Raw genomic sequence first — 72089 nt, forward strand, 5'->3', positions numbered from 1 at the left:
ACCCCATGCTCTGGCTGTTAACAGTCTCTGGCCCAATCTCCCGATTCTCCCCACATCTCTTTTTCTGCTGTTGTGCCTGTCTGGTTTTTAAGTCACCATTGAGTCTCCGCATTATTGACGGGTGCTTCTCATGAGCAGTCCAGTCCCCATTCTCCATCAGGCAGGCTCTGCTGGTGAGGGGGTACCCGGGGCCCTCCGTTTGCCCCTCCACCCCCGTTACTTGGGCAGGGTAACCATTTGGCGTCTGAGCCAAAATGCCTGAGTGGTTGCCCTCTACAGTTGCAGAAGGCGACACCACCCCGCCGTTGTAGAGCGGCACGCCGGTTTTGCATTGCTTCGTTGGGGTGGTGATTCCCGGGGAGTCAGTCTGAGAGGCTAGATCCGCGAGCAACTCCGCCGCGGTTGGACTGCCGACCGGCGCCGCACATAAGCCATTAAGCCCCATGTCCGTCCGGTGCGTGTGGTGAATCTCTGTCGGTCCGCTGACAAACTGCCTGCTGTTCGCTCCTCTGTCCTGCGAGTGTGAAACTGCGACGGATCCGCGGGCTGGGTTTACAAGGTCCGTCTGTTCCAAACTCTCCATTTCATCTCGTCATCTGCTGGATGCGCACGTACTTCACGTCCTCGACTCATTTTCTAGCTGAGCCGCTGCTGCTCTCTCTGGGGGAGAAGATCCCTGGCGCAACCGATGGAAGTTTCATGACTAAGTCCTCCTCTGCTGCCTTTGATTCCTCCCATTTCTCCGGTTTAAATACTCTGAAGCAGCGTGTTTGTTTGTCTCTGCGTCTTATATACATTCTGGGAGTGTGTTGGGCATTTCTGTGAAGAGCAAAACGATACACTTTAGACCTATTAATAGCACAGTGCAGACCACCTGTCACAGCGAGCTGAGGTAAATAATTCCTAATATTTATGTGGTGCAACAAACTCCTAGTTTGGGCTATATGCGGTATTTCTATAGGCCTACTCGTAGTATTTTTAAGTGGGAGCAAGAAAACAGTGCCAGAGAAGCAGCCTATACATTTATAAAAAATACAATCCTAAGCATATGCTATCAGTGTAAAGAAAATGAAAAAAAATGTGCAGGCTAATATTTACTGCAGCTTTATACCCAGATTTTAGTCATTACAAAGAAGGAAGGTCAAAACAAGTCACTTTTACACACAGTTGGGCTATACCACCTTGACAATGGACACGAAAATAAAAAAATATATATAATATAGGATAAAATGAGCACTATAAAAGGAGCTTTCAATATAAGCTTCGACATCGTGAAGTGTATTAAATTTTGGCGAAACACCAATTAAATTATTTATATTTCGTCTTTGTCTGCCATTCATTACCAACTTAGCAGCACCACTATTGTTAAGTGCCCCTTGAAAAAAAGAGTGAAAGACTAAACCGGTTTATTGAACGCCATTAAAAAAGAAAAACGTCCCACAGAGTATTAAATAAGTTAAATATGCAGGTTATGGGGTCTAAAAGCGTTGAAATTTCTCGCCGGGAAAGCACAATCCACTGCTTACCTACGGCAGCCTACAGCAATGCAAATCCTCGGCGAGCGTACGTGACAGGCTGAGAGTACGCATGTTATTTCCGGGATTGTCTAGCTCGTGCGTCCGTCCCATCCAATTTTCTTGTCGGTTATAAATAATATCCAGGTGGCGAGGGCAGCCAACGGCGGCCTGACACATTAAACCGGGCGGAGGGGCGAAAAGAGGAGCCCGGAGATCCGCCAGGCGCATTCAAAACAACCAAAAAAAGCGCTCCCCGTTGTGTCGGTGAGCGCCCCCAGTTTGTGTCTGCCTCCCCCCACCCCTACTCTCTTTCGCCTCCTCCCACAGCTCCCTCTCTCTCTCTCTCTCTCTCTGTCTCGCTCCAACTGCCGTTTACACGCGTGCAGGCCGGCCACGTGACTACTTGCTACTATAGCCGACCTACAGCAGCAATAACATAAACCGCCCGTGAGAGGAAAGAAAAATACTATAGAAAATAATGCATTTATGTTATTCAAAGATTTTAATATTTATTTAAACAATACCAGAATGTAGAAAAGTTGACTCGAAAGTATAAAAACGTAGGATAAATATCAGACGTATTGTCTTTACACTGTACTGGTCGGGGGCAAATATTCACAAAATAACGCTGGAATATTTAATCTGCAAAACTGAATATCCGTATATCAATATGTGATTTTTCTGGTTTACATAATTATTAAAATCATAACCTGCATGCTTTTGAAGCAGAAGAATCAAAATGCATGCAATTTGTAAATCAAGTACTTAGACAGATAATATGCATGATATTACACAGATGCTGGCTTTATAGTTTTCTGCAAATGCCCACGTCTTATATACTGATATAAAACATAATAAAAACATCAATATAAGTTCAGCTGATGCCACAGCAGCTCAGCATCTATAGAGCAGGGGTGTCAACACAAGTCCAAGGCCGGCACAGATTTCAATCCAGTCCTCTGGACAGCTTTGGGAAAGTTTCAAAACTGATTCTACAGATAAAGACCTCCTCCATGGCTATTCATAGTACACTAACACACTTAATAGTTAAACATTAATATAACATTTTATAATTATTATTATTGTTTTAAAGTTGGTAAAATAAATAAATGAATAAATAAATAAATAACAACTGGAAGTCTGGGCAATAACATAAATAACATTTATTTCTTACAATCTAAGCCCAGATCATTGAAGAGACGGAAGAGTTATGCTGCCAGATTTCATTTATTTATTACAGCAGCATTATTATGTACAAAAACAGAGACTGCATGTTGAAACTGCACTTCTTTTGCTTATGTTTAGATATCATACTGCTAAATGTGTGGTTAAACTTCTTTACACTGAGAGAAAGAGAAGTTTCATTGGTTCAGCCCTCCTAAGATAGAAGTCAAATGATGTGGCATCCCTGCTATAGAGTTTATAATAATTTGGACATTTAAGATGTCAGAGGGCCCGGTGGCGCCAGTGTCCGGCAGCCTCGCCTCTGTCAGTGCGCCCCAGGGTGGCTGTGGCTACAATCTAGCTTGCCATCACCAGTGTGTGAATGTGTGTGAATGGGTGGATGACTGAATGTGTAAAGCGCTTTGGGGTCCTTAGGGACTAGTAAAGCGCTATACAAATACAAGCCATTTACCATTTTTTTAGGGAAAGAAAAAAAAACAACTATCCAAACCTACCTGACTCTGTGTAAAAATCTAACTACCTTCTTGTTAAATCATTGATTAACTGTGATTAGGCCCATTTATGAGAATCTGAGTTCAATTTTAATAGCCTCATCAAGCCCGATTCCCACCAGACATGGTGAATCAAGAAATCACTTAAATAGAAGCTGTCTGACAAAGCTGAGTAGCCTAAAAGATGTCAAAAAGTGACACATCATGCCACAATCGAAACAAAAACCTGTGAAACCTAGTCATTGACATCTCTCATTCTGGAAAAGGTTACAGAGTCTTTTCTAAGGCTTCAGTGAACCACAGCACAGCACATTAGTTTCAAAAAGTTGGAATAGTGGTGAACTTTCCTGGGAGTGGCCAGCCTACCATACAGAAGGTCACAGAAGAACCCAAAACAACATGTAAAAGCCTCACTTCTCTTGGTAAAGGTCAATGTTCATGAGTCAAAAATAAGAAAGAGGCTGAGCAAAAACAGCATCTGTGGAAGAGTTCTAAGGAGAAAACCACTGCAGACCAAAATGAACAAAAAAGGCTCATCTTACATTTGCCAATGCCTTCTTGATCCCCAAGGGCTTTGGGGAAAATCTTCTGTGGGCTGATGAGACAAAGATAGAACTTTTTGGAAGGTATGAGTCTTGTCTTGTCTGGCATAAAATGAACACAATATTTCACGAACATCATACCATTCCACAGTCAAACACACTCAAAACCAATTGTTAGAGAGAGGTAGGTTTGGATAGCGGTTTTCCCTTAAATAATGAAGTTATTATTCAAAAAACAAATTTTGTATTTACTCAGGTTATTTTGGTCTATCATTAACATGGTTTGATGATGTGAAACATGTAAGTGAGACAAATATGCCAAAAAACGAAGAAATCAGAAACGGTGCAAATACTTTTTCACAGCACTGTAAGTCTGCATACGTTTAGGCACACATCTGTACACATGACACAGAGGCTGATGTGCAAAAGTCAGAAGTGCAAAGTCTTATCAAAGTGTTCTCAATCTGTAGTCATCATGGGTTTGGTTAGACACTTTGCTGGGGGGTGGAGGGGGGTTGCCTGAATTTAATCTAATTTGCATTTAATTTGACTTTTTATAGTTCATTTAATCGCAGAGCAAAAGGAAATTAGGTAATGTTCTGTTATGAGGTCAGGTCAAGGGTAAAGGCACTGGATTAACACCTCACCCTGAGGGATTAGGGGCAGGGCATGTTGACACAGCATTGGCATGCTGCATGCATCCTTCGTTTCAAGTGCAGCCCTATATAATCGTATGGACTTGGAGAGCAGCCATGTGAAATGCTCGTGATAATATCAGCAGCTATGCATTGTATGTAAATGCACATACAAAGACGTGTAATGGCTTTTTAATGGACCCATACTGAGTCTTAAGATGCCATAACAGACTATTAATAGCACATTTACAGCTGCTGGAATCTATGCATCTAAAATGATGCAACTTTATGCAGTAGAGTAGTTGCAGTTTTTACAGGAGTATTTACAGGATTTGCGGTCCTGCGAAAAACACCCCTATGTCTTCAATATGAAATAAGATTGTAAGTAGCAGCCAGATGCTGCTAATCAAATGCAGTCAATGTACTGATCATCAGCAAGTGTTAGCACCTCTATAAAAGCAGACATTTTGACAGTTTACTAGTCTGGAAGATTCTGGTGCCTGTTTGCAGAATGTCAGAATCTTTTCAGGAGTGAACATCCCAGCAAATTCCCGCTAAGGTCAGACCCTGCAATGCTCAAAACAAACAAAAAACAACTGCAGAGCTACATCACAGTCTCTACAAGCCTCGGTGATTATTTGGGCTTGCTTTGCAGCCACTGGACCTGGGCACCTTGCAATCACTGAGTTGACAATGAACTCCTATATAATTACAACATATTCTAGTGCCAGATGTGAGGCTATTTGTCTGGAAGCTGAAGCTTGGTCAAGATTGGGTCATGCAACAGGACAATGAACCCAAGCACTGTAGCAAATCTACAACAGAAGGGCTGAAAAAAAGAATCAAGGTGCTTCAAGGGCACAGAGAAAGTCCAGACCTCAACATGATTGAAATTCTGTGGCAGGACCTTAAAAGAGTTGTGCATAAATGAAAGGCTACAAATCACAATAAGCTGAAACACTGAAGTTTGTAAAGAAGAGTAAGAAGAAAATGTTCCCACAATGATGTGAGAGACTGATAAAGTCATACAGAAAGTGATTTTACCAAGTTAATGCTGCTAAAGGTGGCTCTACAAGAAAGTAATGATTCATGGGTTTTATTGCTATTCCATGCATTCATGGGGTGAAATGAAATTTGTAGCCAACAAGAATAAGAATGCAAAAAGAACAAAATGTGCAAAAGCAAGGAATGAGAGACAGAGTTAATTAAGTATAAATAAGAGTAATGGGTTGTTCTTAGTGGTCCAAGGATTGTGCAGAGCCCTACAAAAATGTTCTTTTTCACATGAGCGTATACCTGTGTTTATGCAAAACAGTGTCCATTGCATACGTGTGTGTGTGTGTGTGTTTGCTATAAACAAAGTCACTTACTGTGAGTTTTAGCATCTTAGCTTTAACTTTATGGGAAATACAACCAGTTCCTTTCTTATCAAAAGCTGGATAAGCTTAGATTAAATTAACTGCTCTCTGTGTTTACTGAAGGCTTGGTTTCACTCCAAGGTTCTTAGGCAGGCAGATGAGATTTAAGCAAACCACAAAACCCACCTAAAACCTGTTTCAGTGCTTTGATTGTGTCCACATTAATCACATGAAATTTTAAAAAAAAGCAAAAAAAACGCTTGATTAGTGGGATCTGAAGATGATGGACGGGTGGATTTTGTTACCTGTAGACAGAGTCAGGCTTGTTGTCACCTCCTGTTTAAAGTCTTTTAAGATAAAATTCAGAGGGAGATAATCTCGTGAGTGTGCAAACATGACATCAATATTGGGCTTCTTGTCTACTTCTTTGAAAGAAAAGCAAAATAAAAAAAATAGATTTATTTAAGCACTCTTCATGGGGAAGAGCACACACGCTGCGACGAAGCTGAAGGACTGATGAAGTCAAACAGGTTAAGGTTACGACGTGACCCGTGAAGCTTTTGATCGACTGCGTCTGGGCACATATTTACCGAGTCGTTGAACTCGGCTGAGCAAAGAACACTTCGCAGTCAGAGATCAAAACTGAATTCCAAATTTTGTTGTTACTGCATCAGTGTAGGCGAAAAGAGCATCCTTTGTCGAAGACTCAGGTCATAACCAGCTTATATAACAGCAGGGAAATTTGCTCTATTCATAGCTGAAAACATGCAGCACAACACAATACATGTACATCATATGATTATGTAAAATCAAACAGGCAGAATAAATAAAAAACACCTGATGTATGATATTTCGAGTAATGGAATACCTTTAAAGTCTTAAATATTCCATGACATTAATCTAACTGGCTGTTAAAAGCTCACAGGCTAATGTAAAACTAGAAAAAGATGCCTCACTATATTTAATAAGAACCAATATTTTTAGGATCAACATGAAAACCATTTAGGAAATGTTCCAGTTGTTGTCTGTCGATCATGTTTTTGTTCACACAGTTGTCACAAAGTAAGGGTGAAAGGTCGTCGTATTGACCAGCCCATCAATATGTTTCGCTGTTGCTCATCACGGAGTTGTGGGACACTTTTATCAGTGTTGGAAAAACAAGATATCATTGGAAGTGTGTGACTTTCCGTGAGAGTGCTGCTGCCCAAAGGTTAACTCTAATCTTATAGACATAGGAAAAGATAATGTGCTTAATGGGACTTAACAATTCAGCATCCGTCTTAATTAGGTGATTTTCAAATCTTACAGCCTACATGGTAAGCAGAGTTGACACCAAAATAACACGGGCCCTCCAAGATTTGCTGCTGGCAAGCAACCAGAGCAGTCAGCTTACAGCTTTAATAGCAGTGATAGATGCAGGATGATTCATTGTCTGGCTTTGACTATAAAGGGTAAAGGGTAAGCAAGTTCCTGCTTTGCTCCTAGAGTCTGAACAGTTAGCCCAGACTTTGGAGGACATACAGAGGATGGTGATATAACAAGTGCATAAATGGTTAACCTCGCATGCAGGCTCCATAAATCAGTGCAAGAGTTATTGTCAGCGAAAACAGCTCACCTCAAAAATAAAATCAGGACTCCCAGGAGATCAAAAGCAAAGCAGCTCCAAAATGGAAGGAAAAAACAAGAATGGAAACAAACACATTCACACACCTGCACTGTTAAATAACCCCGACAGCTTCCCATCCTGTATCCTGTAGCAGTGGCACAGAGAATTCTATAACTTGTATTGCAGTGCTTGCATAACAAAGTAAAGTAGAAGTGAATGATCGGGCTGAAAACAGCACATTAGTACATTTAGAAAACACATTTGATTTCTTTTTCTGCACCGGTCACACGTGCGCTGACTTGTTAAGCTCCAGTCTGTGCCAGTAAATGTCAGTAAATCATTTGTCTGACCAGCTGACACTTACATCTAACGCTGGTTTGTCCTGCCGATTGAAAAACAGAGCAATAGCTGCCAAGGTCAGTGCTCCCAGTGCAGCTGGCTGGAATCCCCCAGACTATGTAACGCAGACTAGTGCAGCTCTGCACGTATACACATCTCCCCCTTTCCTGTTCCTCCGTCCATCTATCTGTCCTTTTATTTCCTTTTTGCTATCATCTTTGCTACAGGGAGAAAGCAAGGAGAAAAGCAAAGAGTTAGCGCACAGCTGAGACCTGCGAGTGCACTATCTAAGCTTTTTGTTTTGGTTTTGATGTTCTTTCCATGCTTGAAAAGCAAAAAATCTGATGCAACTTTTCACCTATTCTGCTCTAAATGCAAACTTATACTACACCAGATTTTTTGTCTGTAACAATATTTATGTTTTTTCTTTACTTTTTTTTATGTTGCTATGTGTGTCAATCTGATAAACTAGATAAAAATGGAGGTCACTTATTGCTTTGTGACCTACATTTAAAACCTCGAGTTAGGCATCATGGCTTTTATTTTGGAACAACAACAGACAATAGTTGGATCAATAGGTGAAGTTATTTAGCAAGTTGCATTCATAGATTTGTATATATGCATCACACAAACACAGAAATTTGCTAAAATTAACATAAGTATAAATATACTTTTTTTTCTATCACTATAATTTCAGTCACCTGGAAAACTGAACACAGACTTCTTGGATGTTCTGACAGTAGAAAATATAATAATATGACCAAGGAAGCCACATTATTATGCATTAAAAATGCTCTCAAAGGCACAAACACAACAAACACAATCAGGCCTTGGCAGATAGCCACACAGCTTTGTTTTGGGTTTATTATTTAGTGCAGTAGCTTTGCTGCATGGTCAGTCCTACACACAGTTAAACTCTTTAAGTGTTTGTTTCACTTGTCCAGACCAGCAAAACTGAGAAAGGAGAGCCAAATGCTGCTGGACGCGTGACAGCGCAAATGATGAAGGTCATGCTAGTCCAGTGAAATGTACACTAACTCTAAAAATAGCGAGCAGGACTTGAGTGTCAGACAATTTCTGTTATATTTGTTTAGAGAGAGTGGGGAATATTGTAGAAGACTACACAAAGGTGGAAATTTAGTAAATGGATGCTAGAAGACAGAGTGATGAGCTGGTCTGTTGTGGGAAGCTAATGAAAGACAAATATTTCCGAACACACACAAAAAGAATATGTCATAATAAAACAAACAAAACAATAAACTGAGAACAAAAAGGGTTTTAACCCAAAAAGAAAAGAATATATGATTAAAATATGAATATGGCTTTTAAAATAAAAAATTGGGAAATGAGGGCAAGGGGTGGGGGTAGAAGAGGACAGAGAGTGAAAGAGGCTGGTGAAGATGTAAATCGGGAGAACTGGAGGAACAACTGTACTGCTAGCTGTGCTTCAAATAACTTGTACAACATACTGTCAGTTTTAGTTATGACTTCCATCTCTACAGCATCAAACTTAATCACAAATATACAGCTAATCCATTAAAAATGACATCCATTATATAGTATTGACACAATACCCAAATGACAGAAATGCAGAATATTGTTAAAGTTTGCTTGTAATCTGCTCTTTAAAACGTTGTTTCATTTTGTCCTGGCTGATTTGGCAGAACAACACAACATGCACATCCACATCTGCATTAAATCACTGAAGCAGTATCATCCACTGCAGGTGCTGTTGTACACTTGATTCTGTGGAGTGGTGCTCAAAATAATATGGCAGCACTAGATTTTTTTGAAAAAAGACACTGTTCATTAGTAGAAATTCCTGAATGGGCTTAAAACCATCATCTGTGAACACGATGTGTCAGTGCATCCTCAAATACATGATGCAACTATGATGCAAAGAAAAAAAGATGTTCTCAGTGCACAGTTAAAAAGCCAGAATCTGTGATGATGATGTGTGATGGTATGGGGATGAACTGGGGCATGTGGCTGCACATCTGTGAAGGCACCACTGGGACTGTATAATATACAATAAGCTGATAGAGATATGCATATATGCAGCCATCTAGATGATGTCAGTTTCAGCAAAACAATTCCAGACCATGATCAACAACATGGCTCCTTAAGATTAGCGGTGTCTGTGCTAAACTGGCCTGTCTGCAGTCCACACCTGCCAAAAATGAAAAACATTTTGTGCGTTGTAAAATGAAAAATATGACAAATGAATCCACAAAACTGTTGACATATTGTGATGAAATCATGTATGTAGAAAGAATGCATTATTTTCAGTATTATAACAAGAACAGCCAGACCCTCAGCTGTTACACAAAGTGAGGCAACGAATTGGTAAATGCGTCTCTATCTTCAGGGTTTTTATCAAAGCATCGCAGGCAACAATTCAACTCTTTCATTCATTTTAAATGCTAATTATTAAATTCTGGCACCCCACAAAAAATGACAGGAACTGGAGCTGAAGAGGTTTTCACTGGAGTGAAGAAGACAAAGTTACAGAGGCAATGCTGAGATAGCTGATGGCTGACCTGTGCAGATCAGGGATAGTGGATATTGGACAAAGGATGCTGAAGATGGAAGAGAAAACAGGGTTGAACAGTGGGAGGAAAAAGTAAAACAATTTATATACAGACAATCCACTGATTGACCACTGAGAGAAATTTGTTTCTCAGCAAATATTTTCCATTACATGCCACATTATGGATTACTGCTTAGAAAACAGCATGTACACAACACAGTGATTATTACTTCACCAATTGTTGACCAATTGCCCATACAAATAAGTATGGAAATGATCACTCTTTCTAATATACAGCTGTAGCATATAGCAAATTTCACTGTAAGCTGTATGTGTGAGCGCTCTCTGTAAATGTTTACTCAAACATCAATCTACCATTGTGTTAGGGAAAGTAGCGTGAGAATGACCACAAGGTCAGCTGCAGAATTACATCAAAGATTTGGCTGTCTGTACACACACACACACACACACACACACACACACACAGAGGAATAAAAATACAAACTCCCATCTGCGCAGCTCTTTATGCTCCTCATGCTGAACAATCAGGTACGATAGGTGTGGTCTTTCTGGGTCCCAGCAGGCCGACAAAGACAAAAGGCGTACAGGAAGAAGCTGTCTGCTCATCCTCAATGAGAGCACGTGAGAGCACAAACACACACACATCCACACAGGTGTGGGGCATGTAGAGTGATACAGTATTTGGGTATCTGTCACTATTTTTAAGATAAGATTATCTTTTAATTAAGAAACGTCTGGCTGTTGTCTTCAGGGTTTTTTTTAATGATTGACATCATCATGTTATTATCTGCTAGCAACACAAATGATTTTGTTAATATTCATGTAATATTTATTCATGGCCTCTTTTTGGAGTCTATAAAAACTTAACTGACTTTATTATAACAGATAGAAGCTAAACTACAGGCTTCCGAAAAAAGAAGTTTCCACATGACTCTGGGCAATCCTGAAAAAAAGTTCATAAGAGTTTGATTAGAAAATGATCACAAAAGTATGGCTTGTTTAAAAGTTCCACCAGGTGACTGTCCCCCCACTTTCTTTTTAAAAATTTCATGACAGCTTAGATTTGTAAAATTGCATCTGAATAAATCACCATGCTTTAGACAGATGAGACCAAAGTAAAGATGTTTGGGCACAGTGATGCAGGGGTAGTGTGAGGTTTGTGTTGCAGCCCAAACAATCACCAGGGCACGTTGAGCTGATCATGAACTCCTCTGTATACCAAAGTATTCTAGAGTCAGATGTGAGGCGATCTGTCCAACAGCTAAAGCGTGGCTGGAATCGGATCTTGCAACTGGACAATGATCCCAAACAGCAACAAATCTACAATAGAATCACTGAAAAACAAAAAGAATCAATGCAACGGCCCAGTCAAAGTCCAAACTTCAATCTAAGTTAAATGCTGTGGTGGGACCTTAAGAAGCTGTGCATAAACAAATGTCTGCAAATTCAGTGACTGAAAGAATTTAACAAGAATGGGGTGGACTTAGTTTTTCACAGGACTGCACAGAGTCCTGTGAAATATTTTCCTTTCACATGATTGTATGACAATTTAAAAACATGAACACAAAATTTCTTTCCATATGTGATCAAAAAAATAAAAAAATAAAAAAGCTGCCCAATAATGGCCAACAATGGACCTTCCATGTGTATGGACATGCACAGGTATATATGTCTGTATATGTATACATATGTATATTTAGTGTGTACATGTGTGTGTGTACATGTCTATAAATAGGAATAGTAGTGGTACAATAGCTATATCAAGCTATATAGTTTATGTCTTCCATATTTCCAACTATATCTATAATCACATACTGTGTATGCTACCATTGTATATAGTGTATTATCTTACTTTTTTTTCATTGATTGTACTTATTTGTATTTTTGTATTTCCTTCTGATATCTGTACCTGAGCTGAGGTGACTCAAAAATTTCCCCGTTGTGGGATCAATAAAGTCTTATCTTATCTTATCTTATCTTATCTTATCTTATATTATCTTATAAGCTGCCATAACCATACATTTGACGTTTTTAGACCTGCTCAGATCTAAGCATGTTTTTCTTCTACATATTAACATATTTCATATTTAGATTTAATTTATTAAGATTTCGTGAATCCCTGAATTCAGTGAATGCAATTTATTTCACATTGCGTTTAAGTATTTGCAATCAAATAAATAAAGAAGAACGGAAATGGCTTGTGTTCTCGCGCCCCCGTGTGGCGCAAATGTGTAGTTGCAGGGCGTCTTCAATGACGTTGAGGGTAAATGTCGACATAAGCACGTGCGGAAACAGAAAAGTAAAGTAAGGTAAAGAAAAATAGAAGACATCTTTATGTTTTATATCTATATATATCTATATCTATATCTATCTATATATCTATAGATATAGATATATAGATATAGATATAAAACATAAAGATGTCTTCTATTCTATATATATATATATATATAGATATAGATATATATATAGATATAGATAGATATAGATATAGATATATTTGTCTTCCGACGGATAGTGGCGCTGTTTCATTTCTGCCTACCTTTTACTGCGCCTTTACCTGAGACTCTTCCGGGTAGTCGTTGAGGGTTCACAGGGCATGCGGAGGTCGTGTTGTGCTTTTTCTTTCGGCTCATACTTTAGCTAGCAGTGGTTAGTGATGTAATGGCTTTCTTGACTTTGTTTATGAGAAGGCAGCTGCCGCAGGCCGTGTGTCACTACGCCCGGCTGGTGAAGCAGGTCCGGCCGCCGGCCGCCGGTGCCACGCTGCGGAGACTGCACGGCTCAGCCCGGCAGCGGGTCGCGGATAAGGGGCCGTGGGGGAAGAGCCGGGGGCCGGAGCAGCAGCAGTACCAGCTCACAGACCTCGACAAAGCCGACGCTTTGGTGAGTTTAATCCTAATGATGCAGTAGTTGTGTTACAGCCAGTAGTGAGCTTTGTGTAATTTTAATGGCAGAGCCGCTTTTTCTTTCCTTTCCCCTTATCTGAAGGAAGTAACATGGAATTGTTTTGAACGTCGTGAAACTGTAAACAAATGAGGAAGTAAGTTTTGCTAATAGATTTTCTTCTTTTATTTTCAGATGCTGAGAAAGTCCCATGAAACAGGTAACGTTGCTGCTCCACAATACAGGCTGTAGTCCCAATTTTCATACTAACCCTTGTAGGATTACTGCAGCATGGAGCAAAAGGAACTTTTGTATGTTTCTTCTCTGGTCAGTCAGTGTTGGACTCAAAGTGTAATAAGTTATACTTTTATCACGGGTGTGGATGTCATGGGGTTTGTGTGTGTGTGTGTGTGTGTGTGTGTGGTTGGGGGGTGGGCTTTTAATGATTTCTTTGAACTTTTTTTCGAGGGTGGAATGATTGTACAGCACACATCTTTAATTGCTTTGACAAACAGGTTTGAATTTATTTAGGATTTTCTTTAGTCCATACAGAGTCAGAAGCATATGTACACCCTCAAATAGAGACAGCCAGTGTCTTTTAGTTTGAAAAGACTAAGAACATTTTACTTCTCATTAGTGATCGTGATTTACTGTAACTGGTAGTTTCTTTTTGACAGCACTCATTGGACAGACCAGTATTTAGAACAATGGAAAAGTCCAAGGAAGGCAGAGAAAATCTAAGAAGAAGAATTGTAGATGTACACAAGTCAGGAAAGTCTCTCGAAGTCATTTCTAAAGAACTGCACATTCCAGGATCAAACAATTGTCCGTAGGCACAGGTTATTCAGATCTGTCACCACTTTGTCAAACTCTGGATGAAGACCTAATCCCTCATCCTCACATGAGAGGCAACTGGTTAAGATGTTTAGGAACAACCCAGGAACCAAAGAGGTTCAGGTCTGCCATGAACTAGAAACTGCCAGAAGACCCATTTCACCTGACTGAGAGGATGGTTGATGGCTGAGAGGATGCTGACCAAGAAAGCAGCCACTGCTCCAAAATAACCACCTTCAAGCTTGACTGAAATTTGGAGCTGCCCACACGGACAAACCAAATGCCTTTTGGGGAAAAGTTTTATAGCCAGACAAGGCAAAGATTGAGCCGTTTGGTCACAATAATAAGAGGTATGTTTGGATTAAAGGTGAGGCTTTCAAACCTATAAACACTGTACTAACTATCAAGTTACTTAGTGGCAGCATCATGCTCTGGGCTGTTTTGCAGTCAGTGGTACTGGTGCACTGGAATAATGAAGACTGACGACTACGGTTCTTGAACTTATTAAGATTCCAAAACTGGTTTTAGACTTGATAAATCAGGCTCACATTAAGCTTCTGGAATGGCCTTCCAGAAGCCGCGACCTCAACTCTACTGAAAATTTGTGGACTACGCTTAAAACCCAGGTCTGTGCCGGGCCACATACCAATCCTATCAAGAAAAGTGGTAAAATATCCATGAAGAATTATGCAAGAAACCTGCTGGTGGCAAGCAAATGCATCTGCTAAGAGACATTTAACCAAATATTTGTGAGTATCTACTTGAGTCTATCGGTATAGTTCTGACTCTGTGTGGATATAAAAAATCCTAAATACATACAATTTGTGCACCCAGTTTTTGTTTTTTTTAACGTTATTAAAAATGTGTGCTGTAAAATCATTCCACCGCAGAAAAAGAACAGTTCAGAGAAATAAGTAAAAGCCCCAACATTGCAGTGACATTCATGCATATGATGAGTGTATGTACTGCAATGCTTTAAGGTTCATTTGTAGTCATGTTCAGAGATTGAGCATAGCAAAGCAGTTCAGCTGCTGCAGGACTGGGCTCAAACAACACAAAACATCTTCCTGAAATCCAACCTGTATCTACAGTGGCACCTGAAAAATGTCTTGCACGAATAATCTTTAGAAGAGAATTACAATATAGGGCTGGTAGGTCAGTATGTTCTCCAGTATACGGTTAGTATGTAACAGAGATTACATTTAAGTTAAACAATTAACTGGCAAATCAAAAATGCATGTAATAATTAAAGTGGACATTTCTAATGCTTACATCTGGCTAATTACAAAAGAAGAAGAACATCTTTAATTTCCTTTTTGTCCCTTTAAGCCAGCTTTTTTTCATACTTTCTGCTCTGTGAAGACAGAAAGTTTGGAGGCTGCAGGTGGGTCGAGCTGCTGTGCTCTTCATGCAGAGGTCAGACTAGAAAACTGACTGAAACCAAGCCTTTAGAGCAGTATACACAGGCACAATACAGTGACCTTAATACTTGAAATTTTGGCCGTGTTAAACATGAACCTCCACCGTCACAAGAGACAGTGCACATGGAGCGCAGGTATTTTCAGCTGCTCCCTTATTTCCCAAGAGGTCGCCACAGAGGATGGATCTGCATATTTGATTTGGCACAGATTTTACACCAAATGTTCTTCTTCCTGCAACTTTATCCAGACTAGGAGTACACTAGCTTGTGAATTCCATTGGGGCTTCATTTGTGTTTGTTCCAAGTTCAAACCCTTCACGTCTTAGGCAAACATGTTTATAACCTTGGAGCCACAACAGCTTACAGGTCTGTGAAAAACTATGTACACTCTCTGATTCAGGAGCTTATAGAAAAACTTGAAGGAATCACCATCTGTGTGACTTTATCAGTCTCTCACATCACTGGAGGAATTTTGGTTCACTCGTCTTTACAGTGTTACTTGAGTAAATTCAAGTTTACAGGCATTCGTTTATGTACAGCTCTCTTTTTCCCAGCATAGGTCCCATCAGGTTGAGGTCTGGATTTCTTCTTCTGACATTATAGATTTAAAGTTAGACATTTTCTGCTGTGCTTGGGATAATTGTCCTCTCCTTCAGATGTTAGGCGGGTGGGAACATTTAACATGCTAACTGAGGCCTGTAGAGTCTGGCATATGTAGCACTTGGGTTTTTGCATTTGCTCAGAATAAATCTGTTCACTGCTGTAAAGATTATGGCATCGTGTTTACACACGCCTGAACGCTCCACACCAGCAAACTGCCTAAACCTCTGCTTTTAAAGATGTGCACATATTTGCTGGTGATCAGTTAAGTGCATTTGATTAGCAGCACCTGGCTGCTGCTTGCGCTCTTAATTCTCGTGGAGGTAATAAGGATGTGCTCATTTTTTTCTGAGGCCCTGGAAATGCTCTTTTCCACATGAATGTATACAGAGCCTGTGACACAGTAAAAGGAAAAGGCATACCTGGTGACATTATGCAGTATGTCAGTGCAGTCATGTCCTTGCTTATGAGAATCCACTAAGTTAAAATAATTATCACTATACCGAGTCTAAATACAACAGTCCTGTAATACATCTGACCTTCATTAAGTGCTGATTCAGCTCCAGTTTGTGGTCCTTTTAAACTGCATGGCTCTATACTTTATTACGTTTCTGTTATTTTGTTTATATCTGCACACAGCAGCTCATTAGCACCCCAAACTACACCCTACAAAATTATCATATAGTTGAATCAGCACCTCTCTGAACAGTTAGAGCATCGTATCCTTCATGGGGTTTGGGTTTATTGCATGTCTGGTGTATGAGACCTCATTAGTTGTCACACTTCCTTTAAGGATTTGGTGTCCTTATTAAATTAGTCTTTGTTTATGCCCCCTGCTCACACACACAGTTTGTTTGCTTTGTCCAGGTTCACCTCATGTCAGGATTCGGTGTGTTTTTTGCAAACTGTGTTTGGTTCCTGCTGTAAGGAAGAGCTGCGAGGATGTCCATCTCTTCTGTCTCCACTGTGGGACAGCACTCAAGTTTAAACCAAGAGTTAAAAGCATTTGTTTCTGAATATTAAGTTATTATAATCTGAGCAAGCCACTGTTTTTATCACAAATATGTTGTTTGAACATCATTTTCTTTTTTTAAACATCAAGATCTGGTGTCGTTAAACTGATGCAGATTAAAGGGCAGTAATTAGGCTGCAGTATGCAGCTACAGTAAACAGCGTGATTGATTTTGGTTATCTGTAACATGTCAGTTGTTTATTTCTGCCTTTGATCATTCTGCAGGCTTCCTCTCGTGGTTCAGGAACGGTCTGCTGGCGACCGGGATCGGAGTCATCGCATTCGTCCAAAGTGATGTGGGACGAGAAGCAGGATATGGTACGGGATAGTTTTATGTGCAGAAGAGCTGAAAACCAGACCATTTAAGCCTAAGCCTGTTTGTAAAATATGCTTATAATTTAAATAAAGTAACAAACGGTCGGTGCAGCTCTAAATTTAAGATCAAGAGGATTTTTAAACTCTGTTTCTCTCTAGAAGATATTTTTTTATCTAAAAATGTAAACATACGTCTGCTGTTTTTGCGAAGTAGAAAACTTTGTAATGGGCACTTGCTGCACTTTTAATATGAATAATTTCACAAGGATTCCTGCAATTGACTTGAAACCGAGTCAAAATCCTTGATATCTAGTTGTTACCAACATCATCATTACCTGATACGTGAGATTAGGCACTTAAAATTTTATTAAAGAAGACCTTCATGGAATCAATATTAATTGACAGCTGATGGACATGAATATTTGAAAACTGTCTGAAAACAAAACTTTCGAGCCACAGCAGTAAATCGAAGGAGCGCGGTATTATTTATGTCAAAATAAAAGCTGCTGACCTACTTGATGTATTCTCAATGCTAAATCACGGGAACGGTTTGTATAACTTCTGAAATAAGTTTGATGCCAGAAAATCTTCCACTTAATCTTTTATTTTCATCTAAATAATTAAAAGGAAAAGTCGATTCAACCTGCCTCCATGCCAGCTTTAATTACAGTGACTTATGAGGAAATTAATTGGGTTTCTACAATAATACCATGTCAATCTGTTTTTCCTCAGCCTTCTTTATCCTGGGAGGTGCGTGCGTGTCGTTTGGCGGTGCCTCGTATATTGGCAGCCTCTTTGCCTTGCGGAGGATGATGCTGCTGTCTGTGCCAGCACTGCTGTTCCAAGGAGCCGTGGTGGGCAGCGTCGCCCTCTTCTGGCTCTGCGCTGTATCGCTCTACATCGGCCGGTTAGAGGTGGAGATCATCCACGAGGGAGAGGAGGGAGAGGATGAAGAGGAGTGCCGAGAGTGCCGGGAGAGGCGCGAACACCGGGGTTACCGTGGCCCCCACGACAATGAGGACAGTGACGGCAAGGGGCAAAACAAGTAGAGTTCTTCCAGGAATGCAGAGTGGAAAGCTGTGCATGTGTGCTGCTCCAATTCAGGGTTTCTCTTATTTGTATGTGTGTGGATTTTGTGTACATGTGCGTGTATAAGCAGCCTACATATGCAGGCCGTGTGTGAGTCTGTAGATACGATCTTATTATCTGTTGTTATCAAGATGAATATTAATGTGGGGAAAGACTTTTAAGACCTTTTTGAAAACTGGTCGAAGAAATTTGTGAAACATGCTGGTAATTGGGTAGTTTAGCTACCATCGAAAATAAATCAACATTTTGTAAGTTTTGTTATAAGCTGAGTCTCTTACGTCATCAGTCTGAATTGTTTTCTTTTTCTTTTTACATTCTGCAAAGACTCTCCAAGAACGCCACGTTATTTCTTCAAGTTTACTTTTTGCTGTCCTATATCATTTTAATCCTCATTCACAGCCAACTGTTGTTGGGTGCTGTTTGTCTTATTCAGTATAATTAACTGTGAATGACTACTTGAAGTTTTCTTGAAAGTGTGGAACTAAAACAAGCTGGATGTGATAAACTGCGAGACCTACGAGGAGGACTGCGGAGTTTGTGTTTCAGGTCTGTAATTTTGTTTTGATCAAAAATCTCTGAGGGCTTTTAATTTTTTTTTTCATTATTATTTTGTTTTCGAAGGGCAATAGCACTTCTGTCGCTTTAGTTTGAAACTTTACTAACTACAGTTTTAGAAGCAAAGCCTATTTTTCACAGGCTTTCCTGTGATTATTTACACACACTCTGTATTGCTATAACCATGTTTCTGAGTGAATTCCACACTATAATCACTATGATTGCTTATTTAATGGATGTAAAGGGTTGTTGATCATTAAAGAGTTTGAATGCAGATGTGGAGATGGGGTTCAACATTGTTTACTTTTTTTTATGCACGACTTCCTGTGAACTACTGTATATACAGTAATAAAGCAAGAAGAAATCTGTCGAGTTACATCAGTGCGTATCCTTTAATGACCCATCGAATGAGACCTCAGATATGTTTGTTGTTGGTGCACGGAGAGTTTCATAATAGAGGAATTATCTCATAAAATGTGATGAAACTGATCAATTATAAATCCCCCGAAGGGCATGTTCTCAGTGACTTCAGGATTAACAGCTGGGGCCATATAAAAAAATCACTAATATGAAGAGCACACACATACTGTGAATAAATACTTGCCGAGACATGACTTGCCATACATGAGAAGGGGAGATGTGTAAACATCTCTCTCCTGCATCTTAAGAAATCAAAAACCTTCAGCTGCAGCAAATTATCAAGCCACATAAATCTCAACGTGTATAGTGCTTTTTAATTTTTTTTTGGTTCATGCAGACAGCGCCCAGTATAATGTATACGTGCTGTCAGAGGTTGTAGTTAAGGCTCCCTGCAGCAGGAGTCAAAAGATGTAAAAACTGTCCGTGCACACATAGACGTCTATTCATGCTGTACATGAATAATTTTTATAACGAGCTGCTCATCGGCGAGCATGTGTGAATATCTGAACTCAAACGGGCAGCATGTGGTTGTGTGTGTGTGTGTGGGGGGGGAGTGTTAGTCATGGGGGGGCTTTGTCTGTGATTACTATCTCTGACTGGGTTAGGGCGAAGGTCTGTGATATCTCCCAGCTATCGACACACAGTGTTGCTGTTGAGACTCACCTCGGCGTCACCCTCTCCTCCTCTCCTCCTCTCCTCTCCTTCTTCACTCCGGCTGTCCTCTCCTTCCCTCCCACCTCTCCTTCGCAGATTCCCAGGGCGTTTTGGAGCAGTTGTGTTTCACATGCAGGGTGCGACTAGGCTAGATGGCTACTGCAGCAGTGTGACGAGCACCCCCCCACCACACACACACACACACACACACACACACACAACCACCTCCTCCTCCCTTAGCCCCTTTCAGCTCTCATCCTCAGATCCTCTTCTACCCTTTCACCCTCAAGTCCTTTCTTTCTGGTCTCCTCCTCACGTTCCCTTCTCCTCCCCTCCCCTCCCACCTCCGTTTCGCTCCTCCGTGGCTGCATCTGACTGCACAGGTCTGTTTGGCATGCAGGAGGCTCCTGAGGCCTGGCGCGTCTAAAGGGCAGTGCGCCCAGAGGCAGGAGACGCGCCCTCACTGATAAACACCATCTACGCCAGACCCAGAGCAGCTATAGGAACCATAACGCCAGCACAACATACCCCAAAGTCCAGGTCTGGCCTCATACATCTCCAAACCTCAGCTTCACATCTACGCTCTCAGCATCGAAAGTTGGAGTCTTAACCTCTGCTTATTTTGAGCGCCGAGTGCTCATCTGCTTTCAGGTGTTAAATGCCATACGTACGGATCAAAGGATCTGCCTTAAGAACTGCATTAAGTATGGATTGGCCTTCTCCTGGCTGAGAGGAGAAAGGGGTGATTGTTGGGAAACAATGACAAAGATGAAAATCATAGAGGTAGAAAAGAATCAGGGAAAAAGAGAGCCTGAGAAGTGTAGTGAGCCCATGTCAGATGGAAACTGTCTGGCTGTCTCCCTCCGTCCCTCACGCTATTATTCCTTTCCATATTTGTACTTTTTTTTTCCAAATCCATTTACATGTGGTAAGGTATTTCCCCAAGGAGCACGACTCTAATTCAAGAGGTAAGATAAGCCATCAAAGTTAGTGACAGAGAGGGCGTACGGGTGGCTCAGTGACAGGCTGAGAAGAAGACAGTCAGGAGAAATGCCACCGCCACACACACACACACACACACACAAATAACCCACGGTGATTTAATCTGCAGAAGCCGCACCTTTACTTCCCTCTATAAAGATGTTACTCCATAGAAAAGAAGAGATAAAGAAGAAAGGTTATTTTGTAACTCAATTCACGGCGCATCAGCACACACACCCACTTATACAGTACATACGGTTTTGCACGTACAATGGCATTTTCTCCCCAACAACTGCTCTTGTTTAGTATGCGCTTCCTTTGGTCTTGAGGAGGAATGATCCTCACTCTAATGAACTAGGGCCTGCCACTTGAATGTAAAACAGGATTTAACCCGTCTTCAATGTCAGAGCCCCTCCCTGGGGCTGCTTCAGACAACACACACAAATTCACGGAAATGCACGCACACACACACACACACACACACACACACACACACACACACACACACACACACACACACACACACAGACACACACAAACAGACATGCAAGCAAACGGCCAATGTACACACACGTGGTAATGCATGAACACCTATAAGTGAGACACTCTCTGCACTTCTGGGTTTATTTCAAAGCAACTAACACTCAAGTGATGTCCTGTCTGACCTGCACAATCTATCTATCTATCTATCTATCTATCTATCTATCTATCTATCTATCTATCTATCTATCTATCTATCTATCTATCTATCTATTATAATAAAGAACTGTGCAAGATTCAACACATCCTCTCTGCATTTGTCTTCTAAGTACTCAGAATATGCATGTTAAATGAAAAAAATTAACAAATGTGAGTGCAGAAAAAAACTGTATCTGTTTAAATCACATGAAATCTCAAGGAGCTATATGTAGAAATCGAGAGCATCAACACATTTAAAAATTCAGATATCACAACTGCTTAATCTCCACGTCTGCAAAAGCAAGAAAGAAACAACCGACATTGAGTTGTGCTCCTCTACTGGAATATTTTATTGTTATCATCATCATCATCATCTGTATCACTGTTATTATTTTTACATTTGTTCATTTTATTTGACGAGTGGGTGGAGTATTCACAAAGATGGGAGAATAATGTTAGATTCACAGTGATGGGCGAGGGGTTAGCCGTTTAATTCAACAACAACAAAAAAAACCGAAAAACAAAACAAAACAAAACAAAATCCAAACTCACTCACACACTTTTAACAGGCGAACACACCCACATTCAAACACACACACACACACACTTATTATACCAGTAAACACCCGAGAATATGTGCGCTGACACATATTTGTAGTATGGGTGTGTAGTGCACCCTTTCCCCCGCCCCAGTCTTTTTTTTTTTTTTTAAACCCCCACCCAGCCCCACCCCGCCTCTGTCAGACGTGACAATATGAGCGGTTCCATAAAGCGAACCCTCAGATCAGGCTGTCGATCATAATCTCAATTTAGAAGAAGGAAAAAGAAAATAGTGCCAGAAGGCTTGGCTTTCAACAAATTGCTGTATATATAAATTTACATGTATTTGGCTAACATGGCAGATCAGACGACCTTATTACAAAGTGCTAGACTGTTTTTAATGTATCTCTCTCACAGCTTATATCACTGCATATCTTGGTTAAATTTTATTCTTCTCACTTCTTTTTCCTGATGAGTTTGGCCGGGTGAAATTTCCAAATGTTATTATTTATGAATTCTTCTTCTTCTTTTTTTATTTTAGTCGTGATTTTCTTACACATATACGTATAATTTTGTTTTAGTTGTTTCATTTTTTCCAAGCCAAAAGTGTTTTGTTTTTCCGGAGAGGAGCTCCAATCAATTGCTATGAAACTGAAATTTAAAGTGTTTCATATCCCCACTTTTTAATTTAAAACTTTATCTCCAGTTGACTCGCTTGAACTGAAACCAATATCAGAACAATTCTGTTTTGTTTTATTGACCTCCGACGGTCACATTTTAATGACCACATGTGGTCTTGTTTATTTACCTGCCTTTCTAAATGAGCATTTATATCCCCCACCCCCACCCCCACTCCACATACCGTGGTCAGGCTATGATATTAGCGGCCGCTCTTGCATTGTTTTCTGTTTTAACAGGATCACACGCCGAATCGTGAAGTGCTTTAGAGTTCACACCAGAACAAATTTCGGTAAGTGCTCAGAAACAAAAAACAAAAAAAAAAACATGTTTAAATGATAAAAACACTTCTGTCCAGCACATTTCCCCTCCTAAAGTATTTTCTCATTTTTTTTCATCCACTAAAACAGTCGTATTTTAAACAATTTCCCAATCGGTTTCACCTGGTGAAGAAAGAGAATATAAACCTAAAAACAAACAAGAATATGGCTTTCATACACAAACACAACTGCAGCATTGTACATTGTCATGATACACTAGAAGTCATAATCAGTTAAACAAATCGCCTTCCTATAATCAAACAATACAAATAGCGTCCTGTCTGCATTGCATTTCCTTCCCTTATATATAATGGAATGTCTGGGACTACTTTAATCATACTTTTGTCCCAAAAGTGTGCTTTTAGTATGGCTGAATCGATGAATACTTGGATCTTTTTTTCAATATTATTGTTTTATATTATTATTTTAAGTATCGATACAAAACACCAAAAAGCTGTCTCCACCTATTTTAAGTTGAAACCCTATAATCAAACTGTCACCCGGAGCCCACTGAAAGAGATGATTTGTATAATACTGCAATAATAAAAATGTATATTCCAAAGTCATTTTTATTCCTACAGACGAGTGCCCATCTCTTCCTACTGGTTTTAGGGTTAATTGGGTTAATGTGCGGTGACGGACATTGACGGTGAGGATGTGAGCTGAGGGTCGTCATGGTTTTCTCTCTATGTACAATATGGCTTCTCTGAGTGGAAGAGACACATAAATCAACACAGTCATCTAGAGAAAGTCACAGAGCAGAGTTCGTTGTTGTCGCGAAGATGAAAAGTCTTGAGGGACAACCAGTCAAAAGTTTCCATGTCCCCGTTTCTCTGAGAGTCACTGTCACTTGTACACAACAGGCTGACATAATAAAATCCTATGGCAGCGGCTTGTCACACACTTTAGATTGCAGTTATTCAACTCATTGTCCAATTAGTAACGTCCTCAGAGGTTTAATCTACTGCCACTTCTGTCTCTCCTGCCCTTTTCATTGTCTCTCTTTCCGTCCTGTCACTCCGCTCTCTCCTTCAGTTTATTTTCTCCTCTCACATCCTCCCCTCTGAGACTCAGTCCTCCTCTGTGCCCGCAGCCCCCCTCAGTCCATTCATACAGAAGGGCAGGCTAGAGGAGAAGGGGCTGTCAGATGGGGAGAAACCACTGAAGGGTGGAAGGCCGGCCAGCCGCTGTAGGTGGGGGAAGAAGGCCGGTGGGGGTCCCTTGTGGTGGTCCGAGCGTAGCTGCAGGCCATCACTGTGTCCTGTGCTGTGGTGGTGGGAAGGGGGGAGCTCAGGTGGAGCGTAGCGGATAGTGCTTGGGGCATAGAGGCTCTGAGGGCCCTGCGGGCCGAGGGCAAGGGGGTGGAAGAGGACCCGGCCCGCTGCACTTCCAGCAGCCAGTCTCTGAAGCAGCTCAAAGTCAGGACCGTTACCTACACCACCACTACCGCCACTGCTCCGGCTGACCACCCCCGCCGACACAGCCCTGTCCTCGCGGGGCAACGGGGAGGACACGGGCATGGCGGGGGACAAAGCTGGGGACGGGGGAGTGAACAAACCCTTCGGTGGGGCTTCGCTGCTGGAAGAGGAGTCCGGGATCGGGGTGGTGGGGCTGTCACCATTGAGGCTGCTGGACGGCGTGTGTGCATGCGAGGGCTGGGGCTGAGTGGTGTGTGTGTGCGAGGTGGAAGTTTGAGTGTGTGATCCCCAGCGCCCCCCGGTGGTCAGGGCTTCATGCTCAGTCTTGATGCCTGGGCTGCCGGGCAGGGGAGATGGAGTCACTACACTTTTCAGCTGCTGGATCACAGCCCGGCCATTGTGCACCCTCCCTCCCCTCTCCCCTCTCGTCGGGGTGTCTCCTCCTCTGCTCTGTTTACCTCCTCCTCCGCTGTCTTCCCGTTTCAATCTGTCGCTGTCACCTCCCTGGTCCCACTCGGTTTCATCTTCCTCTTCCCCCTCGCTTTCGCTCGCCAGGTCTGAGGAGGCAGAGACACTCTCCTCCGTGTGACGGAGCTCCTCCAGTCTGCGACGGGTTTCGGGAGGTGCGCCCTCCGGGTCAGACCTCAGCAGGCGCTTCCTCCTGTCCTCTGATTGAATGGCCGTGGTGGTGAATTTGTCTCTGCCTTTAGTGTCAGGGTCGCTTTTCCCCACTGAGCTCTTCACAGGTTGTGAGCCTGAGGAGGAAGGAGATTTTTATGAGACGATGAGGCACGGGCGAGTGCATCAATGGGACGTCACAGTAAGGTAACAATGTACGTAGTGTGCTACCTCGGGCCTGTGTGGAGCCGTCGGTCGGGGACGAGCTGATTCGAAGTCGCTCTGCTCTTATGCTCTCTGGTAGCTGCAGCAGATCCAGGGGAGTGTCGGGCAGCTCTGTTCGACTGGATGGATAGATGGGAAAAAATGGGAAAAAGGAGAAAGGGAGAGAGTGAAAAGCTGGATGTATACACAAATCATCTACCACTTAAAGCCACTTACACTTAAAAAAAAAACAGGAATGCCATGCTGATTTAAGTGAATACTTAGAGATGGAAACAACATATAATCAGCCTAATAACTACCTCCAATAGCCAAACTGCCTCACACCCTTCTAACCTCCATCTAACACACACTCACTCCTTCCAACAGCCCTTATCACACATGCACAAACACTGACACATGCAAACAGACACACAGGCAGACCGCACCCCCCGAAACACACGCAGATGCACACACACACACACACAAATGCTCCACTCAGCAGCCCACCTATACACAGTTAAGCTCAGACAAGGAGGAGGCTGTTGGAGAAGTTAATGAGCTCTTGTAATTACAGCACTAATTAACTAAAACACCATTCAGCCCCAAAATTCTGACATCCATTTGTTGTAATTATATAGCTTCAGTCCAATTAGCATTGAAATTCAGCCTACTCCTCTTGTTTTTGTCTGACTGCTCTGCTGCTATGCGCGCGTTCTGTTGTGTTCTCTCGCGCTCGCTCCGTGGTAAACACACCAAAGCCTTAAACAAAGGTAATACGACATTTAAAGGGTAATTTATATTTAAAAAGAAATCAAGGTGCAAGGTTTTTCAAAATTTTCTTAATCTGATTTGGAGCTTTCTGTAACAGGGTGCCTGCTTATTCAGAATAATAGCATTAAATAACAATAGAATAATGCATAAAGTCGCATGCATGCATAAACATTATGCAGGATGAAAAAACCCGAACTGCAAAAGGTATGAAAAAGTGATAACTTTTACTAATTACTATTTAAAATACAAGATAAAATAAACATTTCACTGTGGAATGAGGAACATTTTGAAAGAAAAAGTACGTTTTTTGAAGCCACAAATTTTTCTGTATGTTGGTCGTGACGCATAGAAACTGTCAGAAACATTAGCAAATTCAAACTAATCTAAAAATCTATTAAAAGAATAAGAAGAATTTAATGATATTTTAGCCAATCTTTCAAGATTTATAACAAAATCAAAAATAATCATTACATTAATTAGGCAGTGGTTTGCTGCTTTGATCTCCTCATTTCGTGTGTATCTTTACCAGTTTTCTCACATGCTGGAATAAATGAACCTCCCTATCCCAATAATCCCTCTACATTTCATCAGCTATCCCTTCAAAGGGTCTCTGTACACAGTGTGATGCCTGCATACATAACATGACTTCCTAACAGCACTCGTGGAGAAACGGCGGTTTCAGCTTTGCTCAGGTTCTACTGACCTCAAGACGTAGTTAACCCAGATAACGTTGCGTTCGTGGGGGGCTTTGTGGTTGATGGACACGGTGGCAGTGGACTGGATCCACAGGTACCCTCCTCTCCTCTGGAGCCAGCGATAATAACCAGTCACTACCTGGCCTTTTCTTAGCACTGAGGAGCAAAGATGGGAAGAAAAGAAACCTGTTAATGGTTTGACAGTTCATAAAGGTGACAGCAGAGGGCGCCTCTAACAACAGTACAGGAGGAGATTTCAACAGGCTCTTGTAGCAGCTCTGCCAAGTTCAGATACTTGAAGAAAGAGAGGGATGGGGATGAACATCATATATTATACGTATCCATATGGATGTGACTCACAGTCCTCGTGGCTCTGCCGGAGGTTCTCCAGGTCTTCTACATGGATGAAATGGTAACAGGTATGTCCCACTACCTCTGCTGGAGTCAGATCCATATACTCAGAGATCCTGTAGAGCATTGGAGGAAGAAAAAAACAAGCAAACAAAAAACAAACACACACATTTGTCAGCCAAACAGAAGCAGATGTGTGTGCTAACACCACCAACTGGCTGGGTGCTCTGCCAGCTCCTCATGAAAAAACATGAAAGATAGAGCGACTCCCAAAAGGCAAAACAATAGATGGATTACCTGTTCTCACAGTATGTAACCTGTAGGTCCATGTTCACTCGGAACACAAACATGTGGCTCTCCATGCGGACTTCATTAAGTGTGGAGGGCGGGAGAGTGTGCGCCAGCGCAACCAAACCCATCGGTCGACGCACTGATCGGGTGGAGCCCGGGACGAGAGCGGGGCGGCAGCGGATTCGTCCCGTCACGTGGATTACCTGACAAGCACAAAGTCTTTCTTACGCACTCACACGCACAAGCCAGTTTATAACAGGATTACTAAATAAAGATCAGGTGGAATCAGAGCTGTTTGATGCACTGATTTAGAAAATGTAGCATTTATCAATATGCAATAAACTTGGACATATTAGCAACTGTGATACGTGGAGCGGTTCAGAGCGAAATAAGGTCACAGCCATAAAATATACTGGCAATGACCACCTTGTGCGTGTGTGTGAAACACCAGCAACACAAACCCAAATTGTTATTTTATTCCGAACACATGCAAGTAAGCTAAGGAATGCATAATATGTTCTCAAATTATGGTGACGCATTTCCTCTCATACCTTGTATCCAGAAGACTTGACATGCAGGCCTCTTTTGGTGAGCGTGGACTTCATGCGGATAAAAAAGCCACGCTCGGGTGGATCGTCGGCAGGAGAATGAGGACTGGATGGAGCTGCTGGGGATGAGAAAATAACATTAGCTGTTTCAAGAATATTTTTATTTGACTTTTGTCTTAATAATGCCGTTTGAGCACAGAGAATTGTTGAAAATCATATTATGTATTTGTTATATTTCTTTCTGCTTTCTTGCCATGACAGTACCGGGTTCAGGGGTACCAGCTAAGGAGGAGGTGGACGCAGAGCTAGAAGCGCTCTCAGGGGCTGTGTGACAGCCGGCCTCGGCCCGTAGATGTGGCCTGATTCCCAGCCGCTCCGCCATCTCGACGTGGTCCGCTGGGTGGATGTAGTCGAACACACTGCTGCCGGTCAGCTCCACCTGAAGAGAAGCACACACAAACCGATCAAAACCAGACGCTTTGTGCAAAAATAACTATACGTGGGCGAGCACACGCCTACAAATACACACAGACACACACACGTGCACTGAAAAAAAATCAATATATGTTATGACGGGAAAATGAAAGTGCCGCTCTGGGTTACAACTGAACAAGAAATGAGGGGATGTAAGACAGCCCCACCTGCCACCCCTCCAACATGCTCGCACACACATACACACACACGTTTAAGTCCTGTCTCGGAGGATCAAGTGACTACAGTGCTACACAAATAAAACCAGGAGGAGATAAAAATCAATTGTATTTGCTGATTAAAAACAGGTGAACTCCAACTATCTCCAAAGGTCACATTACTATACTTCTTATTCCCCGTGTCCCTCCCGGCTCCTTCATTCAGTTACAGTCTATCCCAGCAGGCAGCAGCGTAACAGCTCATACAGCTCTATATGATCCTATCATCATAATGCATCATAGTCGCATCTCTAATCATTTAAAGGCAATAATGGCACTGCTCTTGCATGGCATCCATAAAAGCGGCACAATTGAAGAAGGTGTGATTCCATCTGAAGCAGCATGAATAAGTGTGTGTGTGAGAGAGAAGCAGAAAGGGGGGGGGGGGGGGGGGGCATGCATGCTTACACACATCTATGCAGGTTCCATTACATCTGTGAATGTGTGTGTCTGTGTGTGTGCGCATTTGTGTGTGTGCCAATACTATTCCATCTGATAAAGCCGTGGCTGCAGCAGCCTCACACCCTTGTCTGTAGGACACAGCCATTTATTACCGGATTAGAGCCATTTACTGCAGGCTTTATGGGAGCTTCAGCAGGCCCTCAAGGACATCACAGCCGGGGGAGAGGAAGAAGGGGAACAGGAAGGCGGGAGCAGGCGAATAAGAGCGATCGACAATGAGGGAACGGAGAGGGGTAAAGATGTAGGAAACCCCACCGAGTGAGGGGAGATGACAGATGAGTTTTTATCACCCCTTATGTTATTCAGCACCAGACACGCAGGCCTTAATTTCTTGGAAGACGGCGCCACATTTTGCAACTGCGCCACCTGTAATAAACATATTATTAAATACTAGATTTGATGGGCACCATATGGAGAGGCTGCCCCGCATACTTGCAAGACTCGAAAAGTAATTATCCCGTAACAACTGTGCTACTGTCACACTTTGAAAACATGCGAGAACGGCTGACCATGCTGACCCGGGAACATATTTGGATAGATATTTGAGGATTTTAATATCTGATAGCATCAAGACAATAATAAATGCAGTTACTGAGAAAGTCCAAGATAAGAAAAATCAATTAAATCTTATGCATTTTAACCATTAAGACATTGAACAACACAGGTTTCAGATAGTTCAGGGTTCTAATAAAAAGCAGAAACCTCAAAATATATGCCCCCCTAGACACAGGGGAATTAAATGAATTACATTATTTACATTTCTTTTCTTTATAAAAAATGTCTCTTTTCTCAGCTAACCTCATGCGTCACATAAGAGCACACTGGATCGCAGCTCCCACAGTGATAAGCAGAAGCTCTGATAACGGCTCAGCAGAGTAATATACAGCAAGCGTGTGTGTGTGTTTGGCTCTCGGTTGGCAAACTCTTTTCACTTTTCACTTCCAAAGACTGTGCTGTTGAGGTCTAATGTATTTATTTCTCCCTCGTTCTCTGTCCAGCTCTAACAGGTGAGGCTGGTAAATGTGGAGACCAACAGCACTGTGCTTGCTGACCTTCATGCACGTCAGCAAACTCTTTTTAATCAAGAATTTTTAACACGAGGAAAATTCAGTGTTTTTGTTTACCGATCCTTCTTCTCCTCAGCGTCGATAATACGTCAGCACTCTTCAGCTGCGTGCTTTTTGAGTCTGACATCAAAACTGACTCGTTCATTAATGTTTTAAAGTTAAGAGTTTGCAGCTGTCCATTAAATGGCTGGATATCTCTATTAAACTCTGGATGAACCTCGCTTTGAGCATTTCATGTTACCGATTATATCAGCATCTATCTGTCTGTATACTTATCCATGTATATGTAATTGTTAGCACATTGTCATTTTCAAGGACCAAGTCTGCTCAGAACACTGGACCAGCCATTTGAAAGAGGCAAAATCCCTCGACCCGGTGGTGTTGAAAAACAAGGCAGAGAGGCGAACAGGTCCTTATGGGCTTTACCGGGCTTAAGACCTATCCGAATAATATCACTTCATCTCAAGCAGGAGGGCGAGATTGAAAAAAGATCAGACAGAAATGAGAAGATGAGGAAGGGACGAAGCGATTGAGAGGATGAGTCAGGCTCAGACATAAAAACAGGTATAGAATGTGGCGCAAAGGGAGGCGCGAGGAGAGACCGAGATCATTCAAATCTCTCTGAGAGCGTGTGTGTGTCTGCGTGTGTGCGTTTGTGCCTATGCAAGCACACGGCGCGCCTCTGTTTCCCTGCGTATGTGACTAGACTGTCTGTTTTTATGTCTCCGTGTGTCATTGTGTGTCACTGTTTGTGCGAGTAGTTGTCTGTCAGCGCATCTGTGTGAACCTGTGTGTGTGTGCGCGCAGAGATGCACGTGCATGCATGTATGGTGGTGTGGTGGGGACGAGGGGCAGCGAGCAGGGGAAGCAGAGACATGATATAAATAATAGCAGGGGGCTTTAATATGTATGAGGCATCCGGGCAGTGGTCCACAACATACTCTCAGCCCTCAGCCCTCACTGACTGATGGGAGAGGAGAGGAGAGGAGGGAGGGGAAGATGGGGTGGGGCGGAGGTGGAGTGGGGGCTGCATACTAACCATTCGCAGATCAATTCTCTCCTCCCTCAATCTACCATCCTTCCTCCCTCCTCTTTACCCCATTTATCCCTTTTTTTTATCCTACTTTTACTCCTCCATCCTTTTCATGTCTCCTCCCTCATCTTCTCCAACCTTTGTCTCTCCAGCTATTCTGCCCTCCCCTCTTCTGTTTCCATGTCTTCTCCCCCCTGCCTCATCTGCTATGTGTCGCTCCCAGGTTTATCCCTCGTGCTTCCGGGCCTGAAAACCAAGTGAGCGAGACAAAAAAAAAAAAAAAAAAAAAGATACCTGTGCGCCAGGGGAATGGGCGGAGGGCTGTGCCCTTGGTCAAGGTGCCTGACCTGGGCTAAGTCGGCTAAGCAACCCCACTGTCAGGGGAGTGGCCCGGGTGGTAAGCCAGGGCAGAGGGGTCAGACGGGGGGACAGGAGATGCGGGGCTAGGGCGGTCCACAGGGGCGACATGCCCTCTAAAACAAACAACCACTTATACTTTTTCACTCAGAACATTGTTTGTCTGTCCTTCCCCTCTCCCCTGTGTCCGCCTCCACTCACCAGCAAAGTATATTGAAGTGTTTTGTCCTCTCCCTCCCACCTTCCCTTCTTTCCTGTTGTGCGTTTTTCCATCTCATTGCTTGTGTCCATAAACACACTGTATATTCGCGCTCGCCCCCCTCCCCGAACCCCGTCTACCTGCCCTTTCTGGCTGTGTCTTTCTCATCATAAACCTCCTCTGTGCCCGGCCGTCCTCATCTTTTCGGGAAGGTAAACGTGGCGCTGTATGTTTAAGGTTTCGAACGTAATCTTCGATCATAAATAATTTCATTAGAATGCTGATGGCTTAGGCCCAGTTTGAGGAGATGTGATGGGTTAGGCCATCTGCTCAGCTGATAAGAACAGCTCTGTTTTATTAGCATCTCCACCAAAGCCTCGGCTGTCTTGTTTACCTAGGCAATCCCAAGGCGAATTTCATTCCTACTGCACATTTAAACTCTATTTACACACTCAGACTCCCTCGCTCCTCTTTACCACCGTCTCTCCCCATATTCCTCCGCTTTATTTTCTTTCTCTCTTGTAATTGTCTGTCTGGTTCTCACTGTTTCTCTCTGCAGCTCCCCTTTTTGTTCTGTCTTCTCTACGTCACTTTTTTTTGTATCTCTCTGTGTTTACATGTACATTGTGTGTGTGTGTGTGTGTGTGTGTATGTGTGTTTGCAAAGAAGACTCAAAAACTCCACGACAATTCAAGACAATCCTTGTGCTAATCCAACTTTATATTAACCTTCATTGAATGCCCCATGACAGGAAAGTTTAAAGAATAGTTTCAAGTCTGCCTCACATTAAGAGTAATTAGGCGTTGTAATCGTTCTTCTTCTCCTTACTTGCTGTGAATCGATCTTAGCTGTTGAGCAATGGGTGCTTTTTATTATGCTAGCATGTCTTCAAGCTTCCCTCACTTTTTTCTCTTCCCCGCATCTTAACTCCTCCCAGTGAAAATGGGAGACAGAGAGTGATCTGTGAAAGGACAGACCTATGTTTCCTTATTGCAAGCTTCTTCTGAAGCCTCCTCTATCTGTAAGGCACAGCATCTCTGCAGGAGTGGCATGGACAACCAGAACAAAGATATAGAGGGAAACTAAACTGAATGAATATTTGTATATGTGGAAAATAAGAAAGGCCTTGATGAGGTCATCTTGAAAATGTGATTTTTGATTCTTTTTTATTGTGAATAATTAGTAAAAACAAAGTGAGGTGTGGTGTGAACTTTTTCAACTTTTCAAGCTCAGCATACAAGAACAAGCTTGAGAACCACTGATTTAAGAGACTGAACTATATCTTTTATTGCAAGAACAATTTTGGGGGTCAAGAGAGTAGTGAGAACACGGGGAGGGGGGACAAACATGTTCATGATATAAAACTCCATCAGGAAAAAAATGGAGTCAGTGAGCTCATTTTTTTCCTACAAGTCTCCAGTTCAACATTAAACAATGACTAAATATCTGAAAACTAAAAACCTATTTTCCCCTTTACACTGACTTACAGGTGCAATTCAGGACATCATTGCGTGCAGGTGGAGGAAAGTATATTTATGACCAGGGCCAAAATTACAGACTATCAGTGCAACTTAACAAAGTTGAGGAAGGATTTAGTAAAATGCATCTAAAGAAAATCTTTCCATTTCAAACTTGCTTGCTGCATTTTTTTTCTTTGTATTACGGTGAAAAAACCCCAAGAATGTAATAACATTCATCACATGTGCAGCAATCACAATAGACTGAAAAACAGCCTTAACAATACAGAAAGAAAGTACAACATCCATCTGAAATTAAATGAAACAATGAGCAATGATTTAAAAGCTAAGCCTGTTATCCTCTTGCATGTGTATAGATATATTTTTTGTTTAAAATCACATTTTCTGCGTGTTTGTGTGAACTAAATGCTGCATTCAAGGAATATTTTGCTTAACAAAAACTACTCCTGACATTATATCCCTAAGTTACAGTGATTTCATAACTTGGGACGACATCTGTTTGATTTATCTGCTCTGATAATTATACATATATATATTTTAGAGATTTTTCCAGTCAGTACAGATATGAATGATAATGGTGACCAAGGACTAATGGAGACTAATGAGGTCTCCTTCATGTGAATACTGTACTAAAAGGAAAAATAACAAACATATCCTTAAAACTTATTCTTAAGTTCGTTAATGGTTCCAGCGACTGCCCTTAAACAAAGAAAAAACCCTCAGTTACATCTGTTATTGTTACACTTGCCTCTCTCTCTCTCTCTCTCTCTCGCACGCTGTACCCATTCTTCTTAGTTTGAAACATCTCTCTCTTATCACACCTCTCCTCCTTTCCTCCCCCTCTCTTTCTCTCTCTGGCTGTCTCTATCTATCTTCCCATCCCCCTTGGTGTTTTTCCCCCTCCCTACAATCAATGTGGCTTTTAAGATGCCTATCGATTTGTTCCCCTAGACAGGCCCAGCGCGCTGGGGCGACACTTTGATTGCTAGGCCAGTAATTACTGTTATTATTTATGCATCTGGGCAAAATGGCAGGACTTAACATTCACAGTACAAGAGGCCACAGGCAATCAACAGAGGTGAGCACCTGGAGAGGGAGAGAGGGCGGCAGAGAGAGCTAGAGACAGAGAGAGAGAGAGCAGCATTGCCCCTGTGAGAGTTGTACTCCAGAGATGAGCACAGAGAGTGAAGTCAAAGATATTCACACTCACACACAGACACACAAACACACGCGCTCCTGGGAAGGGATATGAAAGCATAAAGAGAAGACAGGCACATGTGTGCAAATGCACTTGTAAATAAAGGATTATGTGGTCACGTGTGTGTGTGTGTGTGTGTGTGTGTGTGTGTGTGTTGTGTGAGAGAGACATAAAGAGAGTGAGATGAGGTTGTCTTACCTGTGAGAGTCCCAGGTAGATAGAAACTGTCTCTGAGATGTAGAGGAACCGTCCCTCCTGGCTGACCACAAACACAAAGCCATCTAGAGACTGTGCACATAAACACACAGGGACACACAAAAACACGCACACACACACATGCACGCAGAGACGCAGACATAAAGGCAAACAGAAACAAGACAGACAAATTAGAGCAATTAGCGTGTATCGAACAAATTACAATGAGCTAGAGAACAAACAACCCATCACCCTTCGGCCTCTTCTCTCAACTGGCGAGCACGCTCACACGCGCGCGCCAAAAACTCACATGACGTGCATAAATGTGAATAGACATGAAACAATTCCCATAGACGCAGCTACACGCGCAACAGCTGCGAGTGAGACCTGCGTGACCGAACAAACGGTGAACAAAACAGAGGCAGACGCAACGCATGCGTTGTGGACGTCCACGAGCACACACATACGCACGTGCATCAAGAAAGGCGCACTTAAACAAATTCAGCAACCAGACATGAGAAACTGAGCTTATAGACCAGGGGCTGTTCCAATCAGCCGTAATAAACCAAGAGTCCAAGCTTCATCCTGGATCTCCAGACACACACACACACACGGACAAATAAACACAGACACAGATAGAACCAGAGTCATTACGGCCTGCAGTGATTCTAATGAGAAGTGAAAGGTATACAGCCAGCCCATTAGAGGGGACTGCTTCAGAGAATAATATTAATCGTCATAACAAGCATCCAGGAGTGAGCTGACACAGTCTCAGCCTCACACACACATGCACACACACCAGGGCCACTTTGCTCTAGAAAAATGATTGCTATTTTGGCGGCCTAGTGCTTAAAGTGGCAGTGGTAATTTATGCAACTGACACATCCAGTATGCAAATGTGTGGCCGGGGTGTGGAGCGTCGTGTGTCGCATGTCGCGGCGAGGAGAAACCAGCCGCATGAATGTCGGAGAACTAAAGTGCAATTATCAGGCTATTACTGTGGTAGAACGGCTGGGAGGGGAAGAATCATACAGTTTTTCTGGAGCGTTAATTTGATTTCTATCAGCGCCGTTCTCTAAGCCTCTCTTCCTCTTTAAAATGCCAGAGGAGAGCAGACATATGTAATGTTTCTTTGTTTTACCACAACCTTCTCACTTCTCTACTCTCCTTTTATTCCTCCACCTGTTCCCACTCCTACCTGTTCTTCCTACCGCCTCCCCCTCCCTAAGCTCCCTCCAAAGTACAATCTGCAATGCTACCTCCTTTGCTCTTCCTCTGAGTCTTTGCCTACATTCTGCATTTCGTCACCCCAGCAGCCCTCCTGCCCCAGAGTACCCCTCGGGCTGTATTCATCTGTTAGTGCAAAAGGGAGGTATTCTTTGGCAGCATCTGAGGGTTACGCGATGTGCTTCTGTGTCTGAGTGTGACTGTGTTTAGGAATTTGCCTGGAAATATGAGTCAAGGCAGAAAGACTTGAGCCAGTGCAGGCTGTGATCACACATAGCAGCGACTTAGTACAGCAGGATAATCAAACAAATGTGACTGTTAGGAGGGGGAAAAAAAACATTTCTAACTTCAACTTTTGATACATCTGAAAAAACTAGTTTCTCTGCTTAACAACACAACATAAGTATGGCAAAAAAAGTCAACTATAGACATAATCAGTGCGGTACAAGAAACAATGTGTGGGTGATGCGGTCGTTACCTGCAGGAGGTGTGCCCCTAGGTGCTGCTCAAACATGTCAGTCGCCAGAGAATGAGATGAACGTCTAACTGCAGAGAAAAAGGAGACAGACATCGTCATAAAATGCTGGCGGGCAGCATTTTATACCTGTTGATATTCTAGCAGGTGAGTAGATTTTGTTAATTGATCATGAGCAGGGCTTTTTCAGTACAGAAATTTGGGTTTCTGTAGGTAAGGTGCGTGTTTTAACAGTGTTTTTATTACTGTAGTATGACAAAATGCTAAAGAAAAAGTCTCCATGTTCAGTACTAGACAGTTAAGATTACATATTACAGTTAGAAAGGTCATGCTCTTGGTCAGTGTAACCATCAGAAGCAACTTAATTAGTCAAAGCTGCAAAAACAAAACAAAAACGTCTTAAAATGTAGGAAATAATTTTGCCGGTCGGGTTTAAGCCACGCTGATGGATTAATTTCCATTTTTTTGGATGAGTTAATACAGCTTTGAGAAATAAGTGATTACACAAATTGATCTGGAAATAGAGGATTTTGCATTAACGTGGGATCTCTTTCACAACTTTAAAATCTTCAGCAAAATCAGAAGTGAAACTTGAAGCAATTATGTCTGATAAAAGAAGAATTTACCGTGCTTAAAAAAAAAAAAGTGCACATAAGGTGGAGCGCTGCGTGACGCATACCACTCAATCTCTGCCAGGCATACAAACAAACAAGCAAACACACACACACACACACACAGTGTCTGCATCACCACTCTTAATGCATCCCAAACACAAGCTATCAGAGCTGCTTCAGTGCCAAAGTGGTGGTGTTTACCAAGGCAATTACAATACAAATAGAGTTGGAGGTGGTTAGGTGGAGGAGGAGGGGAGGAGGGCGAAGATAGGTATGAGAGGAGCACAGAGGGTAGGGAAAATGAAAAACCTTAAGGAAGGAGAGAGTGATCACTTTCTCCAAAGCAAACATGGGCATGGGGGTTGGGGGTGCCGCCACTGACGTGGAAGATTAATTTTGCAATCAGGTGTATTTACTGTTTTATGTCAGAAGGAGTGTGTGACGGTGTTTATGCACCTGCAAGTGTGTGATTGCAAAAGTGGGGACCATATGTGAGAACTAATCTCACTCCAACAGGGCTGCTTTTGAACACAATGTTCTCCGTCCAATGGAGACAAACTGCGTATGTGCGTGTGTACCCAAAATATGTGTGTATAAGAGCATATAAATGTGTGTACGCGTGTGAGTCTGTGTGCGTGCCTTTAAGGATCATCGGATATCTGCGCGTGTGTATGTGTGTGTCGCTGCAAGGCTGCGGGAAATCAATACACGTTATGACAGGAAAATGAAAGCGCTGCTGTGGGTTACAACTGAACACAGAGGGGAGGGATCGGAACACACACACCCACCAACACACACACATATACAATCACAAGCGCATATATATTGCCCAGCTGCCTGCTTGTGATGTGGGTTTGTTGAATAGAAGAGGGAGGCATTCCATTAGAGCTATAGACACACACATACACACACTTTAGGAATACACACAGCAATGAATTCTCATGCACAGACTACACAGCAGCAACATGCTCCCCGATTAAACAACACAAATACCCGTGCACACACACACAAACTCTCTCTCTCTCACACACACACATACACACATAAATACAGAGTTGCCGGACAAAGCCACAGTGGCATTGTGAGATTGGGGTCCCCCTGTGTGACAGAGTGTGAATTTAAATAAGGCAAGTCCATTCAGGCTATGAAAGGGGGTCTGGTGCTGGGACCCTTCAGCCTAGTCAGTCCCTGCCTGGAGGGGGATGGGGAGCCCATTTCGCTCTCTGCCTGCCTAGCAGGCTCCCTTGTGGGGCAGCGATGCAGCCGCAGTGCTAGGAAGCTTGGAGGAATCAACCCCCGTGGTAACCATATAGGAATTAATCAAAACAGAAGATAAACGCACTTCGATTGTTGTGAAAGTTTGTGTGTCTGTCCTGGCTTTCATGCCACAGAACCCTGGAGGAGCGAAGGTGATGGTGGGTGATCAGTTGTGCTGAGTAGTGTCAGCGGGCCCAAGGAAACGCTGAATGTGACATGAGGCCAGCGGGGCTGACAGATGAGTCACACCCCTGCACACACACGCAGACACAAATACACAGAGGACCATTTATTAAAGACTGCCACAGTACAATAGGGCAACCAGGAAACCAAAACACTGGACCTGATGTGTGTGTGTGTTTGTGCGCACAGCATGCGCGTGTGTGGTGTATTCTTGCGCACATGTGAAGGGAAAGAGTCTCACAGCGCTGATGGTATCACACTCTGAGAACAAAGATCCCTCTGTAGTGCTACTGTGAACCCCTACTTCTCTATGTGTGTGCCCGTGTGCGAGTGAGGGCTTTGCATTATTCTGTGTGTATACCTTAATATTACAGCTTCTATAATATTTTATGTCATTATAAATCATAATTCAAACAATAACATCTTTTTTTTACAACTTAGATCTTATTTTGAACTTGCTGTGCACGCGCCTTATTGGTAGAACAAGTCAAAACAGATGACAAATGATTGGACAGACATTAACAAACCAACAATGTGGCCACGTTATTAAAGCAGCGCTTCAGATCTGCTAAATGTTTCATTTAGATCGTTTTGGACATCACATCTCATCGGTGTGCCTGAAAACATCATTTGTAGTTGAATATTGTTGTGGTCAAACAAGATTTTGGAATATTATTGTGAATCTTAACTTGTTTGTACAGACAACTGGACATTATTCCCTCTTGTTTAAGCATAAATATATAACCAAGAGTATTTTGTCCCAAAAGATCACCTTCAGCCAAGAAAGAAAGTGGTGGCACTCAGTGTAATAAAAGTTTAATTTGCCAGAATTCCTGTATCTGTGACTGCTGGCCCAGCTGAAGCGCTGGAAAGAAAGAGGGCTTCAACTCAACTCCTAAATCAAGAAAGTGGTCTCGATCATGGGTGTCAAACACGCAGCCCTCAAAGAGTCAAAACACAGCCCGCTGGAATTTGTTTTTGCTAAATGTGAAAATTGCAGAAAAGGAGGGCGTCATGTTTGACCTTTTCAATGAATTTTGCACCAGGAAGCATTGCAAGTCGCTAAGAATAGATCCTGAATCCTGTCCTGAACCGGGACCTGAAACGCTACATTCACCCAATGCAGTGGCCTAAGTAACTGTCAGTTTGACATGTAATGCTACAATTAAAGTAAGGGAGTTTTACATACATATATTATGATGAGTATATGTGCATGTTTGGTTTAACTGGTCCGGGCTGTTTTTATGTACTAAAATTAGTTTGCCATCCCAGTCTTGGTTTCCTGCATGAACTGTTAACTTGTTTAAAAAATGTGTGACTGCCTGATTGCTCTTTTTTTGATCCCCAATCTCATCAAATCCTTCAGTTTTTAACCATAAAAAGATGTTCAAAAGCAATAAAACCTGACTTCAGTTAAGATGCGTTAAATTGCAATTCTCCTTTAAGTGAGTTTGTGCGAATAAACACCGTGACTTGTGTGCAGAGCTGGACGCAGGGCTGGCTGAGGTCTTTGATCGAGCTGTTCTGTCACACACGATTCCATTAGCTTCCCGGGACTCTGCTAAGAGATTTAATTCCATTGTGGGAATAAGAGACAGAATGGGACAGGGCAGGAATGGACACGTTAATTATGATTTGACTCAGAGGTCAACTTGCACGGACTCCCCGGCACTTCACAAGCAGAAAAGATTTGAATGATTGAATGAAAAAATTTGAATGATTTTCATTATACTTTTGTCTAATACATAATTTAGTCCCAGTTCAGTCCAGAGGAATGGTCACACACACACACACAGCCAAGCATCCCCACGTGGGGGGCTGTAGACACACAGACTCCACCCCCACAGTGTCAACCTCTTTTAACCAGGTTAGGATGTTACCATGGGAACCAAACAGTGAACCCCCATTTCTCTCTCTCAGTTTCCTCTCTCTGTGTCTTCTTATTCATCTTTGTCTCTTAAGTTTGGCTCTGCCACCGCAGCTTCACCCTTTCAAAACAAGAGCCAGGTCACTTGCCAAGTTGTTTACTACCAATCCAAATGTGATGTTTCGGCCGTTCGACAGACAGCGAGAGAAAAAGTGACCCTAATCGCAGCGTCCTTCTCTGGCACAATTATCTTCTCACGCCGACATCCATCCCTCCCTCCTTCCCTCTATCTGTCCTCTATCTTTCCGTCTCTTCTCCATCGCTCCCTCACTCCTTTTGCGGTCGAACATAATTTGAGTGCAATTAACTTCCCTTAAAAGCCCAGGCTGCTTTAAACGCTGTGAATTAGAGGGGAGGCAGACGCAGGGAGATCGTGAAGAGGTGGGGGAGACAGAAGGGGAGGCGAGGGAAGACGAAAGCAATGAAAGAAATGAGGGGGAGAGGGAGAGGGAGAGAGAGAGAGAACGAGCAAGTGGAGGCAGAATGAAAGTCAATGTCACCAGCGCCGGGGAGGGGAGAGGTGTGTTTGACCTCACTAGCCGAGACAGTAAAACACTTCAGCTGGCCCTGTTGCTGGCGCTGACTTGTCATTGCACTGTACCTTGTGAAAAAGGCAGAGGGGGTTCTCCAGCTGCCCTGCACACCTGTTACAGGTTGATATTTCAGACAGGAAATTTTAAAAGATATCTCTGTCTTACCACAATCAAGTTATTTTCTTTACATTATTATTATTATTATTATTATTATTATTATTATTATTATTATTATTATTATGTTTGCACTTACTGTTAACCAATCCTACATTATCTTTAACTAACATGCAAAAGTAAAAACTGAACCGAAGTGCAAAAGATACTTTTGGACTAATTTATATTCTGCTGACCCTAATAAAATGTTTGTTTACATTATGTTCTTATTTGTTATTTTATAAAAACATTAATACTGTCTGCATGGTTGGGTGTGGTTTATTCTTGCCAGTGTAGAGTAGCATAATACAGAGTGTGTCAGAGCTTTAGAAAATGTATATAAACCTCCCAAAAGCCTTGAATTACTTTAAACAAACAGCACACCATCACACTACACCGCCTGGACTAACCTGTTTAACCTTGCCTGTCCAACAGGAAGACTGCTTTGGTTTCACCTGTAGAATCTGGTTAAACTGTCAGTTTGCTCGATTGCAGATCTGCCTCTAAGTTTAAGTAGATTCTTATCACAAGCAATAGAAAGCTTAGGAATAGGAATCAGGCTTCCTGGATTTTTTTTCAAAGGAAATGTAGTATGGGGGGAAAAAACTGTCCCTGATAGAAAAATTTACTTAGTACAGCGGCTTTGAAATATAAATGATGTCAAATAGTCCTTGAATATGCTGTGCAAACACGTGCACAAATACCAAACGTGAACATACAGCATGGGTCATTTTACCTTCCCTGCCTTCAGCCTTTCCTTTTCCTTTGCTCCTTTCCTTCCATAATCTGTCTCTTTCTCTCTCTCCTCCTTCTCTCCCGCTCTCTCCTGGTCTCTCAATCTCTCTCTTTCGCTCTGTGAAGGTCATGCAATTGATTTTCCTCTGTCTATTCATTTTTCAAGACTGGCTTTGAAACGTGGGAAGCAGACAAAAGCCACTCCGGCCCCTCCCCTGCGCTCCATCCCTCTCCTCTCCTCCACCCTCCACCTTCCTTCCCTCTCCGCTGCCCATCCAAAAACCCCGGACAAGAGGGAATGTGGAGGAATGCAACCCCCCCACCCCCCAATACACCACCACACCCCATCCCAATTTCCTCGCACTCTTCTCCTTCTTCCTTCCTTCCCTCTTTCTGTCTTTATTCCTCCTACATTTGTTCCTTCCCCTGCTCTCTGGCCTCCGCTCCCTTTCAGCCAGATCTCTGACCACATTCCACTAACGGAATTAAAGTCATGCATCACACTTAAAACCCTGCCAATGCATTGTGGGTAGACTTGTTCAAACTGATGTCCAAATTAGCCTTGCATTTTCAATATAGGCCCTGTGGAGACTGTGTGACCTGCTTGTAAGAAATCTCCAAATATTTAATTAAATACTTAACATATCAGATGTTGACCTAGTGGTAAGAATGTGAAAGATAATTCAGGTCCTCAGCCGCCTCACAATTTTCTCGACCTTCACGTAGCAGCTTCCGCGGGGGCTCTATATATTTATTGTTGTGGCTCACATTTGTACGAGAAGTGCCTCTCGTAGCGTAAACCGCACACCTCACATCTTTTCAGCGCACTTCCACTTTGTACACAGGGCAAGAAGCACTACTGCCTGCGCACCAACTATTCTGAACAGGAGGTATTTTCTATCAAGGCCAAGAAAAGTCAGGAATACAGAGGAAAAACAATTCGCAATTCATGTGTAGAGTCAAGGCTGCGGCTGTGTGTATGGGTGCTAGTATATGAATATCACTCAGACACTCAGATTGTCCTGCACAGAAAGGATGATGAGATATTGATGTACAACAATGGGCTGATGCATAGGAATACATGTTTTCACACACTATGACTGTAGATTAGACTCAAGTTGCAACAGGATGAAGTTTAAAGTTCTTTAAAAGCAATATGTTGGCTTTGAGGTCATCCATGCTATTAAGTGGTCAGATATATATTACCGTATCTAATCTTTAAAGCCGTCCTACATGGCCCCTTAGGGCCCAGAAGTCACCATGTGCAACTTGTCTGTATGTACAACCTGGTTCTACTGGAGGTGTCTTCATGTTAAAAGGGAGTTCTTCCTTCCCACTGTCGCCAATTGCTTACATTTAGGGGGTCGTCTGATTGTTGGGGTTTCCTCTGGATTATTGTAGGGTTTGTATTGCATGTTGACTTTAAATCTGGTATATCGTTGTTTTACTTTTGAGTTTCATAACATAACATGAGTTACATAACATTTTTGCAGTGCTTAACACCTTTTTAAGCTGTTTTGATTTCTATGTTAGTCTCCGTATACTGTAAGCCTCAGTTCCTGTTTCGCTTCACTGACGATCTTATGATGGCCTACAGTTCGTGATGTTATTGTGTCTCTGGTGGTTTTTATGTTTTGGCTTCTGGTAAGAATTCAGTGTTGAAATATCCTGTGTTCTATCCACATTTTGTGTTTTACTTGTAGTAGCTGTTGTAGTAATCATCACCCCCATGTTTCCATTTGTGCCTTCTTCTGTCTCATTTCTATGTTCATGCTCTGGTCACTTTGCGTTTTCTTGTCTTGTACATCTTGTTAAGTGTTAGTATTCATATCTCTATCAGTCTCTTTTGGTTATTTTCTGTTTTACTTTGAAGGCTTGCTTTCGTTTGCATCCCGTGTTAGTTTTGTTTCCTGTCTTCACCTGTGTGTGATTACTTTCACCTGTGCCTCATTACCTTCCACTCTGTCATTTCCCTGTCAGCCTTCTGTGTATAAACAATCCTACTTGCCCTTGTTTATTTTGTTCCCAGAGTAGGTTCCTCATGTGCAGCCAAGTGGTTTGCCGTGTGTGGAAGGCTGCTGGCGCCCGAGGACTTAATTTATTTCTGAACTTGATACAGTATTAAAAGCTTGATTTTGTTAAGTCGTTTTGCTTCCAAGCTCCCATATTTGGCTCGACACCTCTACACTCGATATCCCTCGCAGTGAGGCCTTGGATTTTGGCATTCATGTGGATGTTTTACACCTACCAACACCTAAACATTGTTGGAAGTCAAGCTGATCAAGAAGGGTTTGAAGACCCAAAACAAGAAACCGAGGGAATGACTCATCTTCCAAGCTGCCCAGTTCCCAACCTTTTAGCACACCAACAGATACAAGCACAATCCTCAACCCGCAGACCCAAAGGGATCCACTGACAACATCTGAGGTCTCAGGTCATGTACAGGTCCTGTTTCCTTCCTGTGGGACCTACAATATTAGCCTGTGGGTGATTTGTTTATATAAAACTTCCCATTGATGCTTATATCTTAATTCTTTCATAATGGAATCCGTCTTTAACGCTACACCTTAAATTAATTAATTAGAAGTCTCCGAGCAAAAAAGAATGAGTGTTTTCATGTGGTGAGCGATGTTCCAGATGAAAACCGCATTGACCTTAAAGATACTTTCAGCTGCTCCCTCTTTTCCCACGGGGTCACAGTAGATGGATCCACATGTTTGATCTGGCACAGATTTTGACACCAGATGCCTTTCCTGATATAACCATCCCATTTATTGAGACTTATGACCGACGTTAGGAGCAGGCTAGCTCTTGACACCCTGAGGCTGCAGTTGTGTCTTTCACAAGTAAGGCGAAGGTGTTAACAAACTACACCATGGAACCACGGAAAACCACACTGACCTTAATGTGTAAAAATTTCTATGATGCCCCCAAAGGATACTGGGAAAAGGACTGGTTTGGTATTTTTTACTATAACGTCACACTCAGACAGCACTGGTAGCATTACTGGTACTCACCCCATCAGGAAAATGCAGTGCATAATGTGGGTAAAGCACACCACATGCAGTCTCACAGAAACATGCTGTTAATACGACAGGTTTTTTTTGTTCACATTTCCTCAAATTTACCAGGAACACGCACAAAGGCGGACACACACACACACACACACACACACACACACACACACACAAGTCTATTTGCACTGTAGCTGCATCATTTCCCCTCAGTAATAGTAGCAATTAGACAGGCTATATAATTACACTGTCCTCGTTATATAGTTAATTTCAGTAATTACAAATTGCACCAATAGTTTCCTCCCTCTTTTTTATTATCTACCCCCTCTCCTTCTCTTTCTCCCTCCTAATAGACACACACTCACAGACACACGCAAACACACAGTTGCGTGTCCCTAACTTAAGAGGACATCAATTTGACTTACAATAATTACCTGGAGTCTTGATCTAAGCTTAACCACTACTGCTACTACTCGTCTAATCACAACCTGAAACCTGAACCCGACCTCCCCCTTAAATGGGTCTTCACTTTAAAATGATTATTATAGGGACTTTTTTCCACATAAGGAAAACATGTTCTCGGAGTTTTGTCTATAATATGAGTAATTTTTATGTGCATACACACACAAAAAACATAGATTATATTCATACTCACTCTTGTCTATGTAAAATACTTATATGATTATTTGCATGTGTGTTACAGGGAAAAAACAGAAAACGCATGAGCTTGTTTGCACGCATAGACAGTGGCAGTAATTACTATTGTTAATAGGAGGCTGGATCAATACCCCAGTCCGAACTGAATTTTTGTGGCGTGGGGTGTCACTGTGGGTAGGAGTATGTAGGCAGAACAGACAGCTGAGATCTGCTTCTGATTGAAACAGAGAAGTGAGTCGAAATATGAATTTTAGTGGTTTGCGTCCTTTGGCAACAAAGCAGCATATTTATCTCTGCTATATAATTTTCATATTGGCTGAAATGTAGGAATCATCGGCAGAAAGTGTTCCACATATGCGTGTTTAATTTAATCCTGCATATTTGCACATTGCTTTTGTCAAGGTTGAATTTTGTGAACAGATAACAACAACCTACTCGTGACATACCCAGAAAAAGTGTCAACACTTAACCAGTGATAGAGATATTTTCTGTTACCAGGATGTTTTTTTAAAATAACATTTTAATTCAAGGACAAGACCCTCAAAAAGGCCTTAAAAATGTGTTATCTAGATTATCATATTTTAGGCAATTATTCACTAGTATGTCACTACTAGGGCATTTTGTTACTCAGCTGGAAAGCATAATACTTTTCCAATCCCATCCCAGGCTCTGAGAAAATGTTAACTTTGGTAAGAAGAGAAAAAAGAAAAGTACTGAGTCTACAGCTCTAAAACTCATTCAGTCTGGGACAAATACGATATCTTAATGCAAACACACTGCTGCTACATTTGATGTTAAAGTCAAATAAACATAAAAAGTTGGTTTTAAGTTACATTTTTAAAAATGGTGCACCAGAATTTGCTTCATCTTCAATGTAAAACACACATTTAGAATAGTTTAGATCATTGTACATATTTCTTTTAGTTGAAAACATAAAACCTAAATTTTCTTCGTCATCTTCTTTGTAATATCTGTGTCACAAAACCTTTTCTTTTCAGGTGATTCCCTGTTTCTTGCTCACCTTTGCTGCAGTTGCTGTCTCCCTCCAGCAGAGGGCTCCAGGGTGGGTCCCCCTGACTGGCAAAGGTCCGCATGTGCAGGTAGCTGATGGTCAACCGGATGACCGAAGCTTTGTCCAGTTGGCTTGTGATGGCCCCGGGCAGTGGCAGCATCTTGGCCAGCTCAAAGAACTCGAAGTTCTCCTTCCCCCGCCGAGAACGAGCCGCATTGCGAGATTTCTCTTTACGCAGGTTCTGGAGACTGAGATGTGGACAGGCAAGTCGGTATGAGGGCGAACGGGACAAGGGCGAAAGTGGTGCAGAGGGTGAAAGACAGAAGTAAAATGAGGAACAGATAAACACTGGGAGAAAGGATCAGAGGGGCTCACAAATCTGAATCAGCGCGGCGCAAGACAAGAAAAACTGATGGGCTATCGCTTAATGGCCATTTGCTGACCACCTGTTGATTGATTCGTGCTCTGTAAAAATGACCTCAGCATCAGTCTGAAAAACTCATTTCATAAATACACATAATGGGAATGGCTCCTGCAATTCAAGTGAAACAATCTCCATTCTGACCCATCTCTCGCAGATTGGCCCGGTAATTACAGACAAACTCGCTTCTTTTATCGGGCAGAGCAGAGTCCTAATAATGCCATTTGCTCCAAAATCCATATGTGAACACATACACACAATCTCTCACTGCCTATTTTTTCTTACTCTCCCTCGCTCTCACCCTCTCCTCTCACCCTCTCCTCCCCCGCCCCAGCTCCCCCTCTCATCTGGTCCCGGGCTAGTGAGCTGAAGCCATGATTGAGGGATCAATAGGCGAGGGAGGGGCAGAGTGACAGAGGGGGGCCGGGGCTCAGGTAGCCTGTCTCTGTGATTGGGTATTGACTCTCCTCAATGGGGCCTGAGTGGTGGAATTATGTTGTCACAGCCACTTCACAATTTGTGTCGGTGCTGCGCTGGGATAAAGTGTGTGTATGTGTGTGTTAGAGACACACACAGAGAGAGAGAGAGAGGAGAACCAGCCATTCCCCCTCGTGTCTGTGTTGTTGATTTTCATCCGTAGACAGACCACCGGGTGGTGTGTGAGTGAGTGAGTGTGCGCGCATACACGTGCGACAAAAGAAAAGAACAAAGGAACAACGTGCGCATATTGTGCTTACATATGTTTGTATCTTAATCAGCTGACACAGCTGTTGCATTTCTCCCTGTTAGGTTCTAATAAGTGAAATCAGTGTGTGTGTGTGTGTGTGTGTGTGTGTGTGGACTCATGCTGCCAGCCTGTGTAACATCTCATTATTATACTGCCTCGACCCCGGCCACTGAGAACAATCAATACACACACATTGATTCTGCTTAGTTTTTATATCCGCCTGTAAATTACTTCCCATTAATAATTCCAGCCAAATTTACTTAATCTCCCACTAAGGGTGGGGGACTCGCAACTCTGACAGGATTGGCAGGTGAACAACAATACAGGTGATATGTATCACTAAGGGGAAAAGACGTATGTTTCTGGATACTGTTTCGTTGATAAAAAAAAGAAAAGAAAAGCTTCTTCAGACTGTCAGTGAGTGCAAGGGTGTTAATGCATGTATTTCATCTTGCAGAGATTAATTCATGGGCATGCACGTAGGCTTATACAGTTTCAGCCTGTGTGTATGTGTGTGTGTGTGAGAGATGTCTCACCAGGGCAGGGTGGGAGGCTTGGCCAGTAGTCCTTGCAGGAAATCCCACTCCACACTCACACATTTCCCCTCACTAACAAATGGCATGGTTGCCATCCTTCCTCCAATCACGTGCCCACGCCGCTGTTAACGAAGGCTTCGATTGGTTGAGGACGTGATGGACTCAGACCTGGAGATTCACAAAAAGAAAGGAGAGAAGTGACAAAGAGACAAATGGGGGTGAGAAAAAAAGAGCCAAGAACGATACTATCAAGAACTGCCAATGAAAGCCGCAATATAATCAGGAACTACAGGCAGGAAGACGCGTGGCATTTTTGGGTTGTTTCCAACAAAATTGATGTTTCTTCTTTTTTTAAGAAACACTAGAAAAACTCTTAAACCTGCTTTTAATTTTAAGAAAACAATGACACTTTATCTCTTTTTACAGTTTCCATTCAACACTTTTAATTTGACTTTTGACTATAATTTGCATCCAAAAGCTTGGGTAAAAATTTATCCCATCTTGTGATATCTTACTGAAGGCAAGAGTGATTAATTTAAATGAATGGAAGAAAGAGATTGAGGCAGAGTAATTAGGTACCGTGTGTACTTCCCTACATAAAGGTCAGGGGCTGCTCCCAAGATAACAGACATAAGACAAAACACTAACCCTCCTTTGAAGTCACACTTACTCTGAAAATCACAGATCTCAAAATGTCTCCCTTCATCCCAGAGAGAATATTCAAACCTGTGTGTGACTCAAGTTTAAACCGAATATGTCTGAAGACAAAACACCCCGCCCGTCCCAGATCTTTTGCTGCGTTGTGCCAGCTTCTAACACCCTCCTGCAGTAAAAAAATCACTTGCCAATATTCTTTCCTGTCCTCAAACAGAGCGCCGCTCCTCACCAGTTTCCCTCCCCTCTGTGCTGTGTTGACATTTAAAGGGCTGGTGTGGCCCCGAGCACCCCAGTGTCATGCCCTTGGGCCTGAGATGCCCTCTCTCTCTTTCGTTCTGCCTCTCACTCTCTCACTTCCTCTTTCTTTGGCCTGGCTGGGTCAGCACAATCATGTCAGTAGAGCTGTGCCAGGGCAAAAGAAAATGGATTATGTCTCGAGTTTGAGCATGGCTATGCTGACCTTGGCTAAGAGGGGTCAGCAGAAGCTCGGCAGGTTTGGCAGATATCATTTTGCAAATCTGGGCGAAAAGAGCCAACATTTAATGCATTTGGACAGAGTTCAAAGGCAGAGGAGTCAATAATCAGTTCAACAAAGACGGAATAGTTGTTGAAAGGGAAGAGTGGGTCATCAACTTTAATAGTTTTACTCTGTATTTAGGCCGTAGCAGTGAAGCAGAAATGTAAAACTTCTATTCTGAACATGCTCTGAGGTCAGTAATCCAAAGGAACTGAAGAGGTAGTTCTAGCAGGGAATATTTTGTTCACAATTATGCAATGCATGTACAAAAAGCATGCAGTAACAGTAAAGGAAAAGTAAGGAGATCGCCAGAATCAGCACGCTTTATCCTCCACTATGAATGCTTTACATCAAAATCCATGTAACTGCAGCTGAAATATTTCAAGCTGGATCAAACTGGGCACTGACCACCTGACTGTGGCTATAATTTATGAACTTTTATACCTGCAGATTGTTACTGCAGTCCAAGATGAAGCAGAGAAGGGCAATCGTATCTGTATTTATTAAAGACATGGAAGAATAAACTGGTGCTGTTCATACATTAGTGCACTCCTAATGTTAAATGCTCTAGCTCTTCAGAGTTCTTTTATGTGAAAATCCAGACAATTTGCCTACAAATTGATTGCCTGTTAAGTAAATTTAAATCAGCAGGAAAGCAATAAAGCTGCAAATTTAATGAGTTTGGTTAATTTTCCAGATTTAACATCTTCCCTGGGTATTCGAATTGGCAGAATATTCCTAGCCTTAAGTTTTAAGGCTCGGGCTTTACTCCAACATAGGTAACCTACAGTATGTGTATATATATATCTATATATATATAGATTATATATAAAGATATAGATAGATAGATAGATAGATAGATAGATAGATAGATAGATAGATAGATAGATAGATAGATAGATAGATAGATAGATAGATAGATAGATAGATAGATAGATAGATAGATAGATAGATAGATAGATAGATAGATAGATCCTAAAGTTACCAGCCTGCAACATTGACAGTCTTTTCCAAGAGTCTGCTGGAGAGAAGACAGGGTCGAGCATAGGGCAATGCACCTCTGTCTAACAACTTCACCTTTGTCACCTTCTCCACCTCGCCAGGATAAATGCACTACATGCCAAATTGGGCTGTGTACAGTAGGACAAAGAGATCAAAAGGAGACACAGACAGGAAGCAATTTACTCTCAATTTTTCACCACGCACACAGGCGGAAGCCTCTCTTCAACCTATACCTGTATGTTTATCTCTTAATTGACCCTATCTGTGCTTATCTAATCTCTCCTTTCATCTTTCTGTCTCAAACTATCTCTCCATCTCTGTCTCTCTCTCTCTCTGGGCAGACACACAGGGGCGTAATGGACAGGGACCTCCACAGTATTTATTCAATCAGCCTCATAACCTTGTCGCTGGTTGGTCGGCCCATTAATGCACTCACCCAAATAGACCCCGCCACTTTGACTGCTAATGCTCCAGCTAGCTAGCAGCACAACAGGCTTCTGAATGTCAGAAGTGTCATCTAGATGGAGAGTGTGAAACAACCCCACTCGAGAGAAGCGAGTCAACTTATTCTGTCATGGCACAGTGGGAAATTTATGAAAAAGAAAAGTGTAACTTCTGAGAGCACTGGGAGTAACAAAAATCAAAAAAATCAAAAAATAAAATACTGTGCCCACAGCTGTAGAGATCAACTTGTATCAAGTGTGACCGCAGGTGTTCACAATGTTGCTGCAGTGCTCCATATTCATAAGTGTGGTGCACGTGTGCCAGCCTGAGTGTGTGCGTTTGAGACCCCTACCCTATAGAGCCGTGCACTCTTGGCTCAGCCTCAGCAGCAACAGAAGAGGAGGGCACTGCGGCGAGCGCTCACAGCCGCTGTTTGCAGTGCGCTTCTCTCTGGCTGCTTGCTTGGCTCCTGCTCTGTTTATTTTCAGCAGGGACGTTTAATTAGGGCCTCCAGCTGTCAGAGGTTCGTTAGCGTGCCCCTCCTTTCCCCGGGCCGCCCCTCCCCATGGGGAGTCAGGGGCATCAGGCAAATGAACACATTTAAGTCAAACAGCACGCCGACAGACAATAGCTCCACTGCCATGCCACCAGCTCCCCTAGGTAGAGACATGGTTGTTTTATGCCTCATCTCCCCAACCCCTGGGGCCCAATACACAGGCTGGCCAAGACTGCCAATGTGGAGGCAGAGGAGTTCTCATTGCCCACTAGAGACTACATGCACACTGCACTCATGTAAAAAGGGGAAGAGCAGGACCGAGCCTGTGCGATTTAAAGTTTACAATAAAAACAACCGTTTCAGAGGATTTTTCACAAATTTTGGGGATTAAAAAATATCAAAGAAATATGTAAAAGGTTACATTAACATCACAGCAAAGAATTATTTTATAAGAATTGTTTGCTCTGTACAGCTGAATAATGGTGACCTTCACAAACAATCAAAGTCACACTCTGGGCTCCCTCCCTAGCTGGGCTGCGAGGACGTTAGCGTGTGTGAGACCCTCCCTTTGAAACCCTTGGACCTCCCTGTGTTTATAAGGAGACAAGAGTCAGTGGGAAAGTGGGAGTGTAACCCAGAGTGTTCAGGCGGTGCACCGAAAAACTATTTTATTTGTGTTAATTACCTTACTTAAGCGCAATTATTTTATTTCGGCTCAGAGTGAGAGTCTTTACTGCCGTTTTCCTGCTCTCTCTGCTGCTTTCTGTATCGCTGTGCGTGCTGTCTACTAAAAACGATGTTCTCATACAGATACTGCATTCTCAGTTACGTGTCAAGGCAAATAAAATTCTGCCTCACTCTGTTTGTTTGTCATGTTTTACAACTGTAATCAACTCATCTAAAGATGTGACTCGTCACCCTGGAACTCTGAAAATGGAGAAGGCGCTTTTTCATGCGCTAAATGATGTAAAAATATCTGTTAGAACAAAACCAAGGAGTTTTGTTGTCTTAGCCATGGCTTTTGTTACCAACCAGTAGCTGAAAGAAAACTTACAGTAAAAAAAAAAAAACTAGTTAAGTATAAAACCAGGACTCCTTAATGGGAGTAGAACCTCATTCTCCTCAATGAAAGTCTAACAGATTATGTGTATGATGCCGCTGTCCTAGTGCATCACGCAGAGGCTCTTAATGTTACTTTTTGCACTTTTAGATTTTTTTCTTTCGCTTAAAATAAGTGAAGAATTTGTATTATTTTTAGTACATTTTAGAGCAAATACTGATCGATGGACTATTGCAAAGGTCAGGCTAATCAGGGCTGAGCCTGATTCACAAAATCTGCAAAACTGTAAAACTGCAAAGTTTTACACATTTACATCACGTAAACCAACAAAAGCTTTGTTGAACTTGCAAGTATTCCTGTAATTTACAAATGATGGAAAATTCTGAAAGATGACAGCTCTCATCTGCCATGTGCTCACAAGTTATTTTTGTAAAGCTGTAAAAAGCCTGGTGTTGTCTTTCAACCTCTCGATCTCCTCCGTTTTCATGCCCACAGATGAATAAAAGCTTTCCCCACTTAAATACAAAAAAAAAAAAGGTTTTAACATTCAAGGCCCATTTAAGACATAGGCAGTTCAGTTTTCAGTGCAATCAAAATTTAACTGATAATGCTTTCTTGACAGCTCTCCTCTGTTCTTCATTCATCCAAGTCTAAAGGTAAAAGTAAAGTATATACACAGTACAACAGTGATGAAGCATTCCTGTGAATAAAATTTGATCAAATCAAGAACGTTCAATATCATGGAAGATGTAGAAAACACGGTTGGAAATAACATGAACAGAATATTTGATGTAGCTAGTTTTCTATCTTGCCTTTCATGTTGTTGAGTAGTTGTAAATGAGTGTCTGGAGCATCTGGGGAGATGAAGTTTGGTATTCTGGTTGGAGGGCTGAAAACTACTTATCATGCATTACGGCCCTGGTTGGACCTCAGGATTTGGAAGTCAAAAGACTTTTTAATGTACAATTTTTCAGCTGCTGATCAATCGGCGGCTTCTGGACATGAAGATCTCTCTCCCTCCTCTCTCGCTCAGCATTCCATATTCCAAACTCGCTCGGCATTCTGCTTCCGTATCGGAGCTCCGGCTCCGATTGACCTTGACGACTCTGGATGATTCCCAACCCAAGGTTCTCTCCAACTCTCAAGGGCCTTGGCGTCTGCAGCCACCCCTCCCTCACACACACACACACACGCACCCATCCACCAATTTCGCCTCTCCCATCATCCTCACCACACATCCCTCTCCTATAACCTCTCCTTTGCTCCTCCCTGGCCCTTGGCTGGATCATTAATTATCTAATGGAATCAATACGGCCTTAGATTGGACCAGTGTGACCCCGCCCGCCCCCAGGTATCTCTGCGTTGATGAGGAGGAAGAAAAAGTGTTTGGAACGGGTGTAAAGGAATGATAATAACGGCACCGTGTGTTCATGAGAGTGAAACACCATCGTACACAGCGTGGACTGTCCCTAAACTGAACGAATACAGAATAAAGAGATCAGCAATAAATAAATGATTGGAGAGGGAGAGGGGGTGGATGGGGAAGGCGTGGGGGGATGGAGAGAGCATAAGTAGAGGCAGATAGAGGCAAATCAGACAGTCAGAGAGAGAGAGAGTAGTAGTGAAATGATAGACAAATAAAGAAAAAGATGGGAAAAAAAAGGAGAGAGAAAGAGATTTACTAATGTTCACCCTAATCAATATCTTTGTCTTTCTCCTCTTTTATTACAGAAGGCTTTGGTGAGCACTCTTTGATGTCCACTCCTAACCGGTGTGGAGATACACAGAATCCAATCCATGCCTGTCATAATTACCGTCTACCTTGGCCCCAAGTGTACACAAAAGGAGTGCTTGACTGCACCTGCACTGTATCAAATATGAAGCTGAAGCTACCATTACACAGAAAACCATATTTACAGCAAAAATGATGTATCCCCTGTAGATTGCTCTGCAGATTTATTTATTTTTTCATCATACGAACTGAATGCAATCCCTTTCTCAGTAATTCAATTAATGAAAAAGACCCGCCGTCTGCTGAGTCCGAAGGTTTACAGTCATGTTGTTATAGAAGCAACCACATATACAAGATCATCCAAATAGTGCATGAAAGCATGTTATGTTTCAAATACTTTAGTCCTACAGCAGGAGAAAAACAAGTTCTAGGGTTAGGCTTCCCTGTCGGTAAAAGTAGTCTGCATATGGCAGGAATAATATTTCAGTTCCAATTTAATACACTAGATATTTAAATAGTGCACCAGAGCAACTACAAAGTATTAACAGGAGTACAAAACATTAAAACATGGATATGGCTGAGGGGAAAATGCAGTAAAAAAAATTGCATTAAGTAAGTCAGTAAAAATGTTCCGTCCATCATTAAGTTAACCATCTTTGACCTTTATGATTTATATGCTTCAAACAGAAACCCCCGAGCACAAGGTTAAATAATAAATGCAGTCTATTCTGGGGTTAAATACTCCAACATTAATGCTAGGGAAAGCTTGAGGTGAAAAGTGAGACTTCAAATACTTTTTCTAAAAAGAATGTCAGTGTGCTCACATGTAAGGGGAATACTGATAACATTCCCACATATTGCAGCGTTTCCTATTTTTTCAAGCGCTCCCAAAATCTAAGCTAATAGTGAGCGAACACCAAAAGGGAGAGAGAAGGCAGAAACTTCTCCCTCTCGCTGTGGAAGAGTCAGCCAAGTGGATGCAGATCTCTATACGGCTGAAGATGGTAAATCCACTCCCGCAGGCAGAGACCACATCAGCACTGACCTCCAAATAACCACAGGCCAGAGAACAGCACACAGGGTCACTCAATCTCTCCAACACACACAAACAGCAATGTGTGCGCTCAAACCAGGGCTTGAAAGCACACTCTAGCTCTGCACACCAGCACAGAGAAGTCCACATGCTAATATAGACACATCAATTAGCATGGTGCAAATGTCAGAGTTCAGAGCGCCGTTGCACAAGATGTGTAGGTGTCTGGCAGTACACTTGGGGGAACCAGGATACCCGCCGGGCTCACGCTATATTTCCACGCAGATGCGTTTTTGGGTTTTTTTTGTACATTTCCAGATATATTTTGCGTAAGTTCTACTTAAACTATAAAGTAGAGATTGTAAAGAAAAAGACACAAAGGAGTGAGGATTTACGCTCTGAAGCCCACACCTGATCTGATATTCCATCTAGAGGGAAAGTGTCTGCAAACGTGGACATCCATACATTGTGTGCATATCACTAAATAACTGTGTCTGCGAGTGTTTGCGCACGAAAGAGTGGTGGATCCCTTCAGGCTGGTGTGTGAATGACAGCAGGGGTTATGTAAGGAGCCACAGCGGGGCCGGAGTGGACAGTCCGACCGGAGATCAGGTCAGCAGAGTGTGACACTAAACACATCTCTCTGACACTGCGCTGACACCCTCTGTCACAGACCCACACACTGTCTGTCAACGCTCTTCACACATACACTGGCACGCACGCACGACGGGAGCTGGAAGTGTGTGAGCGGCTGTCTGTCAACACGCCACACACTGACCACGTTGGTGTGTGTCTGTGTGTGGAAGAGAGCAACAGAGAGAGACAAAAATATCAAGAGAGGAAAGGGAGAGGCGAGGCGAGGTGTCTGTCTACCTGAGAACTTGTCAATGAGTCAAAAAAAGTGGCTGCCTGCCTCTGTCTACTAACCAAGATAAATTCCTAAAATGCCTACCTGCTGTGGCGCTTCTGAAATGAGCAATTTTATCCACTCGTGTGATCATCGTTTATGCAAAGCGAACAAAGAAAAACATCAGAAATGCACGCCAGCCCTGATCTTTGATGAGCTGAAAAAGAGGTGATCTCAGAGCAGCCTTTATCACATTTCCCTGTTTCTTTTTTCTGCAGTCTTCAAACAGGGCTCTTACCAACATTTCCACTTTCACACAGTAATCCGAGTCAGCTTCTGTCACACAGTTGCCCTTTGGCATAAACTGCAGCTCCCTGAATGCAAAAGCCGAAGAAGAAACCTGCATCTGGGACTAATAAAAAAGGCCCGAAGGTAGGTCACGACCAAAGCGTCCCGCACACGCAAGAAGTGAAACGGATGGGGAGGCTTGGTGGCTCAGTGGGTCGGGGTATAAACTGTACCGTGCTCATGCAATGACTCGGCCTGACCCTGCTTCATGTCAGTGTTCTGATCCAGTCTTTACTCATCTAATGCCGATTCTTTTAAAAGTGGGGGGGGGAAACTGCAAAATTACACCAGTGTGGACGGTAACTTTTTTTTTTCTAACTGCTGGTAACATTTTGACACCCGAATGAGGAAGTCTGCACTGAACGCACTTATTTGGTTGGATTTTATCTGCAGCACCTGCAATCTCAGCAGGTGTGGCTGCAAATGATGCTTTAGGTGGCGTACGAGACGGAGCAGAATTTATAGCAAACACATGCCACTGATTTCAGAGTGATGCTGAAGGAGAGTATACAAAATAAGCACTCAAGGCAAATATCCGCATATGGAGGGGTACAGACTTACAAACTGAATCTGGCAGGAAATCAAACAAATCTCATTTTTGCACTTGCCCGTCGACGCACATACTCATAAATGCGCATTTTTCTATTCTGGTAGTCTGACTTTTTCTTCCAGTGATAAGCCTCTGAGCGCAATAACAGAAAAAAAAATTATGAAAAAAGAAAAAAAAAAAAACGAAAACACTCTGTGATAGTTTGTTATTTACTTTACAGCAGCAGTGAACACCGTGCGTTTGTCACAGTCATTCTGCCAATTTGGACCACCTGCTGCAAACACCCTGAAGGCAGCGAATGTTACCAAGCCAGTAAACTGTGACCAATTCTGCCTCCGCAGGTGGAGACGGGCAGGCAGCCGTTCACTCTGTGCCTCCATATCTCAAATGGCACGCACACACACGCACGCAAACACACTCAAGCACAGGAAATCTGCAAAGAGGTGCACTCAGCACAAAACATAAACATGCGTAATTATTCGGCTTATCTGAAAAAATGAAGATTGGAGTGAAAATGCCTGCCAGCTTAACTGAACTGATGAAGAAGTTTGTTGGGAAGCGGTATGCTTGATGTGCATTAATATTATTCATAATAAATGTTACAAAGTTAGACTTTTTTTAAAAAAGAAAAAAAAGCATATTTCTGTGTTTTTCTTTTCTCTAACTAAATAGATTTAAACAAGCTGACACAGTACAAACAGACTCCAGTAAAAAAGGTTGAAAGGATACGGTCAGTTTTACCAATGTGTCCTTTTTCTATTTTTGTAATAACAACCACACTGATGATGGACTAATTTAGCAATATAAATGAAATCAAGTAAAACATTTATCGCCCATCCTAAACGAGACTGGCTACAAATGTTATCACCATGGCTACCAAGCTTATCTTTCATCTAAAGGGGGGGAAAAGTACTTTTGAAGTAGATTTAACAAAATACAATAAAAGTTTGATAAAATTTAATCTTGTACAAATCATTTAAAAATCACAGCAAACACCAAACAAACAGATCAAAATTCAGTCATTTTAAACCAAATTATTAAATAAAAGGAGACACAGTTATTCCTTCTAGTCACAGAACTTTACAATGTGATCAGTGTGTGTGTGTGTGTGTGTGTGTGGTCATGCATGTGTATTCTGACTGTAAGTTGTTAGGTCCATTATCTACTCACCTGACGGGCATTTCCAACATTCAATCCACCGCTGTCGACCTGATCCACTTTGTCTCCTTCTTCTTCCTCCTCCTCTTCTTCGTCTTCTTCTTCTCCTCCTCCTCCCTTTCGGTGCCCCTGCTCTGCCCTGGCAGTGCCCCCTCCCTCCACACCTCCACCAGCACCTCGAGCTTAAACACGGCAGGCAAACACTGAGTGTGTGAGCCAAGGGGGCTGGGACAGGGGCAGCGGCAATCCCCTCACTTTCACAAAAGCCGTGGCCGTGCAGCCGGACACATCGTGGACTCCCGTTGCACGGAGAGTGTGTGTGTGTGTGTGTTTGTGAAAGAGGGAGAGAGCGAGAGCGCGAGAAAGAGAGGGAGAACGTGTGTCTGTGTGTGTTTGTGCGAAGTGGAGTGAGCTAGCTGATGTAGCTCTCCTCGGCTCTCAGACTCACTTCACTAACACTCTGCTCCGCTGCTTCTTTGAGATGGACTCGGATTAGGACACAGCCAGTGTGAGAATCTCTTTCTCTCTCTCTTTCTCTCTCTCTCTCTCTCTCACTCACTCTCTCTCCAGCCAGCATGCTCCCTCCCACCCTTCCTCTCTCCCGCTCACTCATTCATTCTCCTTGCTGAGCTTCTTTCTTTTCATTTCCTCTTGGGAAAGCCGTGCACACCAGTTGTCTCTGCCTTCAGCTGCTCCCTTTCTCTCCCTCCCTCTCTCTCTCTCTCTCTCTCTCTCTCTCAGTCACTAGTAAATATAAAAGGCATGCTTGTACAGCCCCTCGCCTCAGTCTCTCTCTGGCTGGCTCTCCCCCCCTAACTCGCTGTGTCTCATGCTTTCGTTTATCCCCACCTCCATGTGCCCCCCTCACTTTCTTTCTCACTGTCAAAGCTGCCTTTCAAATGCTGATTAGCAGCCAGAGTAAAAGAGGGAAAGAGAGACGGAAAGAGATGGAGAGAGGATGACTAAAACAAGTGGGAGATTCCATCACATCCAAACATATTGTAATGACTCCCCGTCCTGTACATACACAAACACACACACACACACACACACACACGGACACACACACACACACACACAGACTATCCTCAACTGAACAATAAAGTACTACCCCAGAAATTGTAACTAATTTTCTCCAACGTTTCACTGTTTTACACTAAACTAAACATTTTTCTGATGTTTACTTTTGACGTGTTCAGCTTTCAATTTTTTTCCATCTCTAAAAACACGGAAAACAAACAGCTTAGGTCCTAATCAATCAAAGCTGCCACAAGCGTGACATCACTATTTTTTAAGATAAGAGCTACCTTGGCTAAGGTTAGCGAAAGATCAAAGTTGTGTTTAAAAGTTTGACTTGTTAAAAGAAAGACACGAACAGAAACGACACGCTTTCCTGATCCTGCTATTCACCATCTATAACTATGTTATCTACTTTCGCTTTGTCTTTTAAGACATAAACCTCCTATCCTTTACTTCACACTGTGATTAACTGAGGTTATTTTAGGCAGATCACCGTCACCTTCAGTGACTAGCAGAACCATAACACTGTTTTGGAGAAAAGCAAAAAGGGATGTTTTTTGGAAAGAATAGTTTTTATACGTGTTGGAATGATTACTTTTTTTGTTTTCTGCTTAACAAGACTTTGGAGAACAATAAAAAAACAAAGAATTAATATTGTAATAGCATAGGGTTAAGGTTAGGCTCAGGGATGATGACTTAGACCTTACATTTTGTAAACCTCCATAAAGTTCACAAACTAATGCACAAATGAGCTGCTAAGTTCAAAGTATTTACCTTGAAAGCATACTGGAAAGCATAAACTACTGTGAGTACAAGAAAATAATTATTAGAATGTAATGTGTTAAATTTGTTTAGATCACAGTAATAAGGAAGGATTGGTCTGTGTTTCAGTTTGGTTTAGCTGTGGCCTGAGAGTGTGTGTAATTGTTTAGAGAGAAAGGAATTTATGGACACTGGGGGTCTGGTGTCATAAATAAAAGGAGTCAGGAAACTACAGTTGGGGGTTGCTGATGCTTGTACTTTTAATAACAACTCCTAATTGTTATAACTTAGAAGTAGGTTTGCAGGAGACTCTCCACCTGATCTGTAAATGCAAGACAACAAGAGGCCAACGACCCAGTGGATGCAGAGTGGTGGTCTCAATATTTGTAATATGTTAACTCTGTTTTGTATGTGGTCTAATGGAATTTGGTGTAGCTTGGGTGAGGTTACGTTTATGACCCCCAGGAAGTCACGTACGCAGAGACACACACACACAGTGCTTAAACTGTTATACTCACACATCCACACGCACACTCTCTCACATGCACTCACATAGGCATACGGGTACACGCACACACAGGCACTCACGTGCTTGTGCATACACACAGACCCACAGAGTTTGCAGCACACCATGGGGGTTTTATGATGGGGTCACTTCTATAACGCTGGCAGTAACTAACAAAGGAGTGAAGATTTTGCAGAGGGACACCGGCCTCGTCTTCCCTTCTAGAAGTGCATGCTTAAATGAAGATGAATAAAGATGAATAAAGGTTTTGTGAAATGACTACTGAGTCCGGTGCCGTCTCTGGAAGCTTCGAGGAATAAAACGAACCGGGGTAAAACTGATTTCGCAACACTACATATTTAATGACATCTTACCCTACTAACACAGAGTAAGAGTCATTAAATATGTCTCTTGCAGGCACTCTTACTTGCAGAACTTCAGAAATATAAACGTTTCTGGACCTTTTTAAACTCTAAAAGCTGTGATAATCACAAAAGAACCAATGATCATTTATTAATTTCACTCTAAAGTGTAAAAAAAAGTTTTAAAAAAGCAAGATTTGATTTAGAATTATATTAGGAAGCTTATCCCAATATTACTTCACTACAAGACCATCCACTGCTTGTTTTTGGCATATCCCATTTAAAAACAAAATCATCACCTGTCTGCAAAATGAATGATTAAATAAAAATAAACAAATAAAAAAGGCTGACTAATTGAACCATCTCGACGGGATGCCAATCATGCAAAAACTTTGGTCAAATTTTGAGGTAAACGTGATCATTACAGGCATTGTGCAAAGGCAAATGAAGAAGGAAGTAGGCCTATTTTAAAAGGGTATCAGTTATACTCTACCCTAATACCTCTAAAACCTTACTTTCTGTTATATATATAATGATGTAAGGTTGGATTTCCAAACTAAAGACAGACAAAATTTCAAATAAAGAGGTGAATGTATCTAATCCCCGGGCTTTCAACTTCTCTGAAAGGTTTTCAATGCTATTTTTTCTACTTTCGTGCTGAGGAGACATAAGCACATCACAGACCTCTTCTTTTCTTGTCTTTTTGCTCAGTTGTGGACAGAGACAGGTGCAGACAAGAACAATGTGTAATTATGTCTGCTATAATTTTTGATCTCTTGCCTGCAATCATCCATAGAAAACACCAACAATCAAACAACTCCTTTTGAGCAAGCACTTGGCGACACTGGGAAGGAAAAACTCCCTTTTAACTCCCGTTCTCAGGGATGTACTATTTACCAAACAGAAACATCCTGCTGTTATCTGACTGTTGCAAATCAGGCTTTGGCTCAACATAAATTTATAGCTCAAGACGCAGTGTTGCTATCTTTAGAGTTTGAATTTGGTAATTCAACACAGACAAAAGAGGGAAATGATGTTCAAAAGCACTGGTTTCTGCAAAGCCTGACACTCAGATGAAGAGCTCGGAGCTAAACTAGTTTGTTTAAAATATGTTTTTACATTATTGTTTAAAGACGCAAACAGAGAGGTCAAGTTGAGCATTACAGCCCCCACTTTTAATGGACTGGGCTGTCATGAGTATAGTCCTCGTCTATTCTCCAGAGTTGACCAATCACAGCTACCATAGACATATAACTGATTTGAACAGATTCTGTTCACAAAGATTTGAAATATTTAGCCAGTCAGCAAAAGTCTGCTGCTTTCTACTCTGAATTAAATAACACCTTTGATGACACGTAGAATAGAAATACTTTTTGTAAAAAGTACAACGTCCAGAATTGCAATTGAGGGCACTTAGTTACATACAGCTACTGTCCATAGTCCATGCATGCTAAGACTAACAAATCTACACACAGAGAGACAAAAACACATTCAATCAAAGATGCAAACATATACCTGAACAAATAATCACACTCAGAGTCTCACTCAAGCACTCTCTCTCCCACCAATCTCCCTCCCTCCCTCCTCCCCCGTCCCCTCTCCTCTATTCGTTCCCCTTGCCCTCAAACACTACTCAGAATATTGATACATCACCCCCTCCTCCTTCTTCTTTCTCTCTCTCTCTCCCTCTCCCTCTCCCTCCGTCTCTCTCCCTCCATCACTCACTTTCTCTACTGAATACTGATAGGCTGTCTACTCCGTGGTCTGAGTTTCAAATCTCTCCCTCCCTCCCGCTCCCTCTGTCGCTGCACCCGCTGCAAAAAACAGCAACATAAAAGAGGAAATAGCAGAAGTTAATGCACTGAGGTAGACATAAATTCAGTTAAGTACCATTTCAGATTATGTCAAGCTAAAAATGGGCTTAACATTGTGGAAAGGGGGGGGGGGGGGGGGGGGGTTGACAGAGACAGAGGAGGGAGGAGGAAAAGTGCTGCTTTGGTTGGCTGTCTCGCCAGCGGAAACTGGCCGAGTGGCTCGCAGCACAGTAGTGAACTGGCGGCCGGTAACAAAAGGGAAAAGACGTGTGAAAAGTTCAGGCAAATGAAGACGCATTCAGTGGTTTTTGTCTGACTCCCCCCACCGCCCCAACCTCATTGTTGGGCATGTCGACTGTGGCGCGGACAGGGTGGGGGGAAGAAGGGAGTGAATGAGGTCGTCAAAGAGTCCCAGAGAGTCCCCTCTACCTCACACACACATGCAAACACAGACACACACTCACACACAACATCTTGAAACAGCTGAGAGCAAGAAAGCGCAAGAATTAGTAAAAGAAAGAAAAATGGCACATACTAAACTGTCCTGCTTTTCCTATGGATGGAAAGGTGGCAAGGCCTTTCAGACTATTAGTGTATCTACAACTCTGAGTGTGTGTAAGATTAAGTGTGTGTCTGCGCGGGAGAGAGCTGTGTGTGCCTAGTCTCTTTGGAGGAGGTTTTCTGTCTGCATTAGAAGTGCGGAGCGTCTGAGATGCTGGTAGAGGGAGTGTGTGATTTTGTCCTCCAAGTCTTCCCCAGGCGTCCTTGAAGGAGACTTGAGGGGAATATCTGACTGTGTGTGTGTGTGTGTGTGTGTCTGTGTTTGTGACAGTGAGCCCTCACAGGCTGAGTTTAGCACCAGAGGCTTGCCTCGCAGAGCAGCATTACAGGTGTTCCCTGCACAAATCAGGGTGCTCCTGGAAATAAGAGAAACCACAACCTGCAGCTGGAGAATTAACACGGCCTGCTGAATGAGAAATGTAATTAAATCAGGTGAATAAATAAGACTAAAAATGGGGGAAAAAATCCTTACTCAGTGTGTTTCTGTAAGTGTGGGCCTTCACATGCAAGTGGTATAGCGTGTAATGACTGTAGCAGTCAACGAGACAGTCACACCCATGTCTGACCTTGTTTCCCCGCCTGTCTACACATGCTATCGGCTGTGGTAACTTCGATGTAGTGACAGTAAACTGCCCTTTCAGGAAAGCAGTGCAGACAGGTTAGTGATAAAGGAAATATCTTGTGAAGAGAGCTAAAAATATACCACATGCATTAAAAGACCAAGCTTTTTTTTTAAAAATCACGAAAAACTGTTATTTTTGCTGTAAGCAATAAAGCACCAGGAAGGTTGTGGAACGTGCATGAAACACTTTTTGTACTAAAAGATCCTAAGTGTAGCAAGAAGCTATCCCCCATTATTATAACAAAGTTCACACTGGCCGTACAAACACTGACAGCAGGCCAATCTTTCATTTTCATTACATCCTATAACTTAGGTGTGCACAGATGCAACTTGTGGAAGTTTAATGTGGAAGAAGTGGTGAAAAAATGGAGCTAAAAAACAAAAACTAAAAACTAGATAGAGCAAAACATGTCAAATTAACCGGCGTGTTAGCTGTAGTAGTACCAGCTCCAACCAGTAACCAGGCCTCACATTTACAGGCGGCTGCTGCCGCTAGCGCCCACTGTGGAGAAGCCCAGAAGGAGGGGCAGCAGTCCCAACAACAGAGTGAGGAAGAGAGAGAGAGGAAGGTGAAATTAATGTGTTAAGAAAATAGATGGAGGGATATAAACAAGGAGTAAAATGCATGGGTGCTTTCACTATGAGCCACTGCTAACAGATAAAGTGTAGCTTTTAACTGTCACATGCTGCAGTCCAGCTAAGAACTAACCTAACAACAGCAGCACCAACCAAACAAAATGTCAATATCTCTCTCTTTCAAAATGCCCTGATCAAAAGTTTTAGACCATTAGAAAAATAACTGCAATAAATTGGATGCTCAAAAAAAAAAGTTTTGTCTCACTCCCATTTCTTCTTGCTGCACGTTGAAGTTCTACTTGGAATCTTGTTAAGATCCAGTCATGCAAAATATGATTTTTCAAGTTGATTGGGACTGTAAACATGTAATGCCAAAGGCCTGCTCGGTTTAACAAGTGGCAATCTAAGTTACTGTTGCCTTCCCTTCAGCTTGAAACATTCTGGCTTCACATTGATGTCAGAGGTCTTTGTCCTGTGGTCTTGGACATCAATGAGGCACTTTCAGCTGGAGAACTGCTGCTCATTGGATATTTTCTCTTTTTCAGACCGTTCCCTATCAACCTTAGAGACCGTTGTGCAGGAAAAGTCTCAGTAAATCAGCAGTTTCTGAAATACTCAGACCTGCCCATCTGACCCCAACAACCATAGTATCATGACACAGTGTGTAATAGGCACGCTGGTCCACTGTGTCCATTTGACACTTTACCAGTTTCAGTACGTAGCAGTAAGCTGCTGAGATATTTTATTTCAAGCCAATATGAAACTAATCATGGGAAAGCGCTTAAACGGACATTACTAACACATTTACATGTAAATCCATATTAGCTGCCTAGCTTTATCATTTCTGGAATGTACTTCTTACCTTCTTTGCTCACTAGAGATGTCTTCCCTTTAAATATATTCTCTCCTCCTGCTGTAACTTCTGCATGCATGTCCATTTCACGTTTTGGAGAGACAAAGCGTGAAATAGACACAACGGACTGGCGTGTCTATTACACGCTTTGCTGTGAAGTGTCACATAAAGCCGCTATTCTTCCCTATTCTGATACTCGGTGACTGTATTGAGCTCCTGCCTTGTGATTGGCTGATTAGGCATTTGAGTTAACAAACAGTTGAACAAGTGTACCTAATGAAGTGACTGGTGAGTATATTTTCTTTTGCCACATTTTTACCTGTAAAGGTAATTATTAATTATAAGTTTACTCCTCCCCCCTTTACTAGTAACTACTAAATAAGTTTGTTTATTTTAACTAGGGGGAGGAGTAAACTTATAATTAAGTACACTATAGTCACATTTACTTATTGCTTATTCCTTATTTGAAGCAGGAAAGGAAGGAAAGTGAGGCTACAGAAAAGACTAAAAGCATAAACGCTCGTTCTTAACCCAAAATCTGACTTGGCGTAAAAACTCTGACATGAGATGCAGCTGAAATTTATTGGGAAATAAAAAAACATCTTCTGTTCGGGGATCATAGGTGACGACTATTTACTTTACTTTACAAAAAGAGAACTTATGGCTGCTATTCAAGCTTAGGTCACAAACAATGGGAAGAAAACCTGTGGCGGTTTTATGTTAAAGACAGATGAGATTAATAACGTGTCCCCTGACCTAACACACCCTACTTTCTGTTTCCGTAGAAAGTAAACACAGCGAAACTGGCAGCAAAAACACACTGCGTCTGTGCGCTGAATGAAAATGAAGCTGTTCTGCAGAAAACTTCCAAAAATAAACCAAGCATATAAACAATGAATTTTAACATACAGTATCTAAATGTGCAGACAATGACTAATTGTGTGATCTTTAATGATTAATCAACAAAATGCACCAAATAAATAATCTTTGATTTTTTTGGATAATAGTCACTTTCTGCTACTGATCATAATTGTTAAAGCGAAATTATAACATTCCAAGTCTTGTTCTAAGTAATTAAGAGGTAGTTTCTTCTCGACATTCAAGTAGCAACTGTTAAAGTGGAAGTCCTACAATTGAGCACATAAACAACAGTTTACTAGTGTTTATTAGACCAAAATGACACCATTAGGTTGCATTTTTCCCCTTCCCTATACAGCAGCGCATAAAAGGCATAAAAGGGTGTTTGAAGATAACTGCCACAGAGTAGATAATATTCCAAATCTATCAGACAATAATTCTTTGAGGGCATGTGGCCATTAAGGAGCCATTTCTCCTTTTTGTTGAATATGCTCCTCCATATTTCATTGAGATGCATATCTGCTTCTCACACTGTCTGCCTGCATCGCTATTCTCTATTCAACAGTGACCCATTGCTCCCTGCCATACAATCCTTCACCTTTCTGGGCTTAAAAGTAATTACCACTTTAATTTGCTGTCCGCTTTTGTGCATGCCTGAGTGTATCTGTAACTGACTGGAGTGCCTGCTGTGTGTATTAATGTGTGCGTGAGGGGGGTACATGTATGCATACAAGAGATAATAAAGGGCGCGTATTCACATAAATGTGAGTAGAGGTGAAAGAATTAGTCAATAATTGATTAAACGAACTGACAACACTCGATAATTAATTGTTTGTTTCTCAACCATAAATAAAGCCGCTGTCTTCCATTTTTGCATCTTAATTGTGATGATTTGCTGCTTCGGTATTTCACAAACAAGCGTAAGACATTGCGACTGATTCAATTAAATGAAGCACCCAAAAGGTGTGCACATCTTTATGTTTTCTGAGTAACATTAATGTTTTGCATGCATACGTGTATAAGTGGTTTGCACAGATCCGTGATTGGTGAGTACCTCTTCAGCTATTATTTGCCTTGATAAAATCAAAATATGTATTCACATGCATGACTGTGAATAGCTGTGATTTTCTTAAATATAGAAATGTAACAAAGTGCTATTGACGTGTGTGTGTGTGTTTTTTAAAATATATGAGTGCTGGTGTGTGTGCGTGTTTATGGTTAGCCTCCCATTGGCCCAATTACTCCACAAGCAAAACCCCAAAGCTTCCAATCTCTCCTCTAAAATCCCTCACCCCTCTCACCTCACGGTCCCAGTGGTAGAGCCTCCAAACACCCCAACCTTCCAACCCCGCCCCACAGCCCCGCACGGCCAGATTGTCCATCACAATACACCCAACCCTTTGCAGGACCTCCACCACCTCCACTGTACTTTCTGCTCCCCTTCCCTCCTAAGTCACATGCAGTCATCACCGCTGCTTCACCTTTCTCCTCTTCGACAATCATCTTGTATTTCTCCTCCTTGATTTACCCTGTAAACTCCTCTTTTTGCCCCCTCTTCCCATCTGCCCCTTCCTCACGCCTCCATTCTTCCTCCTCTGCCCTCCCCAGTCCCAGGTGAGCTGACGACACAAGGAGAGCAGAAACACTCTGCGAATATTAATGGTTTGATCTGAATATTAATAAAGCTTGCATCTTAATGATCTATAGAAAAAAAAAACAAAGAGCCACAGTCAGGGCTATACTGCCTGTATTCACGCACACACACACACACACATATTCATAGGCTTGCGCATACATGCAGACACACTGGGCTGAACTATCTGTCCTGCACTGTGTAGATTAGTTAAAACAGGGCCTTATCCTCCAACCTGCTGTTTAAATGCTGAGCATCACGTTCAAGACAAATGTGTTGTCTTTTTTTTCTCCTCTCAGTAAATGAAGACACCTCTTCTTTCCCACGTCCTTCTCCTCTATCTCCTCCTGTTGCTTTCTTCATTTTCTTTTTATCTGCTTCTACTCGTTTAGTTCAGGCAGCCCCCACTCCTCCCTCTACCTCTCACGGTTGCCCCATTTCACCCCTCCTCCCTTCCTCTTTACCAGCACCCTCCCTCAACCCCCCCCCCCCCCCCAACTATCTCACCCTCTCACGCTCTATCACTTTCTCACTAGATTACCCCATCTCTCCCTCTCTCCCACTCCCAGCCTCACCTACTCGATATTCCAGCCTTGTTCTCCTGCAGTCTCCAGCACAACTTTCTGACCCACTTCCTCTCTCCTCCCTGGCCCCCTGATCAAAGCCTGCAGGACGGCATCGCCTTGGGCAGAGGAGAGGGAGTGAGCGAGATGGGGGGATGAAGGGATCCGAGCTGGGGGAAGAGAGAAAGAGACAGATAGAGAAAGGATAGAGCGGCACGAGAGAGAAGGAACAGAGAGATCACAAGGACAGGAAGAGGAGCCAGGTGCCCTCTCAGCCCAAGGACAAAAGCTCTTCCTGGCTGATCACACACACACGCGCACACACACACACGCGCACACACACACACAGCAAGCCTGTCAGCGCCGTCACATCTGGTCGTGTACGTTATGTCTGACGATGGCATTGACATTAATGTGGTGTGATAAAAAAATACTGTGTTTTTTTTGTGAGCCATTTTTGTGTGTTTTTTTTTTTTTTTTTTGCGGTTCGAATCCCCAAAACAAGTCAACTTTACAAGTGATGGCCATTAAAATTCAACAGGATGTTTAATAAATTACACTTTCAGATTACATGTTGTCCAATCTTGTTATTCTGTTTTGCATTCAGGTGCGGCACAGGTGAGTGCACTGACAATGTGTATCTGTATCTCAGCAGGTGTCAGTCAGCCTGCAAACTCTCCCTCCTATTAAGTCATTTTTATCTCAGAACAATTGAAAAAAGATCTGCGCAGATAAGAATTTCAAATATGTTGCACAATCAAGTCATATTTTTCTTGATTGCGGTGCAGCAGCCAGCCCTCTCTCCTTTGTTGATTTTAAGAAACGTGCACTCACTTCTTAAAAGTGAGTACAAAAATTTAGTGCAAACTGAATTTCACTGACATGTTCTAACACATTTTTAAAGCCCAATTTTAAAATAACACTTTTTCCTGCAGCGCACAGCTTCCTCCTCTGTGGAGTCGTTATAATTTTAAGAACCTGTGTCTGGCTTTGAGATGTAAGATCTGTCCATCCCAGTGGCCGTGTCGGTGGGGCAGCTGGGGCGGGCAGAAAGGATGGAGGAACATCAGCCCATTTGTATCCAGAGCGAGGTGGCGTGTACTTTAACATTCCCGGCGCATCCCGACAAAGAGCACTAATTATAAATAAATTAGGGACACGACACGGTGTGCCACAGGGGGACCAGCAAGAGCAGTCACAGAATAGAGAGACTGATAGAGAGAAAAGAGGCTGCGTAAAAGAAATGGAGAGAGTTAGGAGAGAGGGAGAGGAGAAGACAGAGAAGAGCAGACAGGAGAGATTTGGCAATGACATAGAGGAGCAAGTAGGAGAAGAAAGTAGATAAGAAAATAGAGGAACGGAGCACGGGGAGGCCTGGGGATAGAGAGGAGCGCAGAGAGGAGGAGTGAATGCAGGAGGGTATACAAGGCCTGAATCCTCAAAATATAGCTTGAACATACATCTGCTGCCAAAAAACTGACAAGATTCTCTCTAGATGACGGAGGCAGTGCAATATGTTTGAACTGAGATAGAAAAAGGTGGCAGGGAAATTAACAACCAAAATGAAACAGAGAGGAAAAAATAAATAAACCCAATACCACATGAACTGAACAGTAAACGCGAGATGGGGAAAAAAAACACTATCCTCCATATCTGTTAAGAAATGAGTTCCTGTTATTTTAGAAGTAAATAATATAAATCTGATTAAATAAATACTACACAATAATCATAAGGTTGAGATATCGAGCAGAGTGTTCTACACACACTGGTAGTCAACACTCCCTACCTGCCACTCAAGCTTATCTGAGATGACTTGTCAACCAAGCAAGTGCATGTCAAGAGACTGCTGCATATAGTGTGTGTGTGTGTGTGTGTGTGTGTGTGAGTGAGTGTGTGTGGGTATATGGAGCAGGGAGATCTGTTTCTGTTTCTTTGTGCCCATGTGCACATCGTTTTGTGTGTTTGGAAGCGCACGCATGCTCTCGTCTGTGTCTGGGTGTCTTGCGTGTGTTTAGCTAAGTGTGTGCATGTGCACGGGGAGAGAACCTCGCTGCTATCTAAATGGATCGCACTTCAGAGCGTGCCACCATTTCTCAGAACCTGCCATCTCCACGCAGACAGACAAACACACCGGCGGACAGACCGCGAGTGTGGTTTTTCGTGTCGGGGCGTAGAGTAAGGGGTGGGGGGTGGGGTGCATGTTCAACCCACTTGCTCCACTCAAGGTTATGTCCTGCCTGAAAGTTGAGAACTGATGACCGTCGCCACAGCAGGGAAATGCGCTGGAGTTCCGGAGGACAAATAGCCGCTGTCTTTTACTTGCGGCCATTTCTCTGTGTAATGTGAACGTCTTAAATGATGGAAGAACAAAGTGGCTGGAAGATAATGCCAGGAGACATTTATCGTCGCGAGAAAAAAAAAACCTGCTTTGTGTCTCTCCGGCTGGACCGAGTCTTAGAGCTGGGGGTCAAAGGTCAGCTAGCAGTGACACAGACAGAGAGAGGTTGACAGACTGACCTGCGACTGCCCCACCGATATGCTGACCTCCCACCCACCTACCCCCCCCACACACACACAAAAGTGACACCACAGTAGCCATAGTTACTGAGCTGCAGACAAACATGATGTCAGTGTATGACACAGGGGTGGCGAGAAGACGACGAGAGATGAAAAAAACAACTCATCTAAGATTCTCCTCAACACGCTCACGTCCACGTACCACTAACTAGCCCCCAAAAATTAATCTTTCCAGAGAGAATAGGAATCAGCGTGGTTGTTCAAATCAGGCGCGACATAAAGTGCAAATAATATGAAACGGTCAGGGTCTCCATTATCAAAGTCTATGCTTTTGTCTTATAGGCTCTAAACTTTCTGCACAGAGGAGAGTTAAAGAAGAAGAAAGGTAAAGAAGGGCGGGAAGACAAGAGAGCAGCAGCTTGTTGCATTAGCATTCCACCAGCAGAGAGGCTGTCTGTTTGCCTCTGGCAGCAGCCGAGAGAGGGGGACACTCTCTGCATCCTCACGCAGCTCGTCTATCTCTCCCTCTGTCTGTCTCTGCCTGTCTCCCTCTCCCTCGCTCACCCTGAGTCTGTCTGTTACATTTCTCCCACCACTCTGCCACTGCCTGTCACTGTTTTTCTCCACTCTGGATGATTTTCTCTGCAGTCTTCTTGTATATTCCTATCACTCTATCTCAAACTGTCATCTTACTGTTTATCTTTCTCTCTACTAATTTCTATTTTGTCATCTTTTCTCTTTAGCTTTTCTCAGGACCTCGTGGCCCCGATCTCGCACAGAAATGATGCTGTTCACAAACTAGAGAGCCCTACAGATCAAGCCACGAGGGACGATAGTGAGTATTGAAACGACGTGCTGTATCGCGATCTGGGTGGGTTCAACAAGTTCCTATAATGAGTTAAAGTACTCAGATCGTGTTTTTGTTGTAACGACTAAGGTGACGTGTTCGTTTTGCTACTCAAGTAATCAAAACACGCCTGTTGACGAGGAGAGGAGTCACAGCTTAGGAGCAAGACTGCAGAGAATTTACAGGCTTGTTGCTTTTTAAGCGGTGGCAGAAATATCAACTTGTTATGCAATGAGGCAAAAGCAAAACACTCACAAAATAAATGGACTACAAATCCTCTGGATGTATGCCCAACATTCATCCATTTTCTTCCACTTATCCAATTCAGGGTTACGACAGGGCTGAAGCCACTCCCAGTTGTCATAGGGCGAGAGGCGGGGAACACCCTGGATAGACTGCCAATCTGTCACAGGGCTAACGTGGGGAGACAGACATCCATTCATGCTCACATTCATACCTACAGCCAGACTGACAATCAGTCTAACACGCAAGTCTTTGGAC

General features: G+C 42.5%; 3 protein-coding genes across 4 annotated transcripts in view; 1 reads left to right on the forward strand and 2 right to left on the reverse strand.

Moving 5' to 3' along the window:
• The window catches only part of egln2 (egl-9 family hypoxia-inducible factor 2), a 13739-nt gene extending 11919 nt beyond the window's left edge, over positions 1-1820 (reverse strand). The window contains exons 1-2 of the mRNA XM_006795401.2: positions 1527-1820; positions 1-819 (exon numbers count right to left, since the gene is read on the reverse strand). The exon at positions 1-819 is cut by the window's left edge and continues 647 nt beyond it. Coding sequence (XP_006795464.2) covers positions 1-583 — 583 coding nt within the window. The 5' untranslated portion in view covers positions 584-819; positions 1527-1820. The remainder of the gene's footprint in view (positions 820-1526) is intronic.
• A 10990-nt stretch (positions 1821-12810) lies between these two features.
• On the forward strand, positions 12811-19311 carry tmem160 (transmembrane protein 160). The gene is made up of 4 exons (XM_006795400.3): positions 12811-13110; positions 13306-13330; positions 17202-17294; positions 18024-19311. The coding sequence occupies exons 1-4, from the start codon at positions 12889-12891 to the stop codon at positions 18338-18340; spliced, it is 657 nt and encodes a 218-aa protein (XP_006795463.1). The 5' UTR covers positions 12811-12888; the 3' UTR covers positions 18341-19311.
• Positions 19312-21999: 2688 nt separating this feature from the next.
• On the reverse strand, positions 22000-59150 carry npas1 (neuronal PAS domain protein 1). Of its 2 annotated transcripts, none has more exons than XM_035909810.2 (12): positions 58108-59150; positions 48252-48419; positions 46577-46815; positions 36486-36553; positions 34784-34873; positions 28367-28541; positions 28106-28218; positions 27561-27757; positions 27273-27379; positions 26921-27068; positions 25474-25586; positions 22000-25379 (listed from the first exon to the last, which is right to left on the reverse strand). In XM_035909810.2, exons 2-12 carry the CDS (start codon positions 48344-48346, stop codon positions 24277-24279), a joined length of 2448 nt encoding a protein of 815 aa, XP_035765703.1. In that variant the 5' UTR covers positions 48347-48419; positions 58108-59150; the 3' UTR covers positions 22000-24276. The 2 variants fall into 2 exon arrangements, with proteins under 2 accessions (XP_035765703.1, XP_006795461.1); XM_006795398.3 differs by having other exon boundaries at positions 28106-28221.
• Positions 59151-72089: the final 12939 nt, after the last annotated feature.

Source organism: Neolamprologus brichardi, chromosome 14 (genome assembly GCF_056152115.1).
Source record: "Neolamprologus brichardi isolate AB-2024 chromosome 14, ASM5615211v1, whole genome shotgun sequence".
In the NCBI taxonomy this organism is placed as follows: domain Eukaryota; kingdom Metazoa; phylum Chordata; class Actinopteri; order Cichliformes; family Cichlidae; genus Neolamprologus; species Neolamprologus brichardi.

Excerpts from the sequence above, each read along its gene's own strand:
- tmem160 (XM_006795400.3), top strand. The coding sequence starts at position 12,889 with ATGGCTTTCTTGACTTTGTTTATGAGAAGGCAGCTGCCGCAGGCCGTG. Across the intron at positions 13,331-17,201 it reads GAGAAAGTCCCATGAAACAG|GCTTCCTCTCGTGGTTCAGG; the intron begins GTAACGTTGCTG and ends ATCATTCTGCAG. Across the intron at positions 17,295-18,023 it reads GGGACGAGAAGCAGGATATG|CCTTCTTTATCCTGGGAGGT; the intron begins GTACGGGATAGT and ends GTTTTTCCTCAG.
- npas1 (XM_006795398.3), bottom strand. The coding sequence starts at position 48,346 with ATGGCAACCATGCCATTTGTTAGTGAGGGGAAATGTGTGAGTGTGGAG. Across the intron at positions 27,380-27,560 it reads GTTACATACTGTGAGAACAG|GATCTCTGAGTATATGGATC; the intron begins GTAATCCATCTA and ends AATGCTCTACAG. Across the intron at positions 27,069-27,272 it reads CCGGCAGAGCCACGAGGACT|TGCTAAGAAAAGGCCAGGTA; the intron begins GTGAGTCACATC and ends TTTGCTCCTCAG.